General features: G+C 40.0%; 3 protein-coding genes, 1 long non-coding RNA gene and 1 other non-coding gene across 5 annotated transcripts; 2 read left to right on the plus strand and 3 right to left on the minus strand.

Moving 5' to 3' along the window:
- Window positions 1-6,829: 6,829 nt before the first annotated feature.
- Window positions 6,830-7,384, minus strand: LOC104088134 (uncharacterized). The gene has a single exon (XM_009592760.1). The coding sequence runs from the start codon at window positions 7,382-7,384 to the stop codon at window positions 6,830-6,832; it is 555 nt and encodes a 184-aa protein (XP_009591055.1).
- A 5,638-nt stretch (window positions 7,385-13,022) lies between these two features.
- Window positions 13,023-13,685, plus strand: LOC138905028 (uncharacterized). Its single transcript, XM_070193530.1, has one exon. The coding sequence runs from the start codon at window positions 13,023-13,025 to the stop codon at window positions 13,683-13,685; it is 663 nt and encodes a 220-aa protein (XP_070049631.1).
- A 13,130-nt stretch (window positions 13,686-26,815) lies between these two features.
- Window positions 26,816-26,922, minus strand: LOC117274629 (small nucleolar RNA R71). Its single transcript, XR_004504767.1, has one exon. It is a non-coding gene; the product is annotated as a small nucleolar RNA R71 (small nucleolar RNA).
- Window positions 26,923-32,200: 5,278 nt separating this feature from the next.
- On the plus strand, window positions 32,201-34,221 carry LOC104088132 (uncharacterized). Its single transcript, XR_684478.4, has 2 exons — window positions 32,201-32,714; window positions 33,880-34,221. It is a non-coding gene; the product is annotated as an uncharacterized lncRNA (long non-coding RNA).
- A 13,235-nt stretch (window positions 34,222-47,456) lies between these two features.
- On the minus strand, window positions 47,457-48,165 carry LOC138905029 (uncharacterized). The gene is made up of 3 exons (XM_070193532.1): window positions 47,974-48,165; window positions 47,757-47,894; window positions 47,457-47,636 (listed from the first exon to the last, which is right to left on the minus strand). The coding sequence occupies exons 1-3, from the start codon at window positions 48,163-48,165 to the stop codon at window positions 47,457-47,459; spliced, it is 510 nt and encodes a 169-aa protein (XP_070049633.1).
- Window positions 48,166-72,089: the final 23,924 nt, after the last annotated feature.

Here is a 72,089-nt window from a genome sequence, read left to right on the forward strand (position 1 = left end):
ATTATTTAGCCTTGTTCTTGCTTTTAATTGTAGAATTAATGGTTGCAAACATTAGGTCATACCTATTTGACTTGGTCTCTACTTAACAAAGAGAAATTTAGTCTAGGAAAACTTGACTAGCAAGAAATTGGGTCAATCGAGAGATTGATAAGCCCAATTAAAGGGTTGGACCTAGAGATAGTAAAACCCGACTTGAGCTTATTATCAATTGCTTTGTTCAATACCTATCTGAACTTGAGAAAGACAAATTGGGCAAAATCACTCTTTGACCGAGAGGTATCGAGTGAGTACTTGAGTGTTGATAGCTATAATACACCCCGACCAATAAAACAAGCTTTAAGGCTTACAACCCATTAAGTGAACACCTAGGTGAAGGTCATAACCCTATTCCTTTTATATCATTTGAAAAATAACCAAAAACAATTTCTTAGTTTAAATTCTTAGTTTAAATTAGACCTAGAAACAACCGAAGTTTGTTGAAGTGCAATTTGAGATAGTTCATACTCATACACTGCAATTTATACTCCTAAATCCCACGTATAGTTCCTTGTGGAATTCGACCTCGACTCCTTGTTGGGTATTACTATTGCAATCGACCATTTCATAATCTTAAATTGAGGTGTGAACTTGGACGAGATCAATTTTTGGCGCCGTTGCCGGGGAGCATAAAAATAGATTTAGCTATATATTTGGTTTTGTGTCTGAATTGTCTTCTTTTCCTTCCTTGTTACTGATTTGTGTGAATCAATTTTAGGTACCATAATGGCAAACAACAAAGATCAACTCGGAAACATGCCTTTGGGGGATGTGGACGTTGAAGATGACCAAGTTGAAGCGGTTCCTCTTGAACCTCAAACAAATAGAAGAGGCCGGGCACCTCAAGACAACGTCCTAGTTCCACCTCCACATCCACCAAGAGCGGCTCCACACCGGGTGTTTGCGGACGAGGACTTTTCGCTGCCTGAGATGACGATTATTATAGTGGGGGATAATGGAGACTGGAGAGACAACTGCTGACGTTCTTGACCCTTCATGGCGAGATAAGGCATCGACTTCTCGAACAGCCACAAATACCTCCTTGCCTTCTAATGAGAGGGGCAAAGACATCACTCAGAAGGGCGATGAGTCAGGTTTTGACGTCGATGCGGACGACATGAGGATAATGGAAGAAGGGCTTATCCAACTTGAGATAACGTTGGAGGGGTCTACGAAGTCTATCGCGATCCCCATGGATCGTGACCTGTTGGTGAACACCGAGGAGGTAGTCCCTACCTTCGGCCCTCTATGTTCCGAGATAGAGGGTAAGACCCTTAAAGAAATAGATAATGGTGTTTTTTCGTGAAGTATTGCTGGCCTTACTCTTAGGGTGAGTGTATGTGCTTCAACTTTTTTTTTGTTTTTCAGAGTGTCTTTCATTCTGACTTCTTTCTTCTCTTTCCTTTTTATAGTTGTAGATGGTGATTTTAGAGATCGATAGCGTCCGGAGGGAGAAGAGGCGTAAATATTTTATTATGAAATTGAAAGATAAGTATTTTGAGTATCGTGGAAAGTATCGAGATCTCCGCAGGCGATTTCACGAAGGCGACGATATGCAGGCCCTTCGGGACGAGTTGAAAGAGAAGGATGATGAGCTGGTGCGCGCCATTGAGAAATGTAGCGTCCATGAGGGGACGTTGAAGAGTAGGGAAGAGGAGCTTGAGGTCAGCAGGGGCGTGGAGGCCCAATGCAGTGACCTTCAAGCTCAACTGGTCGAGTAGCGGGGGCAGTTAGAAGAGTGCCGACTTCAACTGGGGGCCCTTAATAGTGAGATCGCCGAGAAGCAAAAAGAGCTTGAGAAGATGGAGTCCTCTCGTTTGGATGATCGGAGGAAGACGAAGATGCTTGAGTTAGAGAATAGGACTCTCTGAGCCGAGCGGGAGAACGATCAATCAATGGCAAGAGCTAAGGAAGATCGACTCGAGGAGAGGACTGGGGAGCTGGAGAAAGATAACTCTATTCTTCATGATCGAGTAGCCGATTTGGAGGTTGAGAAGGCTCAATTACTTGCACAGCCATCCTCTTCCTGTATTTCAGATTTTCACAATGTACCTCAGGATTTATATGAAGAATGGATTCATGCCGAGGCCCAGTTAGATGTATTTTGAGATTTGCATGCGGCGAGGTCCGTTTTTGAGGCTGCCCTAGAATATGCTCGTATGAAGGCTCGTAAAGCTCGAGTCGCTTGTGTATATGATCCCGCTATGCCTGAGGCCGATTAAGAGGATGTGGACAAGGGTGTATACCGGCTTTAGGAGAACGCTTGGTATGATACCGCTTATCCTCAAGGCGAAGGTGGCGATGGCGAGGGGGGTCGAGATGGTGAGGGTATCAGTGGTCAGGGTGGTGATGCCGTTGAAGACCGAGCTGGCGAGGGCACTGAAGGCCGTGATGGCAGCGACCAGTAGTTTTCTTTTTGACTTTTTTGTGTATTTTTGTCAGCGTTTTCATGAGACTTTGTAAACAGTTTAAGTATGAAATATCAAAGTTGTTCCTTGCATCTTCTTCCGTTTCTGTGGTTTATTTTCTGTACTTTTATGTTTTATGCTTTTGTTGTTTGCTTGTTTTGGTTTTTGTCCTTCTTATTGTTGTTGTCTTTTAGCTGACAGTGGCCTTCGAGCCGAATATTCATAGGTCACGTGCATTTCTTCGTTGAGATGTGACCGAGGGCCGATAGGTGTTTGTTTGGGTGAGGGCGAATATATCCTTTCGTTTAATCACGTTCGAGGGCCGGTAGATGTTTGTTCGAACTTAGTCATACATAACCTTTCATTAAATCATGGTCAAGGGGCGGTAGGTGTTTGTTCAAGCCTAATGGAACATAACCTTTTGTTAAATCGTAACTGAGGGCCGGTAGGTGTTTGTTCGAGCTTAGTCGAACATAGACTTTCGTTGAATCGCGACCGAGGGCTGGTAGGTATTTGCTCGAGCGAGGTCAAACGTAACCTTTTCGTTAAATTATGGCTGAGGGCCAATAGATGTTTGCTCGAGCGAGGTGGAACATAACCGTAACAACAAAAAGGTGTCCTGATAAATATAAGTTTCTTATTACTTCAACATTGTCGCTTTGATTACATACTTGGAGAGAGTTATATATTTTGGGTATTGGCTAGCGTTTCAGTCCCAGTCCCAGTCTACCTAGTATCTTCATTGTTAGGCTTAGAGAGTATCGAGGAGTCGAGAAATGAAAAATTTAAAATAGTCCCTCCCTCGCGTACTTCGACTCGAAGTGTTCCCTTCGTCGCCTCGTTAAAAATGTCCTTGAGAAAACACAATTGGGATAAAACTCAAGTGAGGGAAAAAGAGTACGACTTGGACGGACACTTTTTTTCTTAGAAGTTAAAGTATTTGAGGTGACTGATGTTCCAATTGTTTGGTAGTTGCTTTCCTTCCATTGTCTCTAGCTGGAATGAACCCTTGTTTGCTTTGGCTGTGATTTAGTATGGACTATCCTTGTTTGTTCATAGCTTGCTTTCCCGGGGGTCTTTGCTCGCTTGAGTTTTGGCTTTCAACACGTAGTCCCAAAATTTAAGAGCCTGGACCTTTGCTCTCTTGTTGTAATAGCGTTATGCTTGTTGTTTTTGGGCGACTTTTCTTATGTACGCCATATCTCTTCATTCGTCGATCTCGTCGAGTTCCTGCCTTCTGCTCTCATCATTACTCATACTGCTTTCGTGGGGTTTCCTTAGGCTAGGTTCTCCGACTTCAACCGGTATTACTGCCTTAGTCCCATAGACCAAAGAGTAGAGCGTCTCTCATGTGCTCGTCTTCAGAGTTGTTAGGTAGGCCCATAATACTTCTAGTAGTATTTCCGGCCATAGTCCCTTAGCGTCCTCGAGCTTTTTCTTCATAATGTTTAGTATGGACTTGTTGGAGGACTCTGCTTGTTTGTTACCCGCAGGATGATATGGGATTGAGAGTATCGTCCTCTATTTCTCGAGGAATTCGGCGGTTTTCTTTCCCGTGAATTGGGATCCATTGTCACAACTGATCTCCTTGGGTAGGTCGAATCGGCAGATGATGTTTCTCCATATAAAGGTGATTACCTCTTGTTCCCGTATATGGACGAATGCTCCTGCTTTCACCCATTTATAGAAATAATCAGTTAAAACCAAAAGGAATCCTACATTACCTCGTCCTGCTGGGAGGGCCCCCACTATGTCTGTTCTCTATTTGATGAACGACCACGGGAAGGTGATTGAGTGGAGGTATTCGCCTGCTTGGTGAATCATTGGGGCGTACTTTTGGCACTATTCGCATTTCCTGACGAAGTATGCAGCGTCCTTTTTCATAGTGGGCCAATAGTATCCTGCCCGTATGAGGCATCTGACTAGTGCTCGATTGCTGGAGTGGGCACTGCAATGGCCTTCACGGACTTCTTCGAGGAAGCGTTGGTTCTGGTTTGGGCCTAGACATTTCGCCAGGGGGGCGCCGTAAGTCCTCTTTTATAGGTCGCTATGAAAGAGACTGTATCTGGCCGCGTGTATTCTTAGTTTCTTGGTTTCTTTCTTATCTCCTGGAGTGTGCCGTCCTGCAAATAGGCGATAATACGATTGTGCCAATCCCAAGTTAAGTTTATGGTTCTTCTCTCGATTTGGTCTAATGATGAGTTGAGGAGGTAGACTACGCTTTTGTCCCCGGTCGTGATGTTTTTGGTAGCTGAAGCCAATTTGGCGAGGCCATCCGCTTCGGCATTATACGCCCGTGGGATCTGGTCGAGCTGGCATTCGTCAAACTCAGGCAGTAGCTTGCAGATCTCGGTCTGGTATTTTCAACCTTTGTTCCTTGATTCGGAAAGTCCCTGTGACTTGGTTAACTACGAGCTGGGAATCAAGCGGAGTTTCAACCGCTTCACCCCATACTTGAGTGCTAGCCTTAATCCTGCAATTACGGCCTCATACTTGGCTTCATTGTTAGTGATATCTGGGCACCTTATGGACTGGCGAATTACTTCTCCCATAGGGACCTCGAGTAAGAGTCCCAGTCCGAATCCTGATGTGTTGGATATGCCATCGGTGTATAGGACCCATAGGTCTAGTGTTTGGAGGGCAACTTGGACGACCTCCTTTTCGACTTCAGGCATTATCTTTGAACTGAGATCTGTAATGAAATTGGCGAGCACCTGCGACTTTATCGCCATTCGCGGCTGGTATGTGATATTTTACTCGCTTAGCTCGATGGCCCATTTGGCCAGCCTCTCCGATTACTCGGGTTTATGAAAAATGCACCTCAAGAGGGAGGGTTGTGACGACCGAGATGGGGTGGCACTGGAAATAGGGTCTAAGCTTTCGTGAAGCTACGACCAATGCAAGAGCCAATTTTTTGAAGTGCAGGTACCTCGGCTCGACGTCGATGAGTGTTTTGCTAATGTAATAGATGGGAGATTGCGTACCTTTGTTTTCGCGAATTAGGACTGCACTTACTGCTTCTTCGGAGACAGCTAGATAAGTGAGGAGCTATTCCCCAGGTTCGGGTTTTGAATAGCAGGGTCGGTGATGATAGGTATGCCTTCAGTTCTCGCAGAGCCTGGATGCATCCGGGAGTCCATTCAAGGTCGTTGTCCTTTTGGAGTAATTCAAAAAATTTGTGACATCTATCAGATGACCGCGAGATGAATCTCGATTGGGCGACGATTCATCCAGTCAACCTTTGGACTTGCTTTTTGGTAATCAAGAGCTCCGGTATTCCCTCGATAGCTTTGATTTGGTCTGGGTTGACCTCGATCCCCCGTTGGAACACCAAAAAACCCAAGAACTTCCTGAGGCTATGCCAAACACGCATTTCTCTGGGTTTTGTTTCATCCCATGTCGTCTTAGTATGTCAAAAGCTTCCTTAAAATGATTGATGTGATCATCTGCCTTTATGGACCTGACCAACTTGTCATCTATATAAACTTCCATGGTCTTACTGATTTGGTCTTTCAATATCTTTGTCACCAATATTTGATATGTAGCCCCCGCGTTCTTCAGCCCAGCCGACATTACCCTATAACAATACATTCCTTAGTGGGTGATGAGCATGGTCTTCTCCTGGTCTTCTTCCTCCATAAGAATTTGGTTATAGCCTAAGTAAGCATCCAGGATACTCAATAGCTCGTGCCCGGCTGTTGCATCGATGAGTTGGTCGATGTGGGGCAACGAGAACGAATCCTTCGGACATGCTTCATTCAAGTTTGTGAAATCCATGCACATCCACCATTTCTCATTTTTCTTTTTGACTATCACTACGTTGGCGATCCACTTAGGGTACTTCGATTCCCTGATGGAGCCATTCTCTAATTGTTTTTCCACCTTCCCGCGGATTGCATTATTGATGGCGGGGTTGAATTTATGCCTGACCTATCTTATTAGGGGGTGGAACGGGTCAACGTTTAATTTGTGTGTGGTAATTTCCCTTGGGATTCCGGGCATATCTGCATGGCGGAAGGCAAACAAATCTGCATTAGTTATTAAGAATTGACTTAATTGACCTGGTTCCCGGAGTTTGCAGCCGATATAGGCCTTTTTGCTATGGTCGTTGAGGTCCAATTGAACAGGGACGAGGTCTTCTATGGTAAAATCTCCATCTTCGACCATTTTAGGATCCGTGATGACGTCTACCTCGGCCCTGTTGATTGATATGCCTCTTTTTCGTTGTCTTTTTTCTTTTGTGTTGCCGTGCTATCTAAGGCAATGCGGTAGCATTCCCGGGACGTGCTATGTTCTTTGCGTATGATGAATATTCCCTATGGTGTTGGGTATTTAATTTCTTGGTATAGGCTGGAGGGGACGAATCTCATGGGATGTATCCATGGTCATCCCGCTATGGCGTTGTACATGGTGGCCTGGTCCATGATGTGGAATGTCGTCTCCAGAGTCACGCTGCCGGCCAAGATGGGGAGTGTAATCTCCCCAGACATCCGCTCAACTGCCTTAATAAAACTGGTTAACGTGATGCAGCGCGACACTATCTTATCCTCGAGTCTCATTTGGGTGAGGACTCGGGGATGGATAATGCATGCTCCACTTCCATCGTCCACCATGATGTGTTTTACATCGGTATCTAAATTGCGTAAACTAATAACGAGGGCATCATTAAGAGGAAAAGTCAAACTGTCGGCATGCGACTCATCGAGGATGACACTTTCTTCGAGTCCGTCGCGCCATTTGCGGGTGATAGACCGCTTGAGCTTGTGAGTGGTGGTGAACTTCACACCATTGATAGAGGCGTTATCGCCGCCATCGATGAACATGTTGATAGTACAAGCTGGTGATGGCGGCTTCGGCGAGCCTTGGTGTTCACGTCCTTTGGCGAAGTTGGTTCTACCCTTATCACTTAACATCTCTTTGAGGTGTCCCTGCCGCAACATGTTTATGGCTTCTTGTATGAGGGCGATGCAATCTTCTATTTTGTACCCACGTACCTGGTGGAACTCACAGAGGGCGTCAGATTTTCTAGTGTTCAGGTCTGATCATATCTTCGGCGGCCACTTCACTTTTTTCCGAGTTTCTCAAAAGAGTAGACTATTTATGTAGGTGACACACAAAAATTGTGAGCAGATAACAAAAGGGGCATACTACTTTCATTGCGGTGAGTCCCTGTCTTTGTCCTGGATGGGCCTTATTCAAAGCAAGAGGAAGGTGCGGCGGCCACAATGACATATGGTTGGTGTTGTTCGCTGTTGGGTCGCGAAACTGGGTGATCTCTCCTGATGTTGTCTCTTTGTTCCTTTTTGTATTCAATCTGTACTGAGGTTAGCCGGTGAGTTAGTCCGTTGAGGTCATCTTCGTCTACTCGGACCTCAGCGCAATAAGCTTTATGGATTTCCTCCCAAGTGGTTGGAGGATATTTTATCAACCGGCTCAATAGTTTCTAGCGCTCTTGAACCATCTCTGCTCAACCTATTCTGGAAAGGTGCGACCGCCATCCCTTCGGATACGTTTGGCAGAGTCATCCTTACTCTATTGAATCAGGTGAGGAAGTCCCTTGGTCCCTCTCCCAAGGACTGCTTGATAGCGAATATGTCTTTTAGTCTTGCTTCGGCCTTTTTGGCTCCGGCATGGACAGTTACGAATTTATCGGCCATTTCCTTGAAAGTTTCTATGGAGCGGGCTGGTGGTTGTGAATACAATGTTAATGCCTTTCCCGTAAGGGTTTTGCCAAATTTCTTCAGCAAAATAGAGGACATTTGTTCCTTGGTGAGGTCGTTGTCTTTCACGACGGTGACATAATGAGTCACATCATTCTTAGGATCGATCGTTCTATATTATATCCTGAGGTAGTGCGACATTTTGAAGGTCTTTGGTATGGCATGCGGGACTGTACCATCATTGTACGGCTGCTCTACGAACCTGCCGGCGTCCCTTTTTGGTAGCAGCTTAGGAACCCCCAGTATCTTGTCGACTCGTTCTTGGTGTTCTTTAATCTAGTCTCGGAGTGTTTTGTTTTCATTCTCCATTTATTCCATCCTCTTTAGAATGGCAGCGAGAGCGTTATCACCTGCACTGTTAGTCATATTGTGAGTTATACCTGTCATTAGAGGGCTTAGTCGGTTGCATTGCTCGTATGTTTGTTGTATCATGCAAGCTATTGTGATTTTTGTAGTCATGCCTGGAGCGAGTTTGTTGAGGACGCTCGCTAACGTATCGGTTAACCATGATTTGAGGAGTTTTATCACAGCTGGGGTTGTCCCTTCTTCTGCTGACGTGGAGGCCCATTTTCCATTGAGTTTGTTTTTTGCTGCAGTGGGGGGGATGCGACCTCTCGCGCCTGGGGGAAGCGTTGGGTGTCATGTCCTCGCCTACTGTTTTGCAGCTTTCGTTGATGGAATTCATGAGGTTGCTAGGGAAATCACTTGTTATTTTTGTCCTTTCTCCTTGGTTACCTGCCATGTAGGTTTTTGTACGTACAAAGTAAGAAAATCTCGGGGTTTGAGAGGTTAGTGACTTACGTTAGCTGCAGATCTAGAGGAAACTAAAAATTTAACTAAGAAATTCCCACATACAGCGCCAAATTGTTTGACCAAAAATTATCGATCTTGGTTCAACTAATTAAAATTTATATAAATGAGGGTTAATCTTAGTTAACAATAATATCCCAAAGATAAAGTTCTCAGAAGTGCAATAAATACTACGTAGATATATTTCAATAGCAACGACGACACACAATCAGTATTTAAGAAGTCAAAGGAAGTAATGTATCATTAAATAGTGATGAATAGCAATAAATGACACTTATGTCAATAGAACGAATGAGTCACCCAAGAAAGGATGATATCGATGAATATTCTTTCTGACAATGATGAGTGATGAATAAGCCTTTGAATATTTGAGTTATTCTCGGATCCAGTTGAAAAGTATGGATAAGAATCTTAGTTAAAATGTTGTGTTTGTATGCTTGCAATAAGATCTGATTCTCTCTTTTAAAGTCAAAGTGTATTTTACAAATGAGTATCACATGTTCCCTATCATTGTGTCTCTTTCTATTTATACGGAACATGTTCCTAAAAACCCTAACTGTAGAAGTGCAGAGAATATCAACTAGAATATTCTCTTTTTGGTGCTATCTTGAAACTAGACGTTATAATTCTATTAAGGGTGCTCGACCTCGGCCTTGATCCTTGAACTCCTCAGCTTCAGCCCTTGCTGACTCTTCGACCACAGACTTTACCATTTCTAAGATTACTTTGACAAGCGACAGCTGGGAATGTTCCACCAATATTATTTTGACTTAAGTACTCTACAGATAGATTTTGACCCATACACATATACCTATTCGAAAACGACTGCCTAAACGATGGACGATTAGTTATTATAACTATATGAGTCAAAATCTATCTCTAAGAATACTTAAATCAGGATGGCACTAGCGAAACATTCCCAGGACGCCACGTGTCAAAATAGTTTATAGAACAATGAAGGCCGTGGTAGAAGAGTCAGCAAGGACTGAGGCCGAGGAGTCATCAAAGATCGAGGCCAATGTCGAATACCCTTGACAGAGTTATAACGGTTAGTTTCAAGATAGGACATAAAAGAGAATATTCTAAATGATATTCTCTGCACTTGTACTATTAGGGTTTCTAGGAACATGTTCCCTATAAATAGAAAGAGACACAATGATAAGGGGGCATAAGATATTCATTTGTAAAATACACTTTGACTTTAAAGGAAGAATCTGGTCTTATTGCAAGCTTACAAAAATAACCTTTTCACTAAGATTGCTCTCCATACTTTTCCACTAGATCCGAGAATAACTCGGATATTCAAAGGCTTATCCATCATTCATCATTGTCAGAAAGAACATCCATTGATTTCATCCTTTCTCGGGTGACTCATTCGTTCTATTTACATAAATGCTATTTATTACTATTCATCACTATTTAATGCTACATTGCTTATGTTTGGGTTCTTAAATATTGATTATTTTGCACCGTCACAACTTTTGGAATAGATCTATGTGCTATTTATAACACTACCGAGAATTTCGTCTTTAGGATATTATTATTAGCTAAGATTAACCATCATTTGTATAAATTTAATTAGTTGAATCAAGATCTATATTTTTGGTCAAACAATTTGGCGCCGTCTGTGGGGATGTCTTAGTTAAATTTTTAGTTTTCTTTAGATCTACAGCTAACGTAAGTCACTAACCTCACAAAACCCAAGATCTTCTTTCTTTGTACGTACTAAAACCTACATGGCAGGTAACCAAGGAGAGAGGGTGAAAGTAACGGGTGATCTCCCTAGCTAGGGGTGTATATGGACGGGGTTGGTTCGGGTTTTATCAAAACCAAGTTAAACCAATTATATCGGTTTGGATTGGTTCGATTTTGTTGGACTTTTTGTTTTTTTTGGGTTTTTTTTTATATAAATATTATTTCAATATTGCTTTATTAAATTTATAGATAAAGTTTAGTGAATATATGTTTGCTAAAAATAAAAATAAAAATTAACAAACATATGATCTATTAAAGTATTCATATGGGAGATTTTTTTTATTAACACATAACAGTTTATTTTGTTAGTCGTCTAACAATAATTTTTGATTGATGCAAGCTTTCAAGGTTAACCGAATTTAATAGTTAAGCATAAAAATCAATATGACACCTAAATAATGATATGTTCTATGTAATTTTAGATTATCGAATTACCACTTCAAATTCGAAAACGATATAAGAAATCTTGAAATTTGAATATGAAAGAACAAAGAGATGATTGACGCATTTCAATAACACTTAATAAAGAAAGTGATACAATTCATTGTTTAAAGTAAATAAAAATTAATGTACTGTAAAATTCTATTAAATATTACATCCCATGAGAGGATCTCAAATATTTGTAGACATCTTTTAAACAAAATTATATATAAAGTCTTAAAAGTATATATTTAATTATATATTCATATGTCGGTTTGGTTCGGATTTGTTTACTCAATACCAAATCAAATCAAACTAAACCTAGTCGAATTTTTTAATCGGCTTGGTTTGACTGATCGGTTTGTTGCAGTTTTTCGGTTCGGTTTGAACACCCCTATCCCTAGCAACCTCATGAATGATATCAACGAGAGCTGCGAAACCCTAGGTGAAGACATGACGCCCACTGCCTCCCCTGGGCGCGAGAGGTCTCCTCCCATTGTAGGATAACAAAACCCAATGGAAAAGGAGCTTCCATGTCCGCAGAGGAAAGGACACCACCGGCTGTAAAAAAGCTCCTCAAAGCATGGCTGACCGTTACGCTAGTGAGCGTACTCAACATGCCCGCTCCAGGCACGACTACAGAAACCGCAAGAGCATGCACGATACAATGAATAGATGAATAGTGCAACCGGCCAAAACCTCAAACAACAGGTATAACACACATTATTACTAACAGTCTAGGTGACAGCACCCTCGCTATCGATCTATAGATGATGGAAGAAATGGGGGAATGAAAATAAAGCACTCAAAGAACAAATGAAAGAATACCAAGAACGAGTCGATAAGATACCAGGCGCTCCTAAGTTGTTGCCAAAAAGGGACGCCAGTAGGTTCATAGAGCAGTCGTACAACGATGAAGCAGCCCCGCATGCCATACCAAAGACCTTCAAAATGCCTTACCTCAGGATATACGACAAAACGACCGATCTCGAATATCATGTGACTCATAACGTCACTGTCGTGAAAGGCAACGACCTCGCCAAGGAACAAATGCCCTCTATTTTGCTAAAGAAGTTTAACGAAAGCCTTACGGGAGGGGAATTAATATGGTACTCACAGTTACCAGCCCGTTCCATAGAAACTTTTGAGAAAATGGCCGACAAATTCGTAACTACACATGTTGGAGCCAAGAAGGCCGAAGCGAGAGTCAAAAAATATATTCACTGTCAAGCAATCCTTGGGAGAGGGACTGAGGGACTTTTTCGCCCGGTTCAACAGGATAAGGATGACTCTGCCGAACGTGTCCGAGGGGATGGCAGTCCCAGCTTTCCAGAACGGGCCGAGTAGGGATGGTTCAAGAGCAACTAAAAAACTATTGAGCCGATTGATGAAATATCCTCTAACCATTTGGTATGAGATCCATAATGCCTATTGTGCCGATGTCCGAGCAGATGAGGACGACCTCAATGGACCAACTCATCGGCTCATCTCGGCACAAGCCGAGTACAACAAAGAACAAAGAGAGTATTCCAGAAGGGACCACCCGATCTCGCGACCCAACAGGGAACGACACCAGCCATAAGTCAGGGCACCTGCCACACCTTCCCTCCGCTTTGAAGAAGGGCCATCCAGACCAAGGTCTGGGACACACCAAAATGAGAGAGGTATGCCCCTTTATTATTTGCTCACAATTTTTTGTGTGTCATCTACAGAAATAGTCTATACCTTTGAGAAGCTTGGAACAAAGGTAAAGTGGCCGCCAAAGATGAGGTCCGACCCGAACACCAGAAAATCCGACGCCCTTTGTGAGTTCCACTAGGAACATGGGAACAAAATAGAAGATTGCATCGCCCTCAATCAAGAAGTCATAACCATGTTGCGGCAGGGACACCTTAGAGAACTGCTAAGAGACAAAGGGAGAAACAACTTCTCTAGAGGACGTGAACACCAAGACCCGCCGAAGCCGCCATCACCAGCTCGTACTATCAACACTGTCACCGGCGGCGACAATGACACCTCTATCAATGGTGTGAAGTTCACCACCACTCACAAGCTCAAACGTTCTATCACCCGTGAACGGCACGATGGACTCGAAGAAAGTATCATCTTTGATGAGTCAGATGTCGACGGTTTGACTTTTCCTCATAATGATGCCCTCGTCATTACTTTATGCATTTCAGATACTAATATCAAGTGTATCATGGTGGACGATAGAAGTGGAGCATGCATTATCCATCCCCCAGTCCTCACCCAAATGATACTCGAGGACAAGATAGTGTCGCACTGCATCACGCTAATCAATTTTAATAATGTAGATGAGTGGACGTCAGGGGAAATTACACTCCCTATCTTGGTCGATGGCGTGACTCTGGAAATGACATTCCACATCATGGACCAGGCCACCGCGTACAATGCCATAGTGGGACGACCTTGGATGCATCCCATGAGAGCCATCCCCTCCAGCCTATACCAAGTAATTAAATTCCCAACATCATGGGGAATATTCAGCATACACGGAGAACATCGCACATCCTGAGAATGCTACTGCATTGCCTTAGACAGCTCGTCAACCCTACAGAAAAAAGACAAGGAAAAAGAGGCATAGCAATCAACAGGGCCGAGGTCGACGTAAGGAGAGACCAGGGACATCATCATGGATCTTGAAATGGTTGAGTCTGCAGATTCGACCACAGAAGACCTCGACCCCGTTCAATTGGACCTCAATGACAGTAGCAAAAATACCTACATCGGCCACAAACACTGGGAACCAGGTAAATTCAGTCAATTCTTACTAACTAATGCAGAATTGTTTGCCTTCAGCTATGCAGATATACCGGGCATTCCTAGGGAAATCACCACACATAAATTAAATGTCAACCCGTTGTACCTCCATTAAGGCAGGTCAGGCATAAATTCAACCCCGCCATCAACGATGCAATCCGTGAGGAGGTGGAGAAACTATTAAAAAATGGCTCCAACAGAGAGTCGAAGTACCCCAAGTGGACCGCCAACGTAGTGATGGTCAAAAAGAAAAATGTGAAATGGCGGATGCGCGTGGATTTCATAGACTTGAACAAAGCCTGTCTGAAGGATTCGTTCTTATTACCCCACATCGACCAACTCATCGACGGAACGACTGGGCACGAGTTATTGAATTTTTTGGACGCATACTCAGGCTATAAGCAAATACTTATGGAGGAAGAAGAGCAGGAGAAGACCACGTTCATCACCCACCAAGGAACGTATTGTTACAGGGTCATGCCGTTTGGGCTGGAGAATACGGGGGCTAATTATCAAAGACTGGTTAAACAATTTCAAAGACCAGCTCGGCAAGACCATGAAAGTATATGTAGATGACATGTTGGTCAACTCGTAAAGGCAGAGGATCACATCGATCATTTGAAGGAAGCTTTCGACATATTAAGATGGTACGGATGAAACTAAACTCGGAGAAATGCACGTTTGGCATAGCCTCGGGAAAGTTCTTGGGTTTTTTGGTGTCATAACGGGGGATCGAGGTCAATCTAGACCAAATTAAAGCTATCGAGGGAATATCAGAACTCTTGACTACCAAAAAGTAAGTCCAAAGGTTGACTGGTCAAATCTCTGCCCTATCAAGATTCATCTCGAGGTCGTTTGATAGATGTCACAAATTTATTGGTTTACTCAAAAAGGACATCGGCCTCGTATGGACTCTCGAGTTCGTCCAGGCTCTGCGACAACTGAAGGCATACCTATCATTACCGCCCCTGCTTTCAAAACCCGAACCTGGGGAACAACTCCTCGTCTATCTAGCCGTCTCTGAAGTAGCGGTAAGTGCAGTCTTGATCCGCGAAAACAAAGGTATGCAATCTCCCATCTACTACAATAGAAAAACACTCATCGACGCCGAGATGAGGTACCCGCACCTCAAAAAATTAGCTCTGGCATTGGTCATAGCTTCACGAAAGCTTAGACCTTATTTTAAGTGCCACCCCATCTCGGTCGTAACAACCTTTCCCCTGAGGTGCCTTTTGCATAAACCCGAGCTATCGGGGAGGCTGACCAAATGGGCCATCGAGCTAAGCAAGCACGATATCATATACCAGTCGTGAATGGCGATAAAGTTGCAGGTGCTCGCCAATTTCATTACAGACATCAGTTCAAAGACAATGCCTGAAGTCTAAAAGGAGGCCGTCCAAGCTTCCCTCCAAACACAAGACCTCTGGGTCCTATTCATCGATGGCGCATCTAACACATCAGGATCCGGACTGGGACTCGTACTCGAGGTCACTATATGAGAAGTAATTCGCCAATCCATAAGGTGCCCGGATATGACTAACAACGAGGCTGAGTATGAGGCAGTAATTGTAGGATTGAAGCTAGCACTCAAGTATGGAGGCGAAGCGGTTGAAACTCCACTATGATTCCCATCTCGTAGTCAACCAAGTCATAGGGACTTCACAAATCAAAGAACAAAGGTTGCAATAATATTAAACATAGATCTGTAAGCTACTGCCTGAGTTTTACGAATGCCAACTCGATCAGATCCCATGTGCATAGAATACCGAAGCGTACGGCCTCACCAAACTAGCCGTAACTACCAAAAGCATCAAGACTAGGGATAAAAATGTAGTCCACCTGCTCAACTCATCACTAGACCAAATCGAGGTAAGAACCGTAAGATTAACTTGGGATTGGGGCAATCGTATTATCGCCTTTTTGCAGGACGGCACACTCCCAGACGATAAAAAAGAAGCCAAGAAACTAAGAATGCAACAGCCAGATACAGTCTTCTCCATAGCGGCATATACAAAAGAACTTACGGTGGCCCTTTGGCGAAATGTTTGGGCCCAAACCAGACCCCGCACGTTCTCGAAGAAGTCCACGAAGGCCATTGCGGTGCTCACTCTGGCAATCGAGCACTCATCAGATGCCTCATACGGGCGGGATATTATTGCCCCACCATGAAAAAGGAAGCCTCAAATTTCGTGAGGAAATATGGACAATGCCAAAAGTACGCCCCAGTGATTCACCAATCAGGCGAACACCTCCACTCGGTCACCTCCCCGTGGCCGTTCATCAAATGGGGAAAGGACACCGTGGGCCCCCTCCCAGCAGGGGCAAGGTAATGTACTATTCCTTTTGGTTTTAACTCACTATTTCTCTACCCAAGGAGGTAAACACCTTTATATGGAGGAACATCATCGACCGATTCGGCCTACCCAAGGAAATCAGCTGTGACAATGGACCCCAATTCACGGGAAAGAAAATCGCTAAATTCTTCGAGAAATGGCATATCAAGAGGATACTTTCAACCCCATTACACCCAGTGGGTAACAGACAAGAAGAGTCACCCAACAAGTGTATACTAAACATCATGAAGAAAAAGCTCGAGGACGCTAAGGTACTATGGTCGAAAATACTACCAGAAGTATTATGGGCATAACGAACAACTCTAAAGACGAGCATAAAAGAAACACCCTACTCTTTGGTGTATGGGACCGAGGCAGTAATACCGGTCGAAGTTGGAGAACCCAGCCTAGGTACTCCTATGAAAGCGGTACGAGTAATGATGAGAGTAGAAAGTAGGAAATCGATGAAAGAAGGGATATGACGTACATAAGAATAGTCGCCCAAAAACAACAAGCAGAGTAATATTACAACAAGAAAAAAAAGGTCCGGCCTCTTAAAGTCGGAGACTACGTACTAAAAGCCAAAACTCAAGCGAGCAAAGACCCTTGGGAAGGCAAGTTGGGAACAAACTGGGACGGTCCGTACAAAATCACAGCCAAAACAAACAAGGGTTTATTCCAACTAGAGACAATAGAAGAAAAGAAACTACCAAACAATTGGAACATCAGCCACCTCAAATACTTCAAATTCTAAGAGAAAAAGTGTCCCCCAAGTCGTATTCTTTTTCCCTCACTTGAGTTTTGTCCCATTTGGGTTTTCTAAAGGAGGTTTTTAACGAGGCGGCGGAGGGAGCACTTCAAGTCGAAGTACGTAAGGGAGGGAGTTTTTTTCTCTTTCATTGCTCGGCTCCTCGATACTCTCAAAGTCAAACAATGAAGGGACTGGGTTGATTGGGACTGGGACTGGAACACCAACCAACACCCAAAATCTGTAACTCTTTCCAAGTATGTAACCAAAGCAACAACGTTGAAGTAATAAAAAACTTACGTTTATCAGGACACCTTTTTCGTGTTAAGGTCATGTTCGACCAAGCTCGAACAACACCTATCGGCCCTCGTCCACGATTTAATAAAGCTTATGTTTGACCACGCTCGAACAACACCTATCAGCCCTTGGCTATGATTTAATAAAGGTTACATTCAACCATGCTCGAACAACACCTATCTACCCTCGGTCATGATTTAATAAAGGTTATGTTCGTCTACGCTCGAACAACACCTATCGGCCCTCGACCATGATTTAATAAAGGTTATGTTCGACTACGCTCGACCAATATCTATCGGCCCTCAGCCATATTTTAATAAAGGTTACTTTCGACCACGCTCGAACAATACCTATCGGTCATCAACCACGATTTAATAAATGTTATGTTCAACCACGCTCGAACAACACTTATCGGCCCTCGGCCACAACTTAACAAAGGGTAAATGTTCGATCCGGTTGAAAGAACACCGACTGACCCTCGGCCTCAAGTTAAAAAGGGAGGAAATTCGACCAGGTCCGAATAACACCCATAGACCCTCGGCTGCATTTCAACAAGCTTTGACATACACAAGAATAACAATAAAAGTATGACGGAGCAAACCATGAAAAGTGCAGAAACAAACCACGACAAATAAAAAAGGTACATATGAAAGCAAAACCAACTCTTATATTTATAAACAAAAGTTTATTACAAAAGGCTCATGAAGACGCCAACAAAAATACACAAAAAGATAGAAAGAACAAAAAAGCTACTCATGGCCACCGCCATCACGACCTGCGACACCCTCGTCGGCCTGACCTCCAACGTCTTCCTCGTCCTCGCCCGAAGGGTATAAGGAATCATACCAGGCCTCATTCTCAAGACGATCTATATCTTCTTCGTTATCCCCGTCTTCTTCACGAGGATGAGCCATAGTCGGGTCATAGCCACAAGCGACCTGAGCCTCACGGGCCTTGACCCGAGCGTCCTCAAAGTCAACGGCAGGGATAGAACCAGTCATGTGCAACTTATGCAACACGTCCAGTTGGGCCTCGGCATGAATCCACTCTTCATATAACTCGCAAGAAACGTTGGTGAAGCCAGAAGCTGTAGATGAAGAAGGTCGCGCAAGTAATTTGGCCTTCTCAGCCTCCAGAGCGGAAACTCGATCATAGAGGTCAGAGGTCTCTTTCTCCAACTCCCCAATCCTTTCGTCAAGCCTCTCTTCTTTAAACTTTGCCATCTAAAAATCATTTTATCGTTCAGAGCAAAGAATTCAGTTCGCCACTTCAAGAGATTCCGCCTTCCTATAAGCCTCCAATTGAGCAGACTCTGCCTTCTCTAGCTCCTCCATCTTCTCGACGACCTCGCCACTAAGAGCCTCTGCCCTGAATTGACACTCCTTAAGCTAGCCCCGCAGAATGACTACCTGAGCATGGAGATCACTACACTGGGCTTCTACCCCCTGCTAAGTTCGAGCTCTTTCTCTTTTGCTCCTCAACAAAACTTCCAAGACGCTGCACTTCCCCACTACCCCCACTAGCTCCTCGTCTCTTTCCTTCAAGTCCTCCCTTAGCTGGCGCACGTTGCCACTTTCGCGGAGCCGACACCGGAGCTCCCGATACTTCTCAAGGCATTTGAAGTAGTTTTCCTTCAACTTCACATAAATATCTTTACGTATCAGCTCCCTACGAGCACTTTCAATCTCCAAAACAACCGTCTGCAAAAAAACGAAGGGAGTTAGAGCCCACGAAAGAGCAAACCTTAATAAAGAGAACGAAAAACAAATGTACTTACCTGAATGGCGAGACCAATAATGTTATTTGACATGCTGTTGTCATTTATCATGTTGAGGGTCGCACCCTCAATTTCAGAACAGAGAGGACCGAGGGAGTGGACTATCTCCTCGGTGTTCAAAAGAAGATTACGATCCATTGGGATCGCAATAGTACTTGAGCCTCCTTCCAACCTCACCTCGAGTTGAGTGAGCCATTCATCGATCAGTCTCAGCTCGTCCGCGTCCATGTCGGAGTCAGATCTGACACCCTCCTCCATGACGGCCTTCCCTCCGCCTTCAACCGCAGGAGAAATTTTTGCCGCGATCTCGCAAGACGAGGCCATTTCTTATCTCGAAAGGGGACGTCCGTCATTATGCACCTCGCCCTCAGCGGCATCCTCTGCAGGACGCATGCTCGTCTCTTCCAAGCGCGGAGCCCCGGGACCCTCCTCGAGGCTTTTTCCAATATGCACCGTGTCCGTCTCTCGAAGAACAAAGCCATAATCCTCCAAACCTACAGCCACCGACCTCTCTCTCCCCACATCGATGACTCTCCTCTTGCGAGGCATTAAACCACCGTCATCAGGAGATACATTGTCCTCATCGACTAATGAAAAAGGTTGGGACGAAACAGTAGAGGGAACGGAAATAGGCTCTTGAACTGAGGTAGAAGAAGAGGAGACTTTTACGAAAAAAGTGGGAGTCGCGACCGGGATGGGAGCTGAAGGCATAACAGGCTTCCTTCGAAAAGAGGGTACCAATGCTCGACTCCTCTGAGATGATCCCTTGCCTGAAGAGAAAACCTCAAATTAGCAAAACGAATCTACACAAAGAGACGGGGCCACAATCAAAAGAAAGAAATTATCTGTCGGAGGAAGAACATGTTTGAATCTCTTGAAGAAACTCGGTCAGTCGCGGATTCCTACGATATGGGGGAGGATCCTCTCGACCCAGTTAGAAATATAAGCGTCCTAAGGAGGAGGCGAGGTCTTGACTGCAAAAGAAAAAGGCGAGAAGTTAGAATTCAGGACCAAAAACGAGGGAGAAACTATGTACTTACGAGTGTAGTTCCAAGCCTCAGGAAAGTCGTTGACATTGGCCACAACGTCCTCAGTTCTGAAAAAAAAGAAGTTAAACCAGAATTGTTGACTAGCCTTATCATCCATCTTTACCGCCAAGTATTTGTCCCCTCGGTGGCAAAGGTTCAGCATCGTTCCCCTATAAAAGCTAGGGGCAAATAGATGTATTAAGTGTCGCAGTGTCAATTCGACCCCAGACAACTCGGCAAACTTAGTGAGCATCTTTATAATTTTATAGATGTACGGTGCGAGCTGAGTAGGACAAACACCTTAGTGGCGACAAAAATCCTCCACCAGCGGAATGAGGGGGAAAGAATAGCTGACTTGGAAGGGGTAGGCGTAGAGGGCTCAATACCCAGGATAATAAACCTGTATTGTGTCCCCCTCGGCCGGGATCAACTCGATATGATTGGGAAGGCCAAATTTGTCCTTGAGCTCTGCTTATTCCTTTATCGTCTCCATTGATCGAAAAGCTCCAGGCTCGGCCTCTGGTGATTTGGTGAAATCGGATCTGGAGTCAGGGTTACGTGATGTATTTCCTCCACCTACAAGAAGGTTTCATCCTCAACAGTGGCAAAAACGCTCTCCCCATGGGAGGGGAACACCACTACCAAGGGAGAAACATGACTCCCCTCACCAGCATCAGAAGATACGTTACACATGATTTAACATAGTGGAGGAGAGTAACAAATGAGAGGGAATGAAGAACAATACAGGTGAATGAAACATAAAAGAAATTCGGAGAAGAAGATAGCAAGAGAAAAGTATGTTGCTTCGAAACGTTAGAGGGTTTAAACTTCAAAATCAGGTTCAATGATCTCTATTTATAAAAGTCATGGCACCGAAACCGAAAAACGGTTCATCATGATTGGCACCGCAATCGAAGCGACAGGTTTAATCAAAGGTCACATGCGAGACAAAGCAACGCACCGGGAATATGCGTCATAATGACCCATTACATCATGACGTCATCCTAACCTGTGGACAACATAACCCCAGCAGATCACCCGGGAAATTCAAACATTTGAAATGTGCGGCCCACAGAGGACTATGTCGCCAGCTCCCACGACCCATGTAGTCCGCTTGATTAGCTCGACCACCAACAACATGATCCGCTCATTGAACCCGCCTGTGAAGTCGGCCTCAATAAGCGGAGGGACTAACTGTATGAGTCAAAATCTATCTTTAAGAATACTTAAGTCAGGATGGCACTAGCGAATTACTTTTAGGCCGCCACGTGTCGAAATAGTTTATGGACAATGAAAGCCGAGGTCGAAGAGTCAGCAAAGACTAAGGCTAAGGAGTCATCAATGATCGAGGCCGAGGTCAAATACCTTTGACAGAGTTATGACGGCTAGTTTCAAGATAGGACATAAAAGAGAATATTCAAATGGATATTCTCTGCACTTGTACTATTAGGGTTTCTAGGAACATGTTTTCTATAAATAGAAAGAGACATATTGATAAGGGGGCATGAGATATTCATTTGTAAAATACAGTTTGACTTTAAAAGGAGAATCTGGTCTTATTGCAAGCTTACAAAAATAACCTTTTTCACTAAGATTCTTGTCCATACTTTTCCACTAGATCCGAGAATAACTCGGATATTCAAAGACTTATCCATCATTCATCATTGTGAGAAAGAACATCGATTGATTTCATCCTTTCTCGGGTGACTCATTCGTTCTATTTACATAAATGTCATTTATTGTTATTAATCAGTATTTAATGCTACATTACTTGTGTTTGGGTTCTTAAATATTGATTATTGTGCACCGTCACTGCTTTTAGAATAGATCTATGTGTTTATAATACTACCGAGAATTTTGTCTTTAGGATATTATTATTAGCCAAGATTAACCCTCATTTGTATAAATTTAATTAGTTAAACCAAGATCTATATTTTTGGTCAAACATGTATAACATAACAAGATTTGATATATTAGTTGTACAAAAAAGCAGAAGAACAAACGTAATTTTTGAACTAAAGTAACAATTTTATTTGTCAATAAACATGTATGTATACGTAGTCCTTTGGCGCATAATGTCATAGACAAGATACTCATTTATCCGAAACAAATCCGAAAAAACATTTGATAAATGAATTAGAAAATGCAAAAAGAATGGTTTTCTCTTTTCTACCTATTATTATATTTGGTGCATAAATGAACGTGTCACACTCATAAGTGATAACTAAGCCCTTTGTCGTTTCGGTGGGAATTTTGATTCCGATTAACCAAATAGAATTAGTGAGGATGCCCATGCCCAGTAGTTTCTCTTTGAACTTCTTAACCGCGTGGGGCCTTTGGAAAAGCAAGTAATCCATTTCTATCTCTTTCCTAGGTATTTTCTTGTGTCACGAGCTTTTTTCAATTTTTTTTTTAAGGATTAAAATGGAATCTTTCGGTAATTATCTAATTAAAATGGAATCTTTCGGTAATTAAAATGTACTTACGTAACAAGATATGATTTATTATTGCATGAAGACATAATACAACAAACACAACTTTATTAAACCAATGCTAATTTAACTTGTTTGAATAAGTAGAGTAATACTTAATCTATTGACCAACGTATAATATCATAGAAAACATTCAATTATTCGAAATTCGATGATATCATACTTCGATAAACCCGAAATACGAATTGACTTTAATTTATAACGTAATTGGAGTTTCCACAAGAACCATAGAAACATTTAGTTCTTCACATTTCCTTGAGTTGATATAACTAGAGTACAAAAGAGAAACCAAAGGAAAAAACATTTTGATTTTTTCATTGTGACGGTGGGGAGTAGCAACTGGAGTCGGATACTATTTGTCGATAGGAGTACAATCGACAATGAAGGGGATGGATGGTCTCCTTATATGGAATTGAACGATCCTTATCTCTTGAACTAGTTTTTGGGCATGTGTGTCAAGATGGTAGTTTAAGAGACTACATTCCATTATGACTTATAATAAGAGTCCTTATGAACTGTTTTACAAGAAGCAGGCAACATTGCATCATTTGAGGACATTTGATTGTTTGTGCTTTGCAACCACAGTTCCTCAAGGTGACAAGTTTGCAGAAAGAGCAAGGCCAACTGCTTTTATGGGTTACTTAGAGTTACAGAAGGGCTACATCCTCCTATACCTTAAAACACAATAATTGTTTGTTAATAGAGATGTCGTTTTAAGAGAAACTGAATTCCCTTTTGCCATTACCTCTTGAAAGAAACAACCTGCACCTAGAACCACCATCATAGACCAAGCCTTACCTCACGACATACCACAAAACTCACCATACATCCCTCATGATATGCCACCAGATTCACCAAATATTCCTAACATCACTGATACTTCAATATCATTTTCTTGGCCTGATGATAATCCTGAAGCTTCACCTGACATTACTGCACAGGATTTTGATTCATTTGATCTGACATCAATTCCTTCCCTTGTTATGGAGCATGAAGGGGGAGATGACTTCAATGTGGAATCAACTTCCTCTGATGAAGGTCACAGTCCATCAGATGGAGTTCATGCTCCATTCACCAAGAGATCTTCAAGAGACTCCAAACAGCCTGTTTGGATGAAGGATTACATAACCACCAAACATAGCACCAGTAGACATCCCATCTCCAATCACTTATCCTATGACAACATCAAACGTACATATCAAGCCTATCTTTTCAAGTTTTCTACACTGGTGGAGCCTCAATATTTCAGAGATGCAGCTAAGGATTCCAGGTAGATAGAAGCAATGAAGTAGGAGATCAAGGCACTAGAGAGGAGAATGGTACATGTGAAGTGGTAGACCTTCCAAAGGGAAGAATGTAGTAAGCTCAAAATGGGTATACAAGATCAAATACCAAGCCAATGGAGAAGTTGAGAGGTTCAACGCTAGACTTGTAGCAAAAGGCTACAGTCAAAAAGAAGGCCTTGATTATCATGATACCTTCTCACATGTTGTTAATATGGTGACTGTGAGATCAGTCATATCACTTGCTGTGTCTAAAGGTTGGACTCTATGGCAAATGGATGTATACAATGCATTCTTGCAAGGAGATCTGTGTGAAGAAGTCTACATGGAAATGCCTGAGTGGTTCATAAGACAGGGGAGTCAAGGATGTGCAGGTTTCTTAAGTCATTGTATGGACTAAAGCAAGCATCTAGGCGGTGGAACATAAAGTTGACATATGCATTAGTTGGTGCAGGATTCATTCAAAGCAATCATGATTATTCATTCTTCGCACTAAACATGTCTGATGACATCGTGATTGTCTTGGTATATGTTGATGATTTACTCATCACAGGGAGTAATATTGAGCTGATCAATGAGGCAAAGAGAGTGCTGCATCAGAAGTTCAAAATGAAAGATCTTGGTGAGCTGAGGTATTTCCTTGGCATAGAGGTGTTGGGGTCAAGTTCAGGGGTGATTCTCAACCAAAGAAAATATGTACTAGAGTTGATCTCTGATATAAGATTAATGATGGTAGGCTATAATCCCATATTTTAGTCACTTATTACACTCTAATTCACTGCACTTTACTTTTGTTGAGCTTTAATTGGTAGTGTTTTTGCACTTATTGTATATCTTATGCCTTATAGGAGTGATTCTGAGTTATGTAGATGTTCTGGAGCTAATTTGAGCTATTTGGAGCTTTAAAGTCTGAGTAGAAGCCCAAACAATTAAGCCAGAATCACGTTCGGAGGTCAAAAACCAAGTCTAGATGCCAAAAAGTGAGAAAACAAATTCACTCTAAGAAAATTGCACTACCTCCCCGCGGGGCGCATGGCGCTAGTGCAAAAAGTGGCCAGAAATAATTTTTTGGCAGGTTCTGGAATTTTCTACATGCGCACCGCATGGGACGGCGCGGTAGCACAAAAATATTAGAGTGACTTTTCATTTCCGCTAAAAAAGGGTAGTTTCGTTCGGAGTTTGTTTTGAGGCGGCTTAAATACAACAAAACACCATTTTAGATGGACTTTTTTGACAGATTGGAGATTGAAGGAAGCTAAGGAGGAGTGGGAAGAACACAAGCACAAGGATTTCATCATTTCTTCCTCACTCAAGATCCGAGTTTGGATTGAATCTATGTTTTCCTATACTTTAGTTATATTTGTGATAAATTTCTCCATGTCTATGGAGTAGTTCCTTTTGGGGTTTGACGGCTTTGGTGTATTGATGAGTGTTTGTGTTATTATAACTCTATTTTTATATATTTGAACCATTTTGGAAGATTAGATTATTACATCTATATTCACTAGTTCATGTAATCGAGAGGGGCATAACTTGTGATATCTTTGCATTATATTGTTGGTTGAGTTCATAGATTCTTCTAAGTAATCGAAAGAGGCTAGTTGAATCATTGATTAAACCTAGTTAGGAGAATAATCGTAAGAGATTTTCCTAAAGACCGATCCACTATGCATTCTTGCATATCTTTACAATGCTTAAATTAGTTCATCTCATGAGGTTAAGACTTAATCGAGAGAAGAGTTTCTGCTGAACATTTGAACTAATAATAGAGTAAACTTGAGAGACTCACTTGAGATTGAAAGTGAATTATTTAGAGTTAGATATTGAACAATTATCTTGCACCTATCTTGTCAAAACCTATCTTCTCCCACTAATAACCTTAGTTGCTCATTCCTTGTCTCGATAGTCACTAGTCAATAGCTTTAGATTCTTAGTTAATTTCAATTCTTAGCCATATAAATCTAAGTTGTTGATCCTTTTGGATTGTAATCAAGCTAGAAACTACAAGAACACTGTTTAAACCCAATCCCTGTAGATACGATATTATTCTATACTATCTTTAACTAGCGAGCATAATTTAAGCGTGTGTTTTGCGCTCGTCAAATTTTGGCGTCGTTAGCGGGGATTGGCAATCAATAGTGTTTGATATAGTTTATAGTGCTAATTCAGGAATTTAATTTTTTTTTTCTTCATGGGTATATCTTCCTTGTGCAGGCAACAGGTTAAGTTCGTGGTTTATGACTCGATCTTCTTCAAAAGAAGTAATACCCTACAAACCGGAATTGGAAAAAAACTTGCGGCAACTAAGGAAAGAGAAAGAGTTCACCGGAAAGTTCTTCGGGCAACCTTCAACCCAAGAACACACGGCTAATAACGAAGACGATGAGGTAGATGTAGTTGCAAGAGAGGAAGCACAACATAACGAAGAAGCTGCAAGGATTGCAGCTGAGGCACCCCGTAGAGCTACTGAGGAAACCGTCAAAGATAATAGGGGTCGAAGATGCAATCTAAATCGACCCTTAATTAAAGACTAGTTCGAGAATGCGGTACCCAGGCATGGTAGAGCATTGGGTGATTATGCCAGACCAGTCTACAATCAAGGATTATCAAGTGTTAGACCATCTCCAATTGTAGAAAACAATTTCGAGTTGAAGCAAGGGTTGCTTCAAATAATTCAGAACTGTTGTGTCTTCATAGGGAAGATGAACGAAGATCCAAACATACATCTAATGGTCTTCGAGGAAATTTTGAACTCCTTTCAGTATAATGGGGTCTCACAAGATGCAGTGTATTTAAGGGCATTCCCCTTTTCACTTAAAGATGATGAGAAGCAGTGGCTTCGAAACTTGACCAATGGATCGATTAGAAGATGGGAGGAGATGACCAGAAAATTTCTTGATAAATATTTCTCCTCAGTTAAGACGGGCAAGTTTAGAAGAGAAATCCATAACTTCTTTCAGAAAGAGACTGGAATTGTTTTTGAAGCATGGGAGAGGTTTAAGGAGATAGTTAGAAAGTGTCAACATAGCGGAATTGAACTCTAGATGCAATTGTAGGACTTTTGGGAAGGATTGACACCGGCCTCGCGTAGAACATTGAGTAATGCAGTTGGAGGCCCTTTGATGAAGAAGACTCCAGAGGAGATAATTATAATTCTTGATGAGCTATATCTGGAGATACTAATCAGTGGCCCTCTGAGAGTGCTGGAAAAAAAAAGATCAACTAGTGTTTACCAAGTTGATGCTAATATATCTGTGCAAGTGCAGCTTGATACTATGACTAAAGAAATACGAAAGATGACCTCAACCAGGATGCACAATGAGTCTCACGTAACTTGTGATATATGTGGTAGGGGACACCTCACTCATGAGTGTCAAGCCTCAACTGAGGAAGTGAATGCTGTGGGAAACTATAATTTTAATGCAATGGGTCAGAGGCACCCCGATTTTTCATGGAGTTCACCAGGGGGTACTGCAAATGCATGGCAACAAAACAACTCAAGACCCTAGGGACAAGGAGCTCCAAGTTTAAAAAAAAAAACAAAGGCAACAGTATCTGCCTCCACAACCTAATCAGTCTAGCATGGAAGATCTAATGAAGGCCTTCATTATCAAGACAGATGAGAGGCTTGACGCTTATAGTGCAACTATCAAGGAACTGGGCACATCTTTTCAAAACCTGGAAAGACAGGTTGGGCAACTAGCTACTCTAATGGCTGAAAGGCTCCCAGGAATGCTCACAGCTGATACAGAAAGAAATCTCAAAGAAACAGTGAACGTTGTAACTTTGAGAAGTGGATAAGTGTTGAAAGATCTCACCCCAATCCAAAACGATATGAGACCTGAAAATGAAAGTGGGGAGCAGCTGAAAAGTGAGGTTGATAAAAAGAAGGAAGAAAACTCGATAAGGGAGGAACATGATGAGAGCAAGCATATGCCTGCTCTACCTTTTCCCCAAAAGCTAAGTAGAGAAAAACTGAACAACCAGTTTGAGAGATTTCTAGATGTGCTAAAATAGGTTCATGTAAACTTACCATTCACAGAAGTTCTCTCACAGATGCTTGCTTATGCTAAATTCTAGAAGGAGATCCTTACGAAGAAGAGAAAAATAGAGGAGGCCTCGGCGGTTAAGCTCACAAAGCATTTAGCACGATATTGCAAAATAAATTCCCACAAAGTTGTGGAGATCCAGGGAGTGTTACTATACCGCGCTCTTTAGGAACTATTAATTTTGATAAATCCTTATGTGATTCTGGTGCTTCAATTAATTTAATGCCTCTATCTATCTATAGAAAATTGGAGAAAGATATTGGAGAGATAAGGTCTGCACCCATATCTTTGCAGTTGGCAGACCAAGCGACTATAACACCCGAAAGGATAATGGAATATGTGTTAGTTTGGGTGGATAAATTCGTATTTCTTGTGGATTTTATTGTGGTAAATATGGAGGAAAACAAAGACCCCCCATCCTAGGAAGACCGTTCTTAGTGATGGGTAGAGTTATATTAGATATACAAGAGAGAAAACTCATGCTTAGGGCGCGAAAGAGAAGGCTGTGCTAAGCGAGAAAGATAAGTATGGGTTGTACCCAAAGAAGGCCGAGAAGAAGCTGTTTGCATGGATGTGTGCATTAGTTCGGGCGCGAGGGATGGAGCCCAACTTTGACTCAAACCCCGACTAGATGTTCAGGGGAGTTTTCTTTACCTCTTGCTTTTTATTTGTGTGCCATAGGGACATGCCACAATTGAAAGTGTGAGGTGGATGATGTAAATATGTAAATGTGTGTTTGTTTTCGTTTCTTGTGTTTGTCTTCATTTCTTTTAAGTGAAATTTTAAAATATATATATATATATATATATATATATATATATATATATATATATATATATATATATATATATATATAAAAATTTCCCTTGGTTTTTCTTTATGCTGTGGTTTGAACTAGGTGTAGTTAGTTTTAATATTTTTTTAGGAGTAGGAAATCTTGTGCTATGATTTGAAATGAAAGCAATATCTCTTGACTTTGTTATGCCTAGAGAATAATAAGTACTTTAATTATTACGCTTATGCTCAGTTTTTGACTTTTGTATAAGTACCTTAAATTGTATGATCTTAACTTCTCTTAACTGCTTTGACTAGAGTGACTTGATGAGTCTGATCCTGAGTGAGTTATGTGCCATGTGTGTGTGAAGTTTTGTATATTCTGTGCATTGCACTTGATGTCTAGAACTTGCCCCGTGTGTTTGCAAAGTGAAATAGTAGTTTTATTCAGTCTTGGAAATGATATAGGCGTCTCTTTGTTGAGAGAGTTATATGGTTTTAATCACCTAATTATTATGTATCTTAGTTAACCTCTTTGAGCCTGTAATCCCGCTTCTTTGGCAACCACATTACAAGCCTTATCCATTTTTTTGAATTGACCATCTATTTGAACCTTTCACCTCTAGTGAGCACTTGAATTTGTTATGAACTTTATAAAAGTTAAAGTGTGGGGTTGTTTCGCTTTTGAGTGGAACTATTAAAATAAAGAGAATGGTGCACTGTTTTGAAAAAGTAAGAGCCACTTGAATTGAAAAAAAAATGAAAAAAAAGTAGTTGTATTATTGTGAAAAAAATATTCATTGATAGTGGTAACTCTTCATGTATTTGTGCTTAAGGAAGTTGGGAGTTGACGTATATTGATGTGAATGTGGAGTTATGGGTTGACATAAGTGGGGGGTTTTGAATGGTTAATTTGTATGTATTAAAGTGCTTAGGGAGGTGTAGTCATGCTTATAACCAAATGTATCCTACCCATCCCGCATCTTACATATAAAGATCTACTTGATCCTTGACTGAATGAGCTCAATTAGTAGAGTAGTATATTATGGGCAAGCTTATGGTACGTCTTTTGTGACACATGAATGTTACTTCTGAGAGTGAGTGAATTCTTCCTATCTTGAGTACCTAATTGTTCTTAAACTTTATTATTTGTGGAACTAATCTCTATTGTTGTGTGAGGGCACTTGATTCACGAAGGAAAGGTAATGTCATTGACCTCTGTGTTAGAGTAAGTGAGCGGATTGTGAAAAATACGTAGCGTTGCTGAGTCAACTCTTGAGGCGAGGATGTTACGATATTGTGCTTAATCTGTTTGATTATTCTTGGTGTGATGGGTTAGGAGAGTTGTTTAAAAAGGTCGTATCTATGTGAAGTATAGTTTGATTGCTCGAGGACAACAATAGTTTAAGTGTGGGGTGTTGATGGTAGACTATAATCCCGTATTTTAGTCGTTTATTGCACTCTAATTCACTACACTTTACTTGTATTGAGCTTTAACTTGTAGTGTTTTTGCACTTATTGTGTGTTTTATGCCTTGTAGGAGTGATTCCGAGTTATATAGATGTTCTGGAGCTAATTCGAGTTATTTGGAACTTTGAAGTCTGAGTAAAAGCCTAAGCAATTAAGCCGAGATCACGTTCGGGGGTCGAAAACCAAGTTTGGATGTTCAAAAATAAATGAGAAAATGAATTCACTCTGAGAAAATTGCACTACCGCCCCGCGCCATGCCCCGCGGGGCGTAGGGCGCTAGTGCAAAAAGTGGCCAGAAATAATTTTTTGGCACGTTCTGGAATTTTCTACATGCGCACCGCATGGGGCAGCGCACACAAAAATGTTAGAGTGACTTCCCATTTCCGCTAAAAAGGGGTAGTTTCGTCCGTAGTTTGTTTTGGGGGTGACTTAAATACAACAAAACACTATTTCATATGAACTTGTTTTTGACAGATTGGAGACTGAATGAAGCTAAGGAGGAGTGGGAGGAACACAAGCACAAGGATTTAATCATTCCTTCCTCGCTCAAGATCCGAGTTTGGATTAAATCTATGTTTTTCTATACTTTAATTATATTTGTGATAAATTTCTCCATGTCTATGGAGTAGTTCCTTTTGAGGTTTGACGGATTTGGTGCATTGATGATTGTTTATGGATTATAACTCTAGTTTTATGTATTTGAACTATTTTGGAAGATTAAATTGTTGCATCTATATTCACTAGTTCATGTAATCGAGAGAGGCATAACTTGCGATATCTTTGCATTATATTGTTGGTTGAGTTCATAGATTCTTCTAAGTAATCGAAAGAGGTTAGTTGAATCATTGATTAAACCTAGTTAGGAGAATAATTGAAAGAGATTTTCCTAAAGACCGATCCACTATGCATTCTTGCATATCTTCACAGTGCTTAAATTGGTTTATCTCGTGAGGTTAAGACTTAATCGAGAGAAGAGTTTCTGCTGAACGTTTGAACTAATAATAGAGTGAATTCGAGAGACTCACTTGAGATTGGAAGTGAATTATCTAGAGTTAGATTCCGAACAATTATCTTGCACCTATCTTGTCAAAACCTATCTTCTCCCACTAATAACCTTAGTTGGTCATTCCTTGTCTCGATAATCACTAGTCAATAGCTTTAGATTCTTAGTTAATTTCAATTCTTAGTCATATAAATCTAAATTATTGATCCTCTTGGATAACAATCAAGTTACAAACTACAAAAACACTATTTAAACCAAATCTCTGTGGATACGATATTATACTATACTATCTTTGACTAGCGAGCACAATTTAAATGTGTGTTTTGCGCTCGTCAATTAACTGCAGTTGTGAGCACGTAATTTTTGCTCTACGAAATACACTGCTACAAAATGCACAAAAAATAGTTTCCTAGTTGTCTTTGATTTTTATAGAATTTCTAGGAATTTCTCTTTATTTGTTTGTTTGCATTTGTTTGCTTTTTTGGTGCATATTTAATATCTTAAAATCATTAAAGCCATAAATAATGTTCAAATCTTTATTTCATAGATTTTTAGATCTTAATTGCATTTTTTGAGGATTTAATTACATATTAATTGCATAGTTAATACATTAAAATCACAACAAAAAAATACATTAGTCATTCTTGTTTTATATTTGCAGTTTTAGATTTAATTAGTTAATTGGTTAATTTCTACTGCAATTAGTTCAATTGTTAGATAAATAGGAAAGTAGGTTAATCGTGCAAAATTGGTAAGAGATGGATGGTTTAAATAAGTGGCCAAATTGTGAATTCAAAACAAGAAAAAGAAAGGTTGTTTGGTCTTATTTCGAACTGGGCCAAAGCAATTTCAAGTGTCCCAATTGCCAAAATCCGCCCCAGCCCGATCTCAAAGACCGATCCATCCTTCACTTGCCCAAAACGACACCGTTTTTGTCACACTTAATCCCGGTCCTTCATCTCATCTCATCCAACGGCTGAGAACTAATATCCCTTCCCCCATGTAAGTGTCTGAAACAACCCCCAAACCCTAGAGACCCCTCCTATTTCCTCATCTCTCTCACCCTCTCGCCCTCAGCTGCCAACCACCCACCGCAAATCTTCTTCGCTGGTAGCCTAGCTCTAAATCGCCTCAAATCTTCACTCCACAATCCCAAGACCCTCCTCAGTCCCAATCTACCTTTGATTTCCCACAGAAAACCACCCTAATTCCACGATTTATGGATCTAAAAAGTGAAACCCTAGATCTTTTCTTCACCTTCGATGTCGGACCAAACCCATGTTCACTTGGTTAGGATATTTATATTTATCAATTGATCGCGCTAAAACCTTTCAATTGATGCTAATATTATATCATTTTCCTAGTGGTCGGAGTTTGTCCATTAACCGTTGACCGTTCATAATCATGATAAGCCCCTCGACATCTTTTTCCTCATGTTCTCTTCTATCCATGTTGATGTTTGGACTCTCATGAGTCCTTACTTTAGCTAGACCCATCCAAATTTTACAAATTCAAGATGGGTCTGCCAGAGTAAGTACCTATGGTGACCGGACATGGTTTGGCTCACCATTCTCATTTCTTCGAATCTTCCAAAAGAGAATACTTCATCTCCTCTTTCTTTGTTGCATAATAGTTAAATTCTATGTTTGCATAAATCGGTGTTTACATGGTATTTACCTCGATAGTTTAATTATATGGTAGTTAGTTCAATTGCATAAGTTGGTAGGTTAATTGGTCCGTTAATCACATGTTGAATAGGATTAATTGTTAAAACTGCTTGGTTCTTTTGAATATTGTTTGCTTTGTTTGGATGTAAAATCTGTTTGAATTTCTTGTTATAGTAATTTGAAACATGAGGCAACTTAAGAAAATATGAGATCTTAGGGAATCTTATTCTGTAACTAATTTAGAAGGTTCTAGAAGAGAAAGGAAGGGCAGGAAAGTAATAAAACAATAAAAATTAGGTCAAAAAAGGGACTTAAGGATTAAAATACAAAAAATGGGGGCCGGAAAGAAAGAAGAATATCTAAAAAGGACAGTTGTACCAAAAATGGTTAAAAGATGTCTTTTCCCACATTCACAACTGACAGATTTTTCTTATATATTCTCTCATTTTGCATATCCACACACATTCATTCTGGATATTTAGAAAACTCCCTCACTCTCACCTCATCTCTCCTACTGGTCCACACACGTACCTGAAAGCAGATTTTAAAGTTGAAAAATTCCTCTCTAAGATTTGAAATTTCAGCTTCAGAAACTATACTCTATATTGAAGTTGATTGAACAAGATATTCTATATTATTTCCTGGGTTTTAAAACTAGTATTTCATCTAGATTTGAATCTGGTTTTCTGCTGGTTTTTCTGGGGTGTGCTGAGCTTCGTTCTTTAGTTCTTTGCCTATATTTGGCTATTTCAGCTTATTCAAAGTCTTGGTACACATCTATAAACCTGTATAGTTTTGAATTTTTGTGTAATCGAACTTCTCTGCCTTCTTCTATGAAATTAATGCTACTGCTTTCATGTGATGTTTTTGCCTAGCCTTTTAGTATATTTTTATTGTTTAAGTTAATGTTTAAGTGTGAGTCTGCCTCTATCTGTCATACATGATCTGTGTAGTTTAGTCTCAAACTTGTTAGCAATTTGAAAAGAAAAAATGATTTCACATTATGGCTAACTATAAATACTAAGCAGATCCATGAAGATTTGGGTTTGAGCTCATTCAATTGAAGCTTCTCATGAGTTGTACGTTTCAGATTCTCAGAAATACCCAGCTCTAAGAGTTGTCAATGGATTTTCTTTTAAAAGTTGCGATACTGATATAGTTAATTGATTCTGTGACCTGGACTGGTTATGTATTGAGGTTATTTTAATAGTTATTTTATTTTGTGATAGTACATGAAGGTTCTAGGCGAAATCACCCCATTCATCGCTGGATTGTAGGATTATTGTTTTAGAATTTAAATGTAATTAAAACAGCTATTACTGTTGAAGCTAGTTTGATTCTTTATGCTATAGCGAAATGATGTTGAATTATTCCTGCTTTGGTTTAAGCTTTAAATCACTTTTTGTCTCGTTTATAATGATGTACGAAATTATGTGGCGAAGAATGAACTCCTGAATCACTAAGCCTTCATTTCCTAAAGGTTGTTGGGCCTAAAAGGTTGGCCCAACAAAGTAAAAATTGCATGGGGCGTCTTATTTGGTCGCCCTTTTTTAATTTTTGGCCCAACAAAGTAAAAATTGTATGGGGCGTCCTATTTGGTCGCCCTTTTTTAATTTATACCCGTTTTCCTTTTCCATTTGCATCCGAACCCATATTTTTGTTAAAAGTATTTTAAAAATATAATTTTACCCTTCTTTAATAAAAGACTATTGACAAACTGCAGCACAAAAATTTAAGCATGTTTAGGTTGAAGTTTTAGCAAATAAACTAAAAAATTTCAACTTGTTTAGACTGAAGTTTCGGATAAAACTCAAGACAAAACTGTAGACTGCGTTACAAAATTTGAGCATGTTTTGGTATGAAATTTTAGCAAATGAACTAAATAACTTCAACATGCATTAGCAAAAACTCTTTAGAAAATTACATACTGCAACACAAAAACTTAAGCATGTTTAGTCCAAAGTTTTAGCAAATGAACTTAAAGTTCAGCATGTTTAGTCTGAAATTTTAGCAAATAAGCTAAATAACTTCAGCATGTTTTGTCTGAAGTTTTAGCAAATGAACTAAATAATTTCAACATGCATTAGCAAAAACTCATTAGAAAATTACATACTACAAGACAAAAACTTAAGCATGTTTAGTCAAGGTGAAACAACTTCACGCAAGTGTGATTTTGAAGATGAATCTGGACAAGTTTCTAATTTTTTTATAAAATTGCTGAGAGCAGAGGAGGAAATTGTTTTATATCTTTTGTAAGGGTGTATAATTGTCATATTATTACGAATTTTTTGTGAGATGACTACCAAATCAATAATTTTAAAAAATAGGGTACAGGTTAAAAGGTGGTACAAATATAGGGTATGGCTGCAAATCCCACGGCAAAGGAGCAGAATAAGAATGAAGTAATAAAGACTTTGGAATTTTAGCTAGTTCCAATATCAGGCCCATTCAGAGGCCTACAACGTTGCCTGATTCTCAGAAAGCTCAAATGATGCCTTGGGCTTCTATTCGAAGCCCAATTGTAGGCCACTCCTAATGATGCTCCTTTGCAATGATCTCAAACTAGCTTAGGAAATAATTAATTCAAGAATATTCGTAGTATGCTTTAGGCGCGTTCTAATCTATTATCATGATTATGTATACATTCGCGTGACATAATTATGACTTCCAAAAATAAATCAAAGTATGTGTTCACGCGACTTTGGCAAAACAATCTTAACAAATAATAAAGTATTATTAATTGTGTACACGTACGCATGACATGATTTTTAGCATACTAAATAAAACGGATCTACACACGTAATCCGTTTCAAAGATAAATCGTCAACGCCATAATTAAAAGCGGTAAAAGGTAAAACACACATTGGTTCTAAAAATACGTAATTAAATAATTAATTAAGCCATGTATGATTAAAGAAACCATGCTAAAACTTAAAAATTCAGGAATGCCTAATACTTTATTCCGGATTAACAGAATTCCTTACTGGGTCTTCTGTATTTCGTGAACCTTAAACAAAGTCAATTTCCTCGATTTGGGATTTCAAAACAAACCGGTGACTTGGGACACCATATAATTATTCAAAGTGGCGACTCTAATTAAATAAATAATCCCATTTCGAATAATGTCACTTTAATTGAAAAAACTCCTTATCATCGCAAAAAGAAGGTGCGACAGCAGCAAGACCAGTCAAGACACCTTTGGAGTCCAATTTGAAGTTAACAACGGTAGAGTATGACAAAACGACTGGAGTCACAAGAGATGAAATCTTGCATGACATTAGTTCATATCAAAGACCGATAGGAACGCTGATATATGTGACTGTCACAAGGCCTGACATCAATGATGCAGTTAAAACCTTAAGCCAATTCATGCAAATGCCCAAGAAGTCTCATTGGGAAGCTGCAACAAGGCTGGTAAGATACTTGAAGAGTTCACCAGAACAAGGCATTTGGCTGAGGGCATGAGTCACACAAGATCTGATATGCTGGTGTGATTATGATGAGGGTTGCTCAAAACTAAACCAAAATCGTTAACTGAATCGAATCGATGGCTTATTGGCGTCGGATTATCGGGGTAATAGATGGTGAAAGAATTGAGATTTTATAATTAACGGCTTAACGATTTGGGGGCGGATTACTCAATTTTCTTATCGAGTAAACTGTTATCCCATTAAGAATTTGTATGTTGTTACAACTGGAGGATTGAAATGATAAAAGCCTGTGAATATACAGATAGCTCATATTATAGCACAGTAAAGTAATAGCAACTTGTTACTCCATTGTTGCATAAGTAGTTGTAAGTTTAGAGCTGTTATTTTGATAAGCATTTCTAAGGTGATTTTTTTGTGATCAAATTATAATCATATACATTCATATAAAATTCAAGTCCAAAACAGACGTAAAAGCGTGCAAAATTGTAACATAAAATGATAGAACTGTCTGCTAATGGAAGTCGTCTCTAGCTTCTCATGAATTATGAGTGGCCATGAAATGAATTTCTCTTTGGGCTATAGTATTACCTTTGTGGATAACAATGCTAATGGTATTGATTGTTCAAAATCTAACAGAGACAGTTTAAACTATGCATTTGGCCGTTTGATATTGATTATTCAAAAATATTTCTATTTAGTTTAGCCGATAAACCGTCCGATAACTGCTCGATAATTGTTAATCTGATACCAATCCGCCCATTGTCTTATTGGATGTCTAGCGGATTACTATATTTATAATCCGATAACCGATAAACCGAACCATTAAGCGTAATTATCTGACCGATAAGCTCCCATAATTCTAACTGGGCAGCATGTCCAAATACAAGGAGGTCAGTGACAACTTATATAGTCATGTTTGGGGAGTCTTTGATCTCATGGAAATAAAAAAATAACAAACAGCTTCTAGAAGTTCAGCTGAGGCAGAGAATAGAAGGATGGCCTCAGCTCTGGCAGAACTAACTTGACTACATGAATTATTAAAGAGTTAAGAGTTAACATACGCAGTCCAATGACTGTGTTTAGTGATAGTAAGGCTGCTACGCAAATTGCAGCTAATCCCATCTTTCATGAGAGAACGAAACATATAGAAATAAATTGCCACTTCATTAGAGACAAAATCAAGGCAGGAGTAGTGAAGACTTCATATGTACATACCAAGGAACAACTTGTAGATCTTTTCACAAAAGGTTTGGGGCAGGTTCAACATGCTCATTTACATAGTAAGCCGGGGTTCTCAACATTTTGTACCCTCCAGCTTGAGGGGGAGTGTTGAGAGATGATAATTCAATAATGTAGGACAATAGTGTATTTTGAAGGTGACACACATGATAGTTAGTGGTTAGCAGTTAGTTAGTTAGTTAGTTAGTTAGTTAGGTGACAATTAGTTAGTGGACAACTATATTTAATCAACTAGTTAGTTATCTGTTGAGAGTTAATTAGTGGGTTAAGATACTTGTATAAATATATTCAAAACTAACGGAACAGTAAACGGTTTCCATTTCTTCATCTGCACACTTCTTCGTCTCTCACTTCTTCAACTGACATGGTTTTATAGCATGGTATCAGACCAGGACGCATCTCGATTTTTCGATGTTGGGCTCCATAATTGTCCACGCTTCAGATGTCCAGTATTGGGTGTGAGAGGGGGTGTTAAGTCCCACATCGATAATGAAGGGGATGAATGGTATCTTTATATGGACTTAGGCAATCTTCACCTTTTGAACTAACTTTTGGGGTTGAGTTAGGCCGAAGTCCATTTATAGGTATAGAAAAAACATAAAATGCCGCCATTAAAAACAAATGCCACGTACTTAGGAAGGCCCCATTCCACGAGGAGAGGCTGCCACCTTTTGCGGTACTAAAGTTTTAGGAGTTTCAACAAAATTAAGATGATTTTCTCTTTATTCTGTAACATCATTTATTAGTGACCGTTGTCACCTCTAATAACTTCTTGTAAAAATTGCACCTTTAACCCTAGTCTTTTTTAGTTTTTGTTTTTTTAAAAATATGTATGATGGAGGGGAGTCTAGACGTAATTGGTAAAGTTGTTGTTATGTTACCAGAAAGTTAAGGGTTTGAGCCCGTGAAAATAGCCTATTGCAGAAATTTAGGGTAAGGTTGCGTATGATAGATCCTTGTAGTTCGGCCCTTTCCGGACCCAGCGCATAGCGAAAACTTAATGCACCAGACTACTCTTAAAAAAATATGTATGTTACCGCTATCTAAGTAATTTCTGAAATTATTTATAACCGGACAAGTGCAAGTAATAATCTATGTAATTAACGTACAATAACTCAGTGTTTTGTCATTTATTCAATCATAATTTAGAACACATGTATGACCAAACAAGATATGATTTATTAACTGTACAATAATACATAACGACAAAACGTAACTTTTTATTAAACTAAGTAATAATTCCATTTCTCGTAGATGTACGTGATAAATAATCTGTTGGCGCATATTATCATAGGCAAAATATTTAATTATCCAAAAACTATCTGACAAAACCTAACCTTTGATAAATTAGCACTAGAAAATACAAAAAGAAAAATGACTTACTCTTTCTATATATTTAACTAGTGTGCTGTTAACTGTTCGTGCTTCGCGCGATTAAGAAAAAATATCAAAATAATGTCATAATTCCTTATAAGGAAAATAAATCTTTAACATGCATCCTACATGAAATTCTTTTATAGAATGCTTTCAACATTCCAAATTAAATATGATCAACCATTTGAATTAGTATATGTAAACTTGAATAAGAAAAGAGAAAATAAAAAAGTAACCAAAAAGAGAAAGAAAATAATAATGTGAAACTATGGGGATGTAAACATGAGATGGTGTCCACTTTTTTCCTCTTCCTCTAAGTTTTTTTCTCAGTATTTTGTTTCTTAGTATGAATTGTTGACAACACTTTTGTTTCATAAGGTTGCCAATTTTTCTACTTCTCTCAAATAAAATTATAATAAAACTATAAGTGTATACGGTCAAAACCGAGTCTGCCTTTCGCATGACTAATCGAGATTGGAACATGATGGTCCAAGGTTCATCATTGTAATATCGAGCCATGATACGAAGTTAGGTTGTCGAGTTCGAGACCTAGAGACTGATCTATACCGAGACCGAGTCAAGATCGAGCTCGAGACCCAGAGACCGAACAATACTGAGACCGGTCAAGATCGAGACCGAGTCAAGGTCGAGCTCGAGACCCAGAGATCGGCCAAGATCGAGATCAACCCAAGAAACAAAAAAGCCGTTATAGCCGCATTTGGGGAGAGAATCTCGGCGGAAATCACGACTTGAATCAAGAAAAAACTAATTAATTAATCTATCATGGGATCCCCACTATGTATTTTTAACTGTATCCAAAATAGGATTCCCACATTATATTAAGAATGTTTATCATCTGTACAAAGGCACATTGATTCCGAGAGATAGAGCAAAAGAGCAAATACTATCCTTTTTGGCTTTTGATATTTAGTCAAATTGTTTCTTCTACCAATTGTTCTTCACTCAATTTGGAGGTGATAAAGCTTGAAGGTTTAGGCAAACTAGTTCATTCGGTTTTCATTTATTTCTTTTATAACTAATTTCGATATTCATTTACATATCTTTCCCAATTTGTATCAATTTATATCACGTATCCTTAGAATTACGTATAAATTCAACTCTATCCGTTTTTCGGGTAAATAGTTTGGCGCCCACTGTGGGGCTAAGGATAATAGTGGTTATTTGGCACGCATCTCTGAAAAATGCACTATTTTTACACTTGCTCTTGGAAGTATCTTTGATTTCAGGTTAAAAATGACGAACTCTCAATTAATGGCCCTACCTATCGACAACGAAGCTGGCCATCAAGATGAGAATAACAACTTGGCGCCCTGGAATGAAAGGCCACTCGTTAACCCCATTGGAACTCGGGCCGTAGATCCAATTGACGTTAATTCGCATGTGGCCATTGAAGCGAACCAACATTCCGACCCCGAAAACAGCATTCATGGTGGAACTCGATCTGTAGTTCGAAATACCCAAAAATGTTGGAGAAGACGAGATCAGCCTGCGTATGATTTTCAAAATGTTGCAAGCTCAACATGTAGCGATAGCTCAGTTGCAGAGCCAAACCCAGGTACCGAGTAGGCCCGAAATTATAAAGATGCTTGAGGAACTGACAAAACGGATAGAGTCAAGAGAAAAGAGGATTGAAGCAAACGACAAAAAAGTAGAAACTTATAACTCCAAGGTTGATCAGATCCCGGGGGCACCACCAATATTAAAGGGTTTGAATTCCAAAAAGTTCGTATAAAAGCCTTTCCCCCCATGAGCAGCTCCCAAAACGATTCCCAAGATGTTCCGCATGCCCGAAATTCTGAAATATAATGGAACGGCCGACCCCAACGAACATGTCACCTCTTACACATGTGCCATTAAAGGGAACGATCTAGAGAACGATGAGATCGAATCCGTATTATTAAATAAATTCGGGGAAACCCTGTCAAAGAGAGCAATGATATGGTATCATAATTTATCCCCTAACTCTATCGATTCTTTTGTAAAAGCACACGCCGAAGCCATAAAGGTCGAGACCAGGAAGTCAGACCTTTTCAAAGTAAGGCAAAAAAATAACGAGATGCTAAGAGAGTTCGTATCTCGTTTCCAAATGGAACGAATGGATCTACCACTGGTCAAGGACGATTGGGCATTTCAAGCTTTCACCCAAGGACTAAACGAACGAAGCTCAATGGCTTCACAATAGTTGAAGCAGAACTTGATTGAGTACCCGGCTATTACCTGGGCCGATGTACATAATCGATATCAATCGAAGATTAGAGTCGAAGATGACCAGTTGGGGCCCCCTTCTGGGTCCGTTATTAAAAGGGACATCGATCGAGAACCGAGGTCAAACAGGGACCAATATCGTCCGTATAATGGAGATCGTAGGGGCAGCGAACCAGGACGCAACTCCGTACGAGGTGAAAAGAGAAGTGATCAAGTCCAAGGGTCTCAAGGGGTGATGAACAAGAATGGTTTAGACAGGCATACTAGACCTAAGGAAGCACCGCGATTGTCAGAGTATAACATCAATATTGATGCATCCGCCAGTGTATCGGCTATCGGACACATCAAAGATACTAAATGGCCTTGACCTCTCCAGACCGATCCAGCCCAGAGAAATTCCAATCAAATATGCATGTATCATGGCACCCATGGCCACAAAACGGAAGATTGCAGACAATTGATAAAAGAGGTAGCCCGGTTATTCAATGAAGGGCACCTTCGAGAGTTTTTAAGTGACCAAGCCAAGAATCATTTCAAAAACAGAGAGTTCAATAAGCAAAACGAACAAGAAGAGCCACAACATATTATCCACATGATCATCGGAGGGATCAATGTCCCCCAAGGGCCAGTGCTTAAACGCACTAAGACGTCGATTGTAAGAGAGAATTGATCTCGAGCTTAGGATTACATACTAAATGAACCTTGTCCTTTAATGACAAAGACGCAGAAGGAATCATGCGGCCCTATAACGATGCACCGGTAATATCTGTACTTATGAATAAAACTCAAGTTAAGCGTATGTTAATTGATCCAGGTAGTTCGGCCAACATAATTCGATCGAGGGTCGTAGAGAAACTTAGTCTACAGGACCAGGTCGTGCACGCAACCCTGGTACTAAACAGATTCAATATGGCATATGAAACGACTAAGAGGGAGATAATTCTGCCAGTAAACGTGGCCGGGAGCATCCAAGAAATGAAGTTCCACGTGATCGAGGGCGACATGAGGTATAACGCCCTATTCGAGAGGCCGTGGATCCACAACATGAGAGCAGTACCCTCGAACCTTCACTGGGTTCTAAAATTCCCAACACCAGAGGGAATCAAAACAATCTATGGAGAGCAACCAGCCGCAAAGGAAATATTTGCCATCGATTAAGTGATTTCGATATCATCACTCTCATCGATAAAGGGATCGAATTCGAAGGAAAAATGGGATACCAAATAACAATCACAAACGTCGGCCTCAACCCAAATAGAGAAGCAGAAGGCTGACGAAGATGATGATTATGGGATCCCTCGTTCCTTCGTGGTCCCCGATGATTCCGACGCTACCAAATCAACGATCGAAGAACTGGATCAAATCACATTAATCGAACACCTGCCCGAATGAAAGGTATACTTGGGCACGGGGTTAAGTCTCGAGCTCAGGAAAAAGCTTATTCAATTTCTTATAACTAACATGGACTGTTTCGCTTGGTCCCATCTTGACATGACAGGGATCCCACCGGAAATCACCACTCATAGACTAAGCTTGGATCCAAAATTCAATCCGGCGAAGCAAAAAAGAAGGCCCCAGTCTGAAGTCAAACATGTATTCATCAAGGATGAGGTAACCAACATCTTAAAATAGGATCCATTTGAGAAGTGAAATACCCCGAATGGCTAGCAAACGTGGCGGTAGTCCCTAAGAAGGGAAACAAACTTAGAATGTGTGTAGATTATAAAGACTTGAATAAAGCATGCCCCAAGGATTCTTTTCCTTTGCCTAATATCGATCGTATGATCGATGGCACGACCGGCCACGAGACTCTCAGTTTTCTCGATGCCTATTCCGGGTACAACCAGATACAGATAAACCTGGAGGATCAGGAAAAGACCTCATTTATCACTAAGTACGGTACATACTGTTATAACGTAATGCCATTCAGTCTAAAAAATGCTGGTGCAACTTATCAACGTCTATTAAACCGAATGTTCGAAGAACAAATAGGAAAATCAATGGAAGTTTATATTGATGACATGTTATTTAAGTCCCTACGAGCAGAGGACCATTTAAAGCAATTGAAGGAAACTTTTGATATACTGAGGGAGTACAATATGAAGCTCAACCCCAAAAAGTGTGCATTCGGGGTTAACTCAGGCAAGTTTCTTGGTTTCATGGTGTCCAATAGGGGAATCGAGATCAACCCCGATAAAATCAAAGCTATCGAGGATATCATGGTAGTGGATAATGTAAAAGTCGTGCAGAGGCTAACGGGACGTATAGCCTCCCTAGGACGATTCATTTCGAGATCCTCAAATAGGAGCCACCAATTTTGCTCACTACTTAAGAAGAAGAGAAACTTTGCATGGACTCCGGAATGCCAGCAGGCCTTGAAGGAACTAAAGCGCTATTTATCGAGCCCGCCGCTGCTTCATAACCCGAAAATGGACGAACAATTTTACCTGTACTTAGCTGTCTCGGAGATAGCAGTAAGTGGAGTCCTGGTACGAGAAGAACAAGGTACACAATTCTCTATCTATTATGTCAGTCGAGCCTTAGGTGAGGCCGAAACTAGATATCCACACTTAGAAAAATTAGCGCTTGCTTTAATAAGCGCCTCTAGGAAACTAAAACCATATTTCCAATGTCATCCGATATGTGTTGTAACAACTTATCCTCTTCGAAGTATCTTACACAAACCCGAGCTTTCAGGTCGATTGGCCAAATGGGCCATAGAAATAAGTGGGTACGATATTGAGTATCGACCCCGAACCGCCATCAAATCTCAAATCTTGGCGGACTTCGTGGTTGACTTTATGCCGGCCTTCGTACCCGAGATAGAGAAAGAACTACTGATAAAATCGGGTACATCTTCGGGAGTCTGGACCCTTTTTACGGACGGTGCTTCGAGCGCGAAAGAGTCCGGACTAGGCATCGTACTAAAATCACCCAAGGTAATGTAGGTAGACAGTCTATCAGAACTATAAAATTAACTAACAATGAGGTTGAGTATGAGGCCATAATTGCAGGTCTCGAACTAGCTAGAAGCTTGGGAGTAGAGGTCGTAGAGGCTAAGTGTGATTCCCTCCTCGTGGTAAACCAAGTTAACGGGACCTTTGAAGTCCGAGAAGACCGAATACAGAGATACTTGGATAAATTACAGGTGACTCTACATCGATTTAAGGAATGGAACTTGCAATATATACTTCGAGAATAGAACAACGAGGCCGATGCTCTTGCAAACTTAGGTTCATCGGTTGAAGATGACGAACTCAACCCTGGGACTGTCGTACAACTCATGAGATTGGAAATCGAAGGTCATGTCGAGATAAACTCCACATGTTTAACCTGGGATTGGAGAAAAAAATAAATAGAGTACTTAAAAAATGGGAAGTTTCCATCAGACCCAAATGAGTCAAGAGCTCTACGCACAAAGGCAGCACAGTTCACTTTGTCCGATGACGAAACGCTGTTTAAAGGGACGTTCGATGGACCATTGGCAATATGTTTGGGACCGGGAGATACCGACTACATCCTACGGGAAATTCACGAGGGCACTTGTGGAAATCATTTCGGTGCCGATTCGTTGGCTCACAAAGTAATTAGAGCAGGGTATTATTGGACCGATATGGGCAATGATGCAAGGGAGTTCGTTCGAAAATGCAACAAATGCCAAAGGCATGCGCCCATTATTTATCAACCCGGGGAATTACTCCACTTAGTCCTATCCCCATGGCCCTTCATGAAATGGGGAACGAACATCGTTCGCCCCTCCCATCAGCTCCAGGTAAGGTTCAGTTTATTTTATTTATGACTGATTATTTCTCTAAATGGTCGAAGCACAGGCTTTCGAGAAAGTCAGAGAAAAGGAAATCATAGACTTTATTTGGGACCACATCATATGTCGATTCGGTATGCCATCCGAGATTGTATGTGATAATGGAAAATAATTCATCGGCAGCAAAGTAACTAAATTTCTCGAGGATCACAAGATCAAAAGGATACTATTAACACCTTATCATCCCAGTAGGAACGGACAAGCCGAATCGACCAACAAAACCATCATCCAAAATCTTAAGAAGAGATTGACCGACGCCAAAGGAAAATGGAGAGAAATTCTACCCGAGGTCCTATGGGCATACCGCACAACATCAAAATCCAGTACTAGAGCGACACCATTCTCATTGGTTTATGGCACCGAAGCTCTAATCCCGGTCGAGGTTGGAGAACCTAGCATCAGGTTTTGATATGCAATAGAGGAGTCGAATAACGAGACCATGAATACGAGCTTAGAATTGTTAGATGAAAGACGAGAAGCCTCTCTCGTCCGATTGGCCGCCCAAAAATAGCGAATCGAAAGGTACTACAATCGAAGAACCAATCTTTGACATTTTAACATCGGGGACTTGGTGCTAAGAAAAGTCATCCTCAACACCCGAAATCCGAATGAACGGAAACTGGGTCCGAACTGGGAAGGACTGTGTCAAGTTCTCGAAATCATCGGAAAAGGATCCTACAATCTCGGCATGATAAACGACAAACAACTAACGAGAAATTGGAACATATCGCACCTAAAATGATATTGCTGCTAAGGTACGACCCCTCCCATTTTCATTTATATTTCAAAACTAACCATCGCAGGTGTTCGACCAGAAACAACGATGAATTCTTCAACACGAAGCGTTTAGGTATGAAAGCATGCGTTGCACTCTTTTTCCTCAGACCGGTTTTGTCCCAAATGGGTTTTCCGGCGAGGTTTTTAATGAGGCAATCAATGATCGTGCTAACTTAGAGCAATTCAATAGTATACGAGTCCTCTTTACAATCAACCTCGAATACTGGGGGGCATTACCCTCGAATTACCCTCGAATATCAAGATCAAATATCATGTTTGATGCGAGGAAGTTACTTCATGGCAGTAGGGTCTCGATAGGAAAATTTTGTAAGGGCTAAACGGTCAAACGAACCATGCCCGCGTAGTTTGCTCGAGCCCTGGCACAAAACATGCACGCATGTATAATGATTTATAAAGAAAAGTATTCTTCTTTACCTATATCTCGTATCTTAGAAAAGCTTTTCTACTTCATATTCTCGATCAATTATGTAAATAGGCCTAAGGGCCAACCATAACCGGAGTGCGGATGATTACCCCCTCAAATCGGGGTCTGCCGTCTGAAAACTCAACGAGATCGAATTATATAAACTCTGAAGATCATAAGACCTCTTAGGAAACTCTCGATTTTATAGGCTACGGCCACCCCACTCAGGGATTGACACTTCAGGCAAGCTCGAAGAAAAATGGGAAAATAAGCCCAAGAGGCAAATCCCGAACTAAAGAGGGATTTTTATAGGCCTAGGCCACGGCCACCCCACTCGGGGACTGACACTTCGGGCAAGCTCGAAGTAAAACGGGAAAATAAGCCCAAGAGGCAAATTCCGAACTAAAAAGGCTACGACAGAATTAACACGGATTGGAGACGTCCAAATTCCGTAACAAAACTGGCCTTAAAAATCTTTCATAAACCGGTTAAAAAGGCTACCCCCAACAAAATCATAAAAGGCTTCAATAATATCAAGCCTCAAAAACTCTAAAAGAGCACGAAATTGTTCGAACTCTGGAACAATTCCTTATTTCATGCCAAGGCATGACAAATACAAATGATAAAAATCTTTTTCAAGCCGAAACGGGGACAAAGCCATAAACAATCTTTTTACAAAAGTCTAAGGGCTATTTTTTTATCTTGAGTTCGAGAGACCATCCTCGCTCAAAAAAACAAAAACCTAAGGGTTACCTTACTTCGAGTTCGAGCAAGTACTCACTCGACCAAAAAGTCTAAGGGCTATACCATATCAGTTCCAATCAAATTGTTTAAACCTCGGATCTTAGAATACAACTTCATAATTTTATAAGGCGGAAAGGAAGAAAGTTTTTATATATATGTCAAAAATTATTTACAAGGGCAGCATGGCCCGATCATAAATTATTCGCTTTCAGATCCGCTCATACTACCGGTATCATCATCATCAGGAAAGGCCAACACTCTAGCTTCGGCTTCAAGCTCCTTAGCATTCACGATCTCGGCTGTAAGATCGAAGCCACGAGCATGGATCTCCTCGAGAGTCTCCCTTAGAGACTGGCATTTAGCATGCTCGGCAACCCAGTTTGCTAGAGCCTGAGCATCCTCGGCAACCTCCTTTGCTCGAACCTGAGCAGCTTCAGCATCGGCCCGATAGACGGGCACCATTGCATCAGCATCAACCGTGGCTATTTCAACCTCCGATGTGGCTAGTCTCTCTCGATTAGAAGTTGCTGAGCCCAACTGAGACTGGAACTCCTCGATTTCATTGGCTTACTCCAAGGCCTTCTCTTTCAAGCTTCGGAGTTGGGTCTCAGTCGCGGCCAGTTCAGCTCGGGCAACCTCCTTTTCTGAGGCAAGGCGGTCCATGTTCTTTTTCCACTCCTCAACCTCCGCTTTCACTGCATCCACTTCAACACGAAGATGCCTGATCACATCAAACTTTTGTTGGACCTATGGGACCGAACTGTTAGCCATCACGCCCGAGTCAGTATCATTAACTTCAAAGATTGTTTTTACCTGCTCAGACAAATCGACTTATTCTTCCCGAGCTGCTTCTAGCTCAGCCCGAACTCTTTTTGCTTCTTCTTCTCTCAGCTCACTGAGAAGCTTGAAGGCATCTCTCTTTTCATTAATCCCTCGAATTTTAGCTTCGTACCGGCTCAGCTCCCCTCGGGAACGGAGAAACACCTCGTGATAAAGCACAGAGGCCTATAAAAATAGAAAGAAGGAATTATACAAGGAAAGAAAAATACAAGTATGAAAATTAACAAAGAGAAAATAAACTTACCCGATTCAGGGCCTGTTGAGATTCGTTAAAAAGACAAGACACTTCCACCTCACCTGAGCTCTTCTTCGGAGCCTCCAAGTCACTTAGACCAGTGACATCTTCTACCCCAACAAAATAACCACAGAAAGGATCTTCCTCTCCATGGGCTCCCTGCCCGTGACAAGTCTCTACGGCCTGGGCATCACGTATCATCAACTGGGAAAATGAAGGAAACGAGGGGCAATCCCCGATCTCTATTGCCCCAAGTAGTCTTTTGGGGCGCCGCCTCCATCTTGACGAGCCTCGAGCCCGGTTTCTGCATCGGCATAAGCCGCCTATTCAACGGTCTGTTCACCCTGAGGTGAAGCATCTTCAGTTCCCTTCAGCTCGGGAACTTGGGTCGGAGTCTCCTCCTCGACCTCATCGAGCATAGATAGAGCATTATCAACTTCCACCGGTTCTGAAGTTTTCTGAATAACGGTGCTAGCTCGTGCACGCGCTACCAGCCTAGAATCACCTTTTTCTTCTTCTTCTTCTTTATCCCTTAGTCTTTGGACTAACTCCATAGTCAGTGGGATTGTGTTCCCCTTGAGTTTACGGGCCGCTCTCTTTTTGGGTTTTTGACCCTCGGAGTTCGAGGCCCTTTTTCTCTTAATTACCTGCGTCGGTTTCGAGATAGGCGGTAAAACTTCTTCATCACCAGACGGGGGTCTCATAGCCACATCCTTTTCCGAGACCTGCAAAAGGAGAAAATAAGTAAACTCATGCTTGGAAAAAAATGCTCGAACGATAGGCAAATCGATAAGCCAAGAAGAAGGCTTACCATGAGTACCAGCCTCCCACCGGCCCTTTGACAAATCGTGCCACGTGCGCTCGACGTATGTTGACGTCGAAACCAGGCTCCTGACCCAGTTCTCAAAGTGGGGAACCGCACCCGACATCCAAGAAACGGCTGTATCGAGAAAAATACTGATAAGAAAGGGTGAAGAAGTAAAACAACTAACAGAAATTTAAAACGGGATCATACTTATGTTTCATATTCCATTTCTCAGGAAATGGCATGCTCTCAGCCGGGATCAGGTCCGATGTCTTCACCTGAACGAATCGGCCCATCCAACCCTGATCTTTGTCTTCATCTATGCTCGAGGTGAACGCCTTGGTTGCCCGGCATTGAAGCTTTATCAGCCTACCTCGGTAGAGTCGAGGGCTATATAATCTTACGAGGTGGTCGACGGTAAAGGGAAGCCCGTCGATTATGCTCACAAAGAAACGTAGCAGTATCACGATCCTCCAGAAAGAAGGGTGAATTTGGCCAAGGGTCACTTGGTATTTCTTGCAATAATCGACGATGACCAAATCGAGGGGACCCAGCATGAAAGGATAAGTGTAAACACTCAGGTACCCTTCCACGTGGGTAGTGATCGCTTCTTCCGGTGCCAGTATCACAACCTTTTTGTTTTCCCAATTACAATCTTTCTTCACCAAATCAAGAAAGTTTTTGGATATCGAGCATATATATCCCAATATAGGCTCGCATCGACCAACAACCGATGAAGGTTTCTCGACCTTAAAGTCGGAATCAATAACACCCCCTCTCCCCCCGAGAACAAGTTCTTCAAGGCGTGGCTCCACTAGTGTATTCTTGCCGGCCGGCCAAGATGAGGAAACAGCCTCTTTCTGCGGAACAGTTTTAGATGTTTTGGCCATTTAGTTTTTGTGAACAAAGAAGAATGGAGATGGAAATATTTGGTATTTTAGGAAGAACATGCAAAGAAATTTGAAAACCCCGAAATAGGAAACTTTGGAGAAGGCAAAGAACTATGAAGATTGGAATGAAAAAGATTTGAAAGTAAAAGTGTGGAATGATAAAGAAGGGGCTATTTATTGGTTTCACAACGATGGTTCAAAACTGGTAGTGGCCGACCATCGACTGACACGCATTTAATGCCTTGGTAACTGGACCAACGGGACGTTTGTCGCATACATCACAATAAGGCTCGTCGCTGATATCATCATCCACCAAGTCAAAGTTCGGAAATTCATATCGTTTCTCGTCATCTTCTTTCACAGAAACGAGGGAACTATCTGTATACGGTCCAAATCGAGTCAGCCCTTCGTATGACTAATCGAGATTGGAACATGATGGTCCAAGGTTTATCATTGTAATATCGAGTCATGATACGAAGTTAGGTTGTCGAGCTCGAGACCTAGAGACCGATCAATACCGAGACCGGCCAAGATCGAGACTGAGTCAAAATCGAGCTCGAGACCCAGAGACCGATCAATACCGAGACCGGTCAAGGTCGAGCTCGAGACCCAGATACCGTCCAAGATTGAGATCGGCCAAAATCAAGATCAAGCTAAGAAACAAAAAAGGCGTTATAACCGTATTTGAGGAGAGAATCTCGGCGGAAATCAAGCTTGAATCAAGAAAAAGTTAATTAATTAATCTATCATGGGATTCCTACTATGTATTTTTAATTGTATCCAAAGTAGGATTCCCCCACTATATTAAGAATGTTTATCATCTGTACAAAGGCACATTGATTCCGAGAGATAGAGCAAATACTATCCTTTTTGGCTTTTGATATTTAGTCATATTGTTTCTTCTACCAATTGCTCTTCACTCAATTTGGAGGTGATAAAGCTTGAAGGTTTAGGCCAACTAGTTCATTCGTTTTGCATTTATTTCTTTTATAACTAATTTCGATATTCATTTACATATCTTTCCCAATTTGTATCAATTTATATCACGTATCCTTAGAACTACGTATAAATTCAACTCTATCCGTTTTTTGGGTAAACAATAAGATAAATGGCACAAAGAAAGAAATAGAAAAAGAAAAGAATGGAAAAATAATTTCACAACTATACATGAAAGTGCATTAGACAAAGAAGAGGAGGATCTAATTACTTTTAACATTGATAACTTTTTACATTACCATAAAAATATATATTGCATCAAGAATAAAACATCTTAATTACATAATCAATCACAGCAAAAAAGCTCCTAGAATTCCAAAAAACAAATAAGACTGTCTTTTTAGTCAAGATTGCCTTGAGAATATCGGAATGCTTTTGAGCCATCACTAAATTGACAGAATAACAATGACCGGCGATGAGTCTACCACCTACGTATAAATATAGAAATGAAGAAAATTCAGATGAGAATGATTGGGGTTAGAGATTGTGAATTTATTGGGATAAAAGGATTGTTGGTGACAGAAATTTGATTAGTATTGTTTAATGCACAAAAGATAACAGCTTGGAAGGTGAAAAGCTGAAAAGTCCATGCCTATAATTGTTTATTATATGGATTAGTAATTACAAGATACTCCGTAACCGTTACTTTGGTGATGACTAATGAGCTTCTACTACACAAAGACATCGGCTTTACCAGACTTTATTGGAGATTTGGGCTTTAAAAGGCAAAGTAAGTGGCTATTTACGTTAGCAGATTTTAATAGAGTGAAGGAGAGAGATGAATGAAAAATGCAAAAAATCAGAGAATAGATAAATAGGAAATCTTGTCATATAGGGTTGCCACATCATCTTGTCAATTTTCAGCTTTATATTTATATATAGATCTGTTGATGAACAAGTTATTATTTGACCGAAAATATAAATCTTGGTTCAACTAATTAAATTTATACAAATGAGGGTTAATCTTGACTAATAATAATATTTTAAAGACGAAATTTTCGGTAGTGTTATAAATAGCACGTAGATCTATTCCAAAATCTGTGACGGTACACAATAATCAATATTTAAGAACCCAAATAAAAGTCATGTAGCATTAAACAGTGATGAATAGCAATAAATGGTATTTATGTAAATAGAACGAATGAGTTACCCGAGAAAGGATGAAATCAACGGATGTTCTTTCTGACAATGATGAATGATGGATAAGCCTTTGAATATCCGAGTTATTCTCGGATCTAGTGGAAAAGTATGGACATGAATCTTAGTGAAAGTGTTATTTTTGTAAGCTTGCAATAAGACCAGATTCTCCCTTTAAAGTCAAAGTGTATTTTACAAATAAATATCTCATGCCCCCTTATCATTGTGTCTCTTTCTATTTATAGGGAACATGTTCCTAGAAACCCTAATAGTACAAGTACAGAGAATATCTACTAGAATATTCTCTTTTATATCATATCTTGAAACTAGTCGTTATAACTCTGTCAAGGGTATTCGACCTCGGCCTCGATCCTTGATGACTCCTCAGTGTCACGACCCAAAATCCTAACCTGTCGTGATGGCGCCTATCTCAATACTAAGCAAGCCGACAATCTCCATAAACCTCAATTTCTTTCACGTTTGAAAACATAATATTTAAATTCCATAGAAAACCTCACGATTTCAGATACAAAACACTCCCAAAATTCGAACTCACTGAGTACATGAACATTTAAATGATAACAAAGTCTGACTGATAAAAATAGTGTCTGAAAATATAGAACTATAAGGCCCTGTGAAATTTTTTCCTAAAAACCGGGGTTCCATGATGCCGGGGTAGGAAAATATTTTGTAGAAATAGGCATTTATGCGGCCTATTATGCGGCCGCATAATCACTCTGCGGGCCGCAGAATGGCCGCAGCGTGAAGCAACTACTTGGGCCATTTTTATGTCAATTTCGCGGCCAGTTATGCAACCGCACAATCATTTTGCGGGCCGCACTTTTGTCGCACAATCAGCCTTAGAATATTTGCGGAGGGAGGTTCTGCAGCGCATTATGCGACCGCAGAATAGGTCTGCGGGCCGCATAACCACCGCAGACCCATGTAGTTTTTTTTCCAATTTTTGGCACCAAATTATGTGGCCGATATGCGGACCGCACACCCTGTTCTGGAGCTTCATTTTTGGGGTTTTTAAACCCGACCCTATTTCGTTAAAACATATGCCATAGTCCATTTTTTAGCATATTTATGATATGCTTTAGAGTGATAGAGAGTTCTTAGAGTGGGGAAGTAACCTTCAACCTAATATCCAATAATTCTTGCTCAATCCTTGAAGATTATTAAGAAAGTCCTCATCTTAGAGGAAAGAATTTATGCCCTAGCTCTTAATTTCAAAAATCTTCTAAAAAGGGGATAAATAGAAAGACAATTTTTGGTGTGGGAGTTGTTACCTTGCATGCATGTGTTATCAAATAATGTAAGAAAATTGTGAGCTAAAAATGGTAGAGAATGGGTTGAGGAATGATGGAATCTTTCACAAAAGGGCCTTAAAAATATTAATGCACACCTAGTGTTTGATAATGTGCTCAAATGAGCTAGAATCATGACCATCTTCCTAATTTTGGTCCAATTTGTCATATTTCTATAATAGATCGAAGTACTAAGAATTCCTGAATGTTTTAAAGTTTAAAGGAAGCCCAATTGAGGTATGTTGGCTAAACCACCTTCTTCTTAGTATCGAATCACACGGTGTTCATGTAATTGGTGTAAGTCCCAAATTGATCATAATAGAATTGGTTATTCCGAACGAGCTTGTGTTGAACGATATATGCTTAATATGTATTGTAAATGCTGCATCATATCACCTTATCATTGAGTATGTGTTCAAAATATGGAATATGTGTAAAAAATATTAAGACTTCAAGTCAAGATCGAAATAAAGGTTGTTATGCCAAATTGTATGAAAAACCTCTATGTGCCTAAGATTCACAAATTGCTCATATGTGAATTTAATGTCTTGAATGAGAAGCCTTATTGTTGTTGATAATGATAATGATGTTTGAATGTGAAAAGGGAAAACTGGAATTATGAAATACGGCCAAGTGCCAAGAATGACTTTATAATTGTGGCCACTAGTGCCAATAAATTGAAAGGATGTGAAAAAAGTATGTGTGAGATGATTGACTGAAAAAGGTAATATCTCGGATGAGACGGCCTAGCCGATCGGGCCGTGATTGGATGCCATGCCGCACACATGGTGGTGACTGTGTTGGAAATTATAATAAAATTGTGGTTATGGTTGATGTCTCAAATGAGACAACCTAGCCGATCGGGTCGAGATCGGACTCCGTGTAAGAATACGGTGGTATTGTGAATTATAGTATATCGGCACTAAAGATCACCCAACCTAATATCATAAAAATTGACTTGAAAACTTATGTGGTCCTTAACTTGATGCTTTAGTATTATTTGAAGCTCTTATTGAATTCTTAACTGTTCCCCCTTGTATTATTATTCATTCTATTGAGATGGTGTTTAGTTTTACATACTAGTACTATTCGACAGTACTAACGTCCTTTTTGCCGGGGACGCTGCATCTTTAAATGGATGTAGGTGGTTCCATAGCAGGCAGTGTTGATCAGCGATAGTGGTACATCCTCTTCCCAACAGACTTGGTGAGCCCCACTTCATCCCAGGATCATGTATTGTATCTTTCGTTCATATTATTATCCGTAGACACTATGTGGGTTGTACATGAGTGCTAGAAAAGTCAAACAGATTATGTTGTGTTTTGATCTCTTGCTCCACTCGAATCATAAGAATGTGTGTATCTTGAAACTTAAAAGTGATGTAACCAATGAGACGATCTAGTATTGTATATATGATCTTTCTACTGTCTAATTAATGAAATTATGTCTTCTCTTGATCATGGGTGAGTTAGGTAGAAAGTATCTAACAAGTTTGCTCGACCGGGTTCACTCGGTTGAGCGCCGGTTGCGCTCCCCGAGTTTGGGGTGTGACAAGAACAGTACAATAATTGAAAGAAAGAGGGAGTCAAGGTCAGCGGACGCAAGGCGGCTACCTTGATAGTCTCCAACTGATAACACTCTGAGATCTAGCAGTCGCTGTGTCCGAAAGTACCTGGATCTGCACACGAGGTGCAGGGTGTAGTATGAGTACAACCAACTCAATAAGTAACAAGACTAACCTTTGGGATGACAGTAGTGACGAGCTCAGTAGGTACAGTTCAGTATAGAAATATCAGTACAGAAATATAGGCATGCTTTCAAGTTCAACAGTTAAACTCAGTACAAGTAAAATAGATCAATTTTGAATGATATGAGTAATATGACATCTCTATGTCTACATGCCAATGTACATGATGTAAGTGATGCACCTCAGTAGAAAACCTCGTCTACTCACGATCACAAATTACTCGGTCACTCAGTACTGTATACGGCCAATCCAGCCCAGGGAAGATTCATCCCGTATATATATACATCAACTGAAAGTCAGTCACTCAATATCGTATAAGGCCAATCCAGTCCATACATCCCCAAATATAAATGACTCGGACAAGATCCATGTCTAGGAAAATTTATCACAATTATAAATAAATAAGGCAAGTCCATGCCCTGAAAAGTCCATCCCGAATATAAATCATCTGCGCTCACTATGGGGGGTGCAGACTCCTGAGTTGCTCCTTCAGCCCAAGCGTTATATAAAGCCGATATCGCCTACTGCGGCGTGCAGTCCGATCCCATAATAATAAAGCCTATATGGCATGCTGCGGAGTCCAGACCTGATCCATGTAGTAATAATAATAATAATAATAATAATAATAATAATAATAATAATAATAATAATAATAATAATAATAATAATAATAATAATAATAATAATAATAATAATAATAATAATAATAATAATAATAATAATATATAAAGCAAATATGGCCTGCTGCGGCGCACAACGCGATCCTACAAATATCCTCACAATGGATGGACATGACTGAGTATGAAATATACATTTTAAAACGATTAATTCAACGGCAACACGACCCTATGGGTCCCAAATTATCGGGAAAGACGTAGCCCAAACATCATCTTCAATACTCCACAGAATTTATTTAAGTCACAATTTTTATGGTGCACGCCCACACGCCTGTCACCTAGCATGTGCGTCACCTCCAAACAATTGATATAACACAAAATTCGAGGATTCATACCCTCAGAACCAAGTTTAGAAATGTTACTTATCTCAAATCGTGTAATTCTTTACTCCGCTATGCCTTTGCCTCGCGAATTGGACTCTGAAAGCCTCGTATCTAGTCATAATTAAATCTATTCAGTCAATACAAATTATTGGAATTAATTTCATATGAAAATACTAATTTTTCAACAAAATTCGAAATTTAACTCAAAAATCGCCTATGGGGCCCACATCTCGGAATTCGACAAAAGTTACAAAATATGAACGCCCATTCAACCACGAGTCCAACCAAATAAATTTTATCAAATTCCGACATCAACTCAACCCTCAAATCTTCAAATTAAACCAAGAGGGTTTTCACAATTTTCCAACTTTAATCACCAATTAAAGGCTAAAAACAACCATAGATTCGGGTAATTTGACCAAAATTGAGTTAAGAACACTTACCCCATTGTTTTCCTTAAAAATCTCCTGAAAATTGCCTCTTCCCGAGCTCCAAATCGTCAAAAATAAAAAATAGTCTGTGTGCAAAATTTGAGGTCAAGTATAGTAATATAAATTAGTATTAGTTACTCTGGATTTTTTGTGTTGCTAATTCATTAGACCTTCTCTGTTTTTTATGTGATTAAGTTGCAAAGATTTGTATGAGTTAATCTGCAATTATTGTATTACTAATTCTTTCAAATACTTTATTTTATTTAATGTAATTTTTTGTAGGGTGATCGGATACATGCTTCTATTGGAAAGTCAGTTTTGCATCTTTTCAAAACACAAATTAGAGCTTGGATTATATCTTATGGCGAACTTTGTCGTTCGTCAAAATAAGGAAAGGTTCAACACCACAAAATATAGGTTGAGGCTGACATTTACTCAACGGATAACAGTGACCGAAACAACTGAGCCACTTTTCCCTATGAATATCTTTGATCTACGATCATATGATCAATTGATAATAAGGTTGATGTGAACGAGACTGAATTATTTAGTAAAAATGAGTTTTACCTTAAATTTCTAATTATGAACTTTTCTGCTATTTCTTTTAACTTCTTTTTCTTTAGATGTGATCGGAGAAATTGTCAGTTTTAGTGAGGTAAAGCGTACAAACAGGGTGGAATTTTTAGGAAGTTTATGGATATCCAACTAGAAGATGATGAGTAAGAATAAACAGTCATCTACTGATTAAGGATGGATTTGATGATTACATATGCTTAAAATTATATATCTATTTCTATTTGGCAGGAGGAAGAAGTTGTCTGCTATATTCTGGGGCGAATTTGTTGATGAAATTGTACCTCACCTGCTAAGTTCTAACAACTAGCATGTTATTGTTGTTATGCAACTCATAAAAGCCCATAAATTTCAAGGTAAAATGCAATTATTCAATTTGACATTATTTTGTGAAAGTTATTTATTACATCTTAAACGTATGTTATTTTGCAGATTCATATTCTGTGCGCAATATTTGGAATGTATCAAAGTTGTGGATTAATCTAAATTTTTCTCAATTTGACGAGTTTAAAACACAGTTTAATATATATATTTTTTATTGCATCTATCCTCAAATATATTTTTCAAGTATACGTTTAACTGTTTTACTTATTCATAAATATAAATTACTTTCTGTTCGGGATAATTACACTGAAAAGCTGACTCAAACCATCTCTCAACAAAGTTACTCTGTCTCGGATGAGTTAGAGAAGGGCATTGTTCAAGTTAAAACAATTGGCCAATTAGTGGAGTCCATGCAAGTGAGTAAACTATCTTGTGTAATATTAATTCAATCGGTCTTTAATGTTAATAGTTGTTCTATGCACAACTTTTACAATGTATCGTGTAGGTCGTTGTGTGATAAAATTGAATAAAGAAGCTATAACCATTACAGTGTAATGTTAATCTTCTTCCTTTAATATTCTGAAAGACCATCTTTTACAATGAATAATACAGTCGTCACCAGGAAAGTTCTCCTTTAAAAGTGATTTTGCAGCTTATTGGTCACATGTGTGATTATTAAGTTGATAAAAACTATCACAAAGACTCTTATATGTATGTAACACAGTTTTGCTTTTTAATTTTCTGCTGTTCAGTCATATTCTATAGGGGGTAGCTTTACCATGTAAACTGCGCGACATAGATAGGTGTAGACTTAAATAAATAGTGATGCCATTTTAATTCGGTGATATAAAAGAGCCTTACATACGCTATTGGGGTCTCAAGTTTACTGTTTGTTCGCCTATTTTATGGTTTTAAAAGTGGTTCAACATTTAGCATATCATAAGTTTTTATATTACATTGACTCAATTTGCATATAAATCTTTAGTTTGACTAATATAATTTGGTATTAATAATGGATGGAGAAGATGACAGCTTTGTTTAGCAAGTGAAATCCTTGGGGGCTAATGCCTTTTTTATGATTAGCAGAATGCACAAAAGGAAAATATAAGAAAAACTCCAATCATATCAATATTCTACTGCACACTTAACCCTTTTTTACATAAGCTCCTCTTGATTTTGAGCCAATTAGTAATTTAGTAATAGAAACACTATCTTTTAACACAAAATCTTATAGTCATGCAAATTAATCTATCTTTAATCTCTGTAATAAGGAAGCTATATGTAACTGTCACGATCCCAATTCACCCTCGTAAGATGTTGTGATGGCACCTAGTCTCTAAGACTAAATAAGCCTAACAAATTACGGAATAATATAATAAGAGTCTGAAACTCAAACCTCAAAAGCTGTAATAAATGGAAACTGCAAGTCAAAGAACTAAAATCTCTCAAAACCCGGTAGAAACAAGTCACAAGCTTCTAAGAGAAATACTAACGTCTCTATACATCAGAGTCTACTAAAATAAGAAAAACAACATGATAAAGTTAGAGGGGGACTCCGAGGTCTGCGGACGCTGGCAGATGTACCATGAAGTCTCCGCACACAGGTAGCTCACTGATATCTGGGCTGGTAAGAAGTACCTGTATCTGCACAAAATGATGTGTAGAAGCGTAGTATGAGTACACCACAATGGTACCCAGTAAGTGCCAAGCCTAACCTCGGTAGAGTAGTGATGAGGTCAGGTCAGGCCCTACTGAAAATAATAGAAAAATTAAGACAGAGGATATAACAATATAATGAAATAACTGAGGAGTGAACGACATATCAAATAGAGGTAAACAACAGGGGCACTCCCGAGATACCGTCTCGTAGTCCCAAAAGTAAATATGCAAGGGGATCTCCCGAGGTACCGCCTCGTAGTCCCAAAATAAATATGCAGCAGGTAATCGGAGGAACAACAAATTTTCAACCAGAAATCTTACAGTTAAAGATTTAAATCAAATCGAGGAAAAACAGGTAATTCAGCTAAGCATGGTGCACATATTGCAAATAAGAGTTAAGGCACGTAGACATATGATACTAGGCTAATCATGATCACTACATATACTAAGGAAACTTAGTTAAAGAATTTAAAAGAAGATTACTCAGCAAGAACCGATATTTCCAAATTTAGCCTGTGTACGCGCTCGTCACCTCGCATACATGGCGCTCACATATCACAAAATGTTACAACAATATCAAATCCTAGGGAAATTTCTCCCAAAGAGGGTTAGACAAGCCACTTACCTCGAATTTCGCTCAATCAGTCAAGTCAATACAAATCATAGGAATTAATTTCATACGAAAATACAGATTTTTCAACAAAAACCTAAAATTTAACATAAAAATTGCATGTGGGGTCCACGTCTCAAAACTCAATAAATATTATAAAATATGAACACCCATTCAACTACGAGTCCAACCATACCAAAATTATCCAAATCCGATATCAACTCGACCTCCAAATCATCAAATCTTATTTCCAAATCCCTAGGCCCAAATCCCCTATTTACATCTCAAAAAAGCGTAATCTAGTCGGATTATTTGATGTTAATTCAATATTATGGAGTATAAATAATCACAAGTGACTTACCTAAAGTTTTTCCGTGAAAACCTCTCTCAAAATCGCCCAGTCCGAGCTTGAAATGCCTAAAAATGGCAAAAACTGGGAACCCCTCTGTTTTTGTATTGTCCAGGGGTTTCCGCTTCGCTTCTGCAGACAAGAAGTCTTCTTCTGCAAGAAGTTATCCGCTTCTGCGAAGCCGCCTGGGCCCCCTCATTTCCGCTTCTGCGATTGAACCTTCGCAGGTGCGACACCGCTTCTGCTGACCACTCATTCGCACTTGCGACCACTGCCTCACCAGCCCCTCGTCCTCTTCTGTTCTTGCCATGCTCGCTTTAGTGAGCTCGCACCTGCGAGCCAATTTTCGCTGGTGCGATTGCATCAGATGGCAGAAACTTTCAGATTTTCTTCTAAGTTCGTATTCGATCTGTTAATCATCCAAAACTCACCTGAGGCTCCCGGAACTTCAACCAAATACACCAACAAGTCCTAAAACATCATAAAAACTTAGTCGAGCCTTCAAATCATGTCAAACAACGCTAAAACCACGAATCATACCCCAATTCAAGCCTAATGAACTTTAAAATTTCAAATTTCTACGAACGACGCCGGAACCTATCAAATCACGTCCGATTGACCTCAAATTTTGTACACAAGTCATAAGTGACATAACGGACCTATTCAAATTTCTAGAATCGTATTCTGACCCAGATATCAAGAAGTCAACCCCCCGGTCAAACTTTCCAAAAATTTAACTTTCGCCATCTCAAGCCTTATTCCACTACGGACCTCCAAATAATTTTCCGGATACGCTCCTAAGTCGAAAATCACTATATGGAGCTATTGAAATCATCAAAACTTTATTTCGGGGTCATTTACATATAAGTCGACATCCGATCACTATTTCAACTTAAACTTTAAACCTTAGAACTAAGTGTTCCTATTTATTCTAAAACCTCACCGGACCCGAACCAATTATCCCGGTAAGTCACATAACAATTGTAAAGTATAAATAGAACAGTAAATAGGTAAACCGGGTTGTAATGCTCAAAACGACCATCGGGTCGTTACAGTAACATATGCTTTACCACTAATCATGCTTCATATGTTCACATCTCGGATGGTATTTTGGTTACTAATGGATGACAACCGTGATATTTCTAATATAAAGTATGCCTAATTTATATCATTCATGATTTGCACATATATGCTCTCTCTCAACTTCACTATCTATTGTTTATCATTTTATTTAACAGGAAGGTCCCTGATGGATTGTAGCAAGTATTGAAAATTTAGAACTTGAAAAAGGGTGGTCATATGTAAGCTATAAGAAGTGTCAAAAGAAGGTGGATAAAGTGAAAAATATTTATCTTTGCCCAAACCCAAAATATAAAAAAGAAGATTACTCAGCGGCGAATAGGTAATAACAGAAGCTCTATTTCCTTAATCCATCAAAATGTACATTTATATCTCAAATCAAACGTGCTTTAGGTACAAGCTTCAGGTTAGGGTACTGGATACTACTGGATCTGTTTCTCTGTTGCTCAGGGACTGAGAAGCCATGTTTATCATAGGCAAGTCCGCAAATGAATTGAAGGAAGGATTACTTGAGGTATATCAACTAATTAAATTCATATTTGTTATTTGAAAAATTCTAACGCAAAATTTTATTCTAGAATACTGGCATTGTTGATGAGTATTCCTATCTAGTAGAGTTGAACAATATTCTTCAAAGAAAATTCATATTTAAGGTTATTGTCAAGAACTCGAACATTCAGTTGCAAGCTGAAGTTTACAGTATTGTCAAGCTTACGGATAAGGAGCAAGTGATAAAGAAATATGATCATGCTCCACATTCAGATGCCTTCACTGTATGTGATCTTTGCTCACAAACTTCATAACATATTTAAATTGTGAATTTATGTTAAATTGCATATTTTCTAGTATAATTTCAAACTCATTTATTTATAAATGTTTGGTAGGACCCTGACTTCAGTACTAATCAAGGCTTAGATGGAGAGAAAGAATGCGAGGTAAATTCATCGATGACTTTTTATTTGTCCTTTAACATTAAAGATACTTATATATTTGGAAGGATATCTTTCTGAATAAATTTTCCGATCTGGAGTGTTTTTTTTATAACTTTAAAAGTTTTGAATGTTCATTTTGTTTATTCTATAAGACGCTATGAACTCCCTATTAATATTTTTTAGGTTATTGATTCTTTTAATTAAAGTATTTGCAGGATATAAATTAATAAAGCTACATGAACTATAAGTTCACTACTGATTTTCACAAATTTTTGTACTTCTTATATGCAGGAGTCTACTGAAGATAATGAGTTAATCGATATTGCAAATACACCTGCCAAGATTGGTATAACTAATGCCAAAATAGTGGTTGAAGAAGATCCGAATGCACAGTTGTCAGGAAATAAAATCAAGAGAGTATTTAAGAAAAAGAAAACAGCATAAGGCGTTTGCAAATGTAACACTTAGAGAAACTAAGAACTATCTGATTAGTTACTTTAGTTGTCTTATTAGTTATGAACAGTATCATTTCAAGTTTTTTCTGCTATTTAACTTTTCCGTTTTACTTAGTTTGCAAATTTCAATACTTATGGACAAGATATTTGAAGCTTTTCATGGTTCTTTCTGTTATTACAGTTTTCCTATTCATATAGATAAGACAATCCATTTGTAGCAATGTTAAGTCATTTACAGCATAAGGCGTTTGCACCATGATAGCTTGAAAAAGTATTACAGTCTTTTTTTACACCAAATTTATAGCAATGGTAAGTTCACAATGCAAGAAACGAAAAAGGTGCTTTGAAGAATGTATCATTATATGGAAAAGCCTTGAATGGGAACAATTATGATAAGTTGTTGATCATGATCAATCAGTGAACAAGAATAGTCTTGACACAGGTATTAAATACTTCAGGGACTACATAAATTATAATATGTTTACTTATGTATTTCAGCTCTTACAGTCTTAAGTATTTGATTTCCTTCCATACTTTCTCTGTTGGTTGGATAGCTATGTGAACCAATCGACCTATTTAACTATTTGTGATATAGTTTTTCAGTAAATGATGCACATTCAATTATTATATGTTGTTTCTTTACCTTTTAACAAAAGAAATGGAATAGTTGTGTTAAAATTAAACTGATAAAAAAAGTGGTGGCCTATTGTTTTTGAATAGGTCTCTCAGTAAGCTTTCAAGGACATAAACTTTTCTTATAGGGTGTACCATCTATCATGTTAAATGATGTTACATATAATCACTCTCTAAATATTATTGAATGTTTGTGATATTTTGTTTGATACTAAGTAGATAGACTTTGTGCACCATCCATTGTTATTGGGTGAACCTCTTGAAATGTTGATGATAGATTGTTCAGTATATGATGTTATATAATCAACTCTATAAATATTATACTATGTATTTGTCACGATCCAAAATCTGACTAGTCGTGATGGCACCTAACCCAACCCGCTAGGTAAGCCAATCAACCACTAACCAATTCCAATAATAATTAATAAAGTAATTAAGTAAAAAAATATCTGAATCTAATACATTCCCCAAGAACTGGTAGTACAAATCATGAGCGTCTAAGAATAGAGTTTACAAAGCTGAAATAAATTAAATACATAGTCTTGTTTGAAAAGTACATGAACAGAGTTTCATAGACCTAAAGCTACCACGAACAAGGGGTAGCTACAACCGGAACGCAGGTACATTTTCAATCCAGCTCCCATCGAACACAACAACATCAGCAACCAACATCTGCACGCAAGGTGCAGAAGTGTAGTATGAGTACAACCGACCCCATGTGCTCAATAAGTAACAAACCTAACCTTAGGTTGAAAGTAATGACGAGATAACAGAAAGGTCGGGTCTAACACCAATATTCCACAATAGTACATAACAACATAGTACAATAACAAAAGAAGAATCTCAGAAATAAAAGGCTCGGTTCGTTCACAGTTCCAGAAAAATAGGCATATCTTTACAAGTATCTCAGCGAAAATCCAAATCTTTTACCGAAAAGCCAATTTACGAGTAAGTTTGAAAACTGTGATTTTTTCCCCAAAACTCCTTTCAACAAATAGTAAGATGTTTCATTTTCAGATAGCATGAGGAAGGTACTTCTCTATGCCTACATGTCAAGATACAGGTAAAATCATAAATGTCCCCAAAACTGGGATGCAGAAAGAAATGCACCTCTATGCATGTATCTCAAGTACGCATGTCAAATGCAATGCATCTCGATGATGAGCTCATGTACTCACACTCTTAGAGTACTCAATCTCACTGTCTCGCATTCTCTCTCACTATGCTCAGCACACTCAAACACTCAGCGTCGTACCATACCCGCTGCGGCGTATAGCCTGATCCCTATTTATAGTCGACTGCGCTCACTGGGGGTGTGCAGACTCTGGAGGAGCTCCTTTCAGCCCAAGCGCTATAATCCGCACAGACAACTCACGTGCCATAATATCAATATCTAAAATCGCACGGACAACTCACGTACCGCACGGACAACTCACGTACTATAATATCAACATCTGGAATTGCACGGACAACTCACGTGTTGTACGGACAACTCACGTGTTATAGTGACAACATCCTCACAAAATAGGCCCACGGCCTCACTCAGTCATCAATCTCTCCATTCTCACTTACGGGCTCACATTGTCATGAAACTAGCCCGATAACAATGATATGATGTATCGATAAATAACTGAGATATGATATGAATGCATGAATATGACTGAGTACGAAATATCAATGAAATCAGTGAGATGACGGGAAGAAACGACCACTATGGGTCCAAACAATATCGACAAAATGCCTAAACATGATATCTAGCATGATTGACAACTTAACTACTTTATCACATGATGAAAATACGGATATCAACAAAGTAGGACCACTATACAGTGCCATGGAAACAACAGAGTCCCAATTCACATTGTGCACGCCCACACGCCCGTCACCTAGTATGTGCGTCACCTCAATACCAATCACATAACACGTATTTCAGGGTTTCATACCCTCAACACTAAGATTAGAAGAGTTACTTACCTTGAACAAGCCAATACCAATGCCGAACAAGCCAAGCGGTGCTCTAAAGATGCCATCATGCACGTTCCGACCTCCGAACGGCTCGAAACTAATCAAAAATAACTCAAGTACATCAAATAATGCTAAAGGAACCAATCCCGATCGAAAAAGATCAAATCTTGAATCAAAAGTCCAAAATCGGCCTAAAGCTCAGCATGGGCCCGCACCTCGGAACCCGACAAAATTTACAAAATTCAACAACCCATTCAATTACGAGTCTAACCATACTAGTTTCACTCAAATCCGACTCTAATTCGATGTTCAAAACTCAAAAATTCATATTACAAACTTTAGGCCAAAACCCCCAATTTCCTCTTTAAAATTCATCAACCAAAATCTAAAATCGAAGATAGATTCATGGAATATAACCAAAACTGAGTAGAGAACACTTACCCCAATTCATAAGGTGAAAATTGCTCCAAAAATCGCCTCAATCCGAGCTTGAAAATATAAAAATGAAGCCAAAATCGCAAATCCTTGTATATAACATTCTGCCCAGCACATCTGCATTTGCGGAAAATTCGTCGCACCTGCGACCACCGCTTTTGTGGAAACACCTCGCACCTGCGCTTCTCGGCTTCCTCACCATTTTCGCATCTGCGCCATCGCAGGTGCGTAAATCCTATCACACCTACGACCTCTGCTGATACCCCCCAACACCGAACCTGCGGCATCGCATATGTGCCCAAATCTCCGCTTCTGCGGTCCTCCTCACCCAGCACTATTCTCTCATTTGTGATGCCTTTGTCACTTCTGCGGCCATCACACCTGCGCAAACCAACCACAGGTGCGATCATACTAGAACCAGCAGCCTCCAACTTTGCACATTAAGTGAAAATGATCTGAACCTCGTCCAAAACTCATCCGGGCCACTCGGGACACCGTCCGAATATATAACAAGTCCAATAACATAATACGGACCTACTTGAGACCTCAAATCACGCATAACCACATCAAAACGATGAATCGCACCTCAAATCGAAATCTATGAACTTTGAAACTTCAACTGATGCCGAAACTTATCGAATTACGTCGGATTGACCTCAAATTTTGCACACACGTCACATTTAACATTACGGACCTATTCCAATTTCCAGAATCGGATTCCGACCCGGATATAAAAAAAGTCCACTCCTGATCAAACTTTTCAAAATTTTAACTTTGGCCATTTCAAGCCAAATTCCACTACAGACCTCCGAATCACAATTCGGACGCGATTCTAAGTCCAAAACTACCCAACAGAGCTAACCGAACCATCAAAACTCCGTTCCGGGTTCAAATTCACAAAAAGTCAAAATTGGTCAACTCTCCCAATTTAAAGTTTCGACAATGAAATTCATTCTTCCAATTCGATTCCGAATAACCTAAATATCAAAACCGATGATTCACATAAGTCATAATGCATCATACGTAGCTACTCATGCCCGTAAACTACCGAGCAAAGTATAAATGCTCAAAACGACAGGTCAGGTCGTTACATCCTCCCCCACTTAAACATACAATCATCCTCGAACGTGTCCAGAGTTATTCTCAAAGCCATCAAACTGCCGTATAACCTTACCATGCACATACCCGGGGGTGATCCCACATCACCCTATCCCATACAGGTCCGATAACATAACATAATCGAAATTTCTCAATGTAACCTAGCCCATAAGCGTTCAAATCCAATTTCCAACATCCGAAATTTCTTATAAGTTCTGAATCCCACAACCTACACACTGTATAAGTCTGAACAAGTTGTACCAAAAGCCATAACCATAACTCAAATACTCAAAACTCAAATACCACATAGCTCAAATGCTCGAAGCAATGATATCTAATGATAGTAGCTGCTCAGAACAACCCAATACCGGTAATAAACCTTATATCAAACAAGACTCCATTCTAAAACCTTCGTACACTACCGATGATGAAAGAAACACGCAGAAACTCGTAACCATTCATCAGATCCACCAGCCGCGGAGCTCCCTCTCCTTTGTCAAGAACCATAGCAAATTTCTAAGCTGACTTTCGATATTATCCTTCCAAATATACCACAATCAAATCTGATAGAACCCATCCTAGATCCGACGACTTCATCTTATCAAATTCCAGCTACTCTACTGACATGTCACACCAATACTATCAAAAGCCGCAACCCGTGCAATTCGTGCACCAATAAGCATTATTCCAAATGTACTCAATCATGAAAATGACTCAAACAAGAGAACCGTGCCGCAAGCTCGACGGGTACCACCCCAACGCAATGCTAAGAACCCATCATACACCGTAGAACCATAACACACGAATCTAACACAAAGGATAATATCTCAACATAACTCTGCCACAATACGCGACCCCATCCAAACACTGATCCATATGAAATACCTCAGCCACTATGCTCAAAATCAATAACTACACGCAATCCGACATCAAGTACTCATAGTGCATTACCATAATCATGGAGAAGCAAATGACACAATGCCACACAAACCCGAACGAACATAACCAATGCACAACGATTCATGCATCACCCAAATACCCATCTCGCGCGAATTCTGCTATAGGGCCCCAATAGAACTGCACCATGGGTGCATACAACCAACGAATCACGACCCCTCGTAGCATAGAAGAGTAACTCACTGAACATAACAGAACACGAATAAGCCCATCTACAATCGAATGACACATCCCTCAACAATAGCAGTATAGAGCCAGCCAATCCGGCTCGGTGTAGAATACACATCCTAATTGGTCCTACCAATGGACCCCCAACTCAACTCTGGGCACCCACACATGGATAAATAACCCTCCCAAAACCCACAATAACCGAATCATAACGCTTACTATCATCTAGCTAGCTTCGGCCATGACTTCACAGTCCACAACCATGAAAACAACCTGCTCTTGAGAACTCCCAGTCTCTAAATCCATAGGACACACGAATCCCATATCTGATCCCAACTCCACCGCCAGAATGTCTAACTCATCTCTCATATACGATCATCCCACGAGGAATACTTCAAAAATTCTTCTGTGCCACATAGCAAAATTTGAATATCGGCAGTCGATCAACCAGAAGAGTGCTGCAATACCAGTGAAGTATCCATAAATCAAAACACATTGCCCCTTCTGAAATGTATACTCTCATCAAGGCATACCAAATAGTAATATCATTTACCTAGTCATCTAAAACCGTCCATGCTTCTAAACAAAACTGTGATCCCGCTCACGTAAATCTCAATCCCACACAACACACCGGATATACCATGCCATCATATGAAAAATATGAGAACTTCATAGTCCGCTCCGAATCACAAGAAACTACATACTCAATTAGCCAAGGACCTCCCATTTGATCTCATCCCGGAGAAAATCCCAATAATCAACATATTCCTCACGCCGGTAGGAAATATACTTCTCAAACCGTGGTAAAGACCATTGAGAACTCTTTGAAACCTATTTTCACACAACCACGCTATCAGAACCGAATCTCTCTAACTCAACTCAGCCACACAGGTTGCCAAGACCCAAGAGCATTGCCACAAAACACTTGTAGAGACTAGCCACGTCATAAGTACCTAGAGAACCGATCATACCCATTATTGTGCTAACCCAACCTACTACCACGCTATCTTATTTCTCCAAGTCCTTTCCAAATTGCCTTCAAATTGGTACTTCTCCTTGCTTGAACACCATGATCCTAAACCAAAATTTACCACACAAGAGGCCCTAGTATAAAACCATAACACCCTAAGGCACACAAGCCGCTGACTCCCCTCTTAAGCATCCCAAGGCACCACAACTGAGACACCCACTCTAAAGAGACCTTATGTGAACCTAAAACTGCTTCCTTCACCTTCTTGATATTGAAATGCACAACCCACAATGATATAAAATGCCACAAGTCTCGACACCATCCAATGCAACTCCCAGTTTCTAGCCATATATAAATCTTGAAAATTCTAAATCGCTACATATAAATCTTGAATCCATTAGAACCATTCTTGAGAGTCATCCACTCTACTCAAATCTCAAGAGAACCGACCAAACGGACCAAACGACATGTGCCCCATTAGCACACCAACACCCAAGGGAAGAAAGAGTAACCCACACTCCTATGCAACCGAGAAAATTCCTACTCCATGAACACTACATCCTTTGCGAATAACCACTCAATTATTTTATGATTCCCATATACCCATAGAGTGTAATACAACCCGTATCCAAAAATTCCCTTACTCGAGTCATCCTCAATCTCAACTTCTGCAATTCATAATTGATTCACCAGTATACCTCAAACTAAAACCAATACAACACATAACCGTACAACCCACTTGTCGATAGCAGACTCCCCCACTTGGCTCGAAGCCATAGAACAAAATAGTCAATAATATCACGATATCCATACTCTATTGTTGCCAGAATTCAGCGCTAAAATTCAACTAAATCCTTCGCAAGCCCATGTAACACAAATCATATAATACCTCAAATCGTCTACAAATCTCGCATTCACCCTTGTAATAGTCAAGCCAACTCCCACAAGCGATCCAAACTCAAATTGAAACATATATCATTCACTGGCAAAAGAGAACTCTCTACAAAACATCATAAAGACCACACAACCTCAGGACACCTCGCAGGAGATAACCCACCTGCTCTGCCTCAAACTGACATCTCTCTAAACCCTTCCACAGTCACGACTACTACGCAATCACTTAATCGTCTTGATTCTAAACTCATCGACAAGACATGAGAATCTAATTCACTCTACAACTAAACAACATGAGAGATCCCTCGACATACCCATAACTCGAGACCATATGCCAAATCAAGACAGAAATCAAACACCCCATAGTCCTTGCTACATATCAAGTAATCTCTTCTCGTCATATTCGAACAATCTGAACACATCTCACAGTCACATCATACTCACCACATAGTCATTCTATCATTCATCAAGCCATAAATTCCACTCATAGGAACACTACCGGATGTATAAGTCCCAAAAGCACGTGTTCACACAATCAAAATCTCCGTGCTCAAGCTACAGTCAAAACCTGGCCTCCAGTCCTCCAGACTGGCCTATCATCAGCACACAGAAATCACCTCGCACCCCGTTCATAGAATCACAAAACGGCGATGCACAGCTGATACAGAGCGCCCGTATATGCATATGAATGCGTGGAAGGAATTCAAAGAGTTATGCTTCAAGCTGAATCAATGCCGCACGATAAGGAAATAAAGATGGAAAGTATATCCTGAATGTCCTGTAGCCTCTCGAAGATAGGTATGGACGTCATCATATCGATCCGCAAGACTCTACTAGACACTTGCTCATAACTTATAGAACCTATGAACCTAGAACTCTGATACCACTTTGTCACGACCCAAAATCTGACTAGTCGTGATAGCACCTAACCCAACCCGCTAGGTAAGCCAATTAACCACTAACCAATTCCAATAATAATTAATAAAGAAATTAAGAAAAGAAATATCTGAATCTAATACATTCCCCAAGAACTGGTAGTACAAATCATGAGCTTCTAAGAATAGAGTTTATAAAGCTGAAATAAATTAAATACATAGTCTTGTTTGAAAAGTACATAAACGGAGTTTCATAGACCTAAAGCTACCACGAACAAGGGGCAGTTACAACCAGAACGCAAGTACATCTTCAATACAGCTCCCATCAAACACAGCAACATCAGGAACCATCATCTGCACGCAAGGTGCAGAAGTGTAGTATGAGTACAACCGACCTCATGTACTCAATAAGTAACAAACCTAACCTTAGGTTGAAAGTAATGACGAGCTAACAGAAAGGTCGGGTCCAACACCAATATTCCACAACAGTACATAATAGCATAGTACAATAACAAAAAAAGAATCTCAGAAATAAAAGGCTTGGTTCGTTCACAATTCCAGAAAAATAGACATTTCTTTACAAGTATCTCAGCGAAAATCCAAATCTTTTACCGAAAAGCCAATATACGAGTAAGTTTGAAAATAATGATTTTTTCCCCAAAACTCCTTTCAACAAATAGTAAGATGTTTCATTTTTAGATAGCATGAGGAAGGTACTTCTCTATGCCTACATGTCAAGATACATGTAAAATCATAAATGTCCCCAAAACTGGGTAGCAGAAAGAAATGCACCTCTATGTATGTATCTCAAGTACTCATGTCAAATGCAATGCATCTCAATGATGAGCTCATGTACTCACACTCTCAGTACTCAATCTCACTATCTCGTATTCTATCTTACTATGCTCAGCACACTCAAACACTCAGCGGTGTACCATACCTGCTACGACGTGCAGCCCGATCCATATTTATAGTCGATTGCGCTTACTGGGGGTGTGCAGACTCCGAAGGGGATCCTTTCAATCGAAGCACTATAATCCGCATGGACAACTCACGTGCCATAATATCAATATCTAGAATCGCACGAACAACTCACGTGCCGCACGGACAACTCACGTTCTATAATATCAACATCTGGAATCGCACGGACAACTCACGTGTTGCACGGACAACTCATGTGCTATAGTGACAACATTCTCACAAACAGGACCCCGGCCTCACTCAGTCATCAATCTCTCCAGTCTCACTCACGGGCTCACAATGTCATAAAACTAGCCCGAGAATAATGATATGATGTATCGATAAATAACTAAGATATGATATGAATGCATGAATGACTAAGTACGAAATATCAATGAAATCAGTGAGATGATAGTAAGAAACGACCACTATGGGTCCAAACAATATCGGCAAAATGCCTAAACATGATATCTAGCATGATTGACAGCTTAACTACTTTATCACATGATGAAAACAGGGATATCAACAAAGTAGGACCACTATACAATGCCAGGGAAACAACAGAGTCCCAATTCACATGGTGCAAGCTCACATGCCCGTCACCTAGCATGTGAGTCACCTCAATATCAATCACATAACACGTATTTCGGGGTTTCATAACCTTAGCACGTGTTGCACGGACAACTCATATGCTATAGTGACAACATCCTAACAAACAGGACCCCGGCCTCACTCAGTCATCAATCTCTCCAGTCTCACTCATGGGCTCACAATGTCATGAAACTAGCCCGAGAATAATGATATGATGTATCGATAAATAACTGAGATATGATATGAATGCATGAATGACTGAGTACGAAATATCAATGAAA

The sequence above is a fragment of the Nicotiana tomentosiformis genome, chromosome 2 (assembly GCF_000390325.3).
Source record: "Nicotiana tomentosiformis chromosome 2, ASM39032v3, whole genome shotgun sequence".
Classification (NCBI taxonomy): Eukaryota; Viridiplantae; Streptophyta; class Magnoliopsida; order Solanales; family Solanaceae; genus Nicotiana; species Nicotiana tomentosiformis.

Excerpts from the sequence above, each read along its gene's own strand:
- LOC138905028 (XM_070193530.1), top strand. The coding sequence starts at position 13,023 with ATGTTGCGGCAGGGACACCTTAGAGAACTGCTAAGAGACAAAGGGAGA.
- LOC138905029 (XM_070193532.1), bottom strand. The coding sequence starts at position 48,165 with ATGATACGTGATGCCCAGGCCGTAGAGACTTGTCACGGGCAGGGAGCC. Across the intron at positions 47,895-47,973 it reads CTCAACAGGCCCTGAATCGG|GCCTCTGTGCTTTATCACGA; the intron begins GTAAGTTTATTT and ends CTATTTTTATAG. Across the intron at positions 47,637-47,756 it reads GAGAAGAAGAAGCAAAAAGA|GTCCAACAAAAGTTTGATGT; the intron begins GTTCGGGCTGAG and ends TCGGTCCCATAG.
- LOC104088134 (XM_009592760.1), bottom strand. The coding sequence starts at position 7,384 with ATGTTGCGGCAGGGACACCTCAAAGAGATGTTAAGTGATAAGGGTAGA.